This window comes from Apium graveolens, chromosome 3, assembly GCF_009905375.1.
Source record: "Apium graveolens cultivar Ventura chromosome 3, ASM990537v1, whole genome shotgun sequence".
NCBI lineage: Eukaryota > Viridiplantae > Streptophyta > Magnoliopsida > Apiales > Apiaceae > Apium > Apium graveolens.
Window position 1 is genome coordinate 51,355,286 of NC_133649.1, and position 72,089 is coordinate 51,427,374.

A 72,089-nucleotide genomic window follows, 5' to 3' on the forward strand; every position below is an offset into this window, starting at 1 on the left:
AAGTATATGCTGACAAGGTCTGAGAATGTTAATTGGCTGTGGCACTCTAGACTCAGACATGTGAATTTTAAATCGTTAAAACTTATGTCAAAGATGAACATGGCACACGAATTTCCCAACATCGATCAATGTAAGTCATATGTCATAGCCTATTTGTATATTCGAGGATTCAACTCAACTCAAATAAGAATGTAATAAGTAAATAGTAGATCTACCGTCAGAGAGATCTCGCAAAGTAATATCTGTCAAAGGATTCAGAGACAAGGTTCATCTACAGACTTGAGGAATTAATTCACTGGAAGAAGTTCAAGAAATTGATCATGCCTCAGTGATATAAGTCAAGATCGTGGATTTAATCAAGTGACAGAGATCTCGTCAGGGTATCAATAAATTACAAGGATTTAATCTGAAGAAAATCAAAGTGTCAAAGTCAAGACATGAAGAAACGTCACGGAAGTTAGTCACTCATGAACCAGACAGTACATCGAGTGTCAACGTTGAAGTGATGGAATTGATTCATAATTTTCAGTGATTTTCAGAAGATTTGCAGAAGAATGGTTGCTGCTCAAGACTAGAATTAATTCTCTATTAATTAATTAAGTCATCTAATTTAATTAAGAAAATAAATTATATCTGCGAAGAATAATTTATTTATTAATTGAATTAATTGATTAATTAATTCTGAATTAATTCTAGGAATTTTAGGAATTTTCAGAAGCTTAATTGGATTAAATTCAAGCATTAAATCAGCAAGACAATTGAAAATGAACTAGCATGACAATTAGGATTGTCATACCGATTGTCATGCTAGGCCATTTTCCATTGTCATACCGAAAGTTACTCTAGGAGGATGATTGTCTTGCTAGTTCATTCTGATTGTCATGCTAGTTCATTCTGATTGTCATGCTAGTTCATTCTGATTGTCATGCTAGTTCATTCAGATTGTCTTGCTAGTTCATTCAATTGTCTCACCGAAAGTCTTGCCAGCTATAGGATTGTCATGCCAAGTCAATTCTATTCGTTTGTTGATTTAAAAAGAAGCAGAGAAGCAGCAACTTAATATCAAGAACACAGAAGTCAAGAAACAAGGCAGAAAAGAAAATCAAGAAGAAATATTTCATCTTTTCATCTGCATACTTCAAGATTAAATTTCTAGATTGTAAAGTTAAATCCAATCCACTAGAAATCTTTATCTTGCTCTTGTGTATCAATCTAGCGGATTAAAATCCCTAGAACTTAATCTCAAATCGCGTTTAGCATTTGATTCTAATTATTGCAAAAATAGAAAAAGTTCATGTCGAATTTATTCTAGATTTGTGATAATTGATTTGAGATTAATACCTTGTAATCGATACAGTTGTTGTAACACCTTTCAAGTTTAATAATATTTTTATTTAACTTGAATTTTGTTTCACATTTTTTATTCCGCATTTAATTCGATTATTCGGTACTGTTTGTATTCAACCCCCCCTTCTACAAACACATTGGGACCCAACAATTGGTATCAGAGCCTTCTGATTAACGAACAAATCAAGATCCTAGACTTTTGTGATTTTTCAACTCCTTGAATTTTTATTCATTCAAAAATTCATAATGACTTCACATAAAGTTGGAACCGTTAAAATTCCACAATTTGATAAAGAGAATTATATCATGTGGAAGAAGAAGATGCTATTATTTTTACAAGTTGCAAATCCCAAATATTCAAACTTGTTAAAGAAGGGTATAAAAACTCCGATGATAATTGAACCGGAGGTAATAATAGATGGTGTGGTGACTACTGAAGCTAGAACCTATCCAAAAGAGCCTGAAGATTTTACTCCTGCTGAGAAGGAAGAAGCCTCCTTGGATGCCAGCCTTCAATTAATATTAATTGATTCCCTTGATCCCTTGATGAACAGACATGTGATGAACTGTAAAAATTCCAAACACATGTGGGAAACTATTGAGGTGATTAATGAAGGCACAGAGGAAGTTAGGGAGAACAAGTTGGAAATCCTAACCTCTGAATATGAACATTTCAAATCAAATCCAGGAGAAGGAATTACTGAAGTGTTTGAGAGGTACAATGCGTTGATCAACAACCTGAACATCAATGGAAAGTATTATTCAATCAGGGAGGTCAACAAAAAGTTCCTTTTAACACTGCCAGCTCATCTTGAACATAGAATCACTGCCATTAGAGAAGCTAGAGATCTGAGTGAGATTTCTTTGGACAGGCTCTATGGAGTGTTAAAAACCTATGAGTTGGAGCAGATTCAACAGAAGGAAGTCTACGGGAATGATAGAATGGTCAGCACATCTACTGCACTTGTAGCTGAAGGTCAACAACAACAACAATCTCAACAGTTAGAAAGAATGGTACAGTTTTCCAAGGGTGAGGAAAATGAGTTAGTAGCAGAATATGATCCTCCTACTACAAATCAATCAAGTGATGATTTTTATTCCTTGGAAGAGCTGGAGCAATTGGAAGATGAATCAATGGCCCAAATTGTCAAGAGATTCTCCCATGTCAGATTCAGGAGGAATCCCAAGCTTAAGTACAAGTCCAACTACAACAAATTCCAGAAAGGTGGATCTTCATCCTCTAACACCAGCAGTGGTGGGTACAAAACAGGGATGGTTGATCGAAGCACCATTAGATGCTATAACTGCAATGAGTTGGGACACTTTGCCACAGAATGTAGGAAGCCAAAGCAAGTAAGAAAGAACTCTGAAAGGGCTTATCTGGCAAAGGGAAGAAGCTGGGATGATACTGACAGTGAAGATGAAGATGAAGGAAATCTTGCTCTTATGGCTATTGATGGAAAAGCTTCATCGTCAAGAATAGAGGTAAAACTTTCTGATGCTGAAATGGTTTATCATCTAAGAGGTAACTTAGATTGTGCACGTCGTGATAATGAACTGTTAAGTTTACAGATCACAGACCTTGAGAAAGAGGTCAATGAATTAAGACTTGTGCACATTAATCAAGACAAATTAAAAGAACAGGTATCTTTTCTAGAGAATAGAGTTGACTGTTATAGAAAACTCGAAACTATTCTCAAAGACAAGATCACCGGTCTTGAGACTAAGGTTAGAGCCTACTTCAATTCTTGTTCGAAGGCTAAAGAGTTCTACAGTAAGCAAGCTGTTAATCAAACATCTGGAATAGGATATGATTACAATGCTGCTATTGGAGAATTAGGCATAAACTCCCCTCCTCATGTTTGTGCTAAAGGGAGGGAAGTACCACATGTGCTTAAGGGTGTTGATGAACCCCTCTATAAAGCATCAATTGCTGAACCATTTGATGCGACCTCTTCTGTTATTCAAGAAGAAATACGTGCTGAGGATCATGCTTATGAGAAGATTGTTTCCAAGTCAAGTGAGTCGAAAGTTCCAGTCAAATTTGTGAAAGCAACTGAGACTAACTCAGACACACATGAGTTGGATAACAATAATGCCATATCTACCATGCATAAATTACCTGCTGTTAATCACTCTCATAAAGCATGTGGTGTTGCTAATTGTATGTCTTGTGCTTTTAATATGATGTATGCTTATTTTAATGGTAAGCATGTGTCTAATGATAAGACTACTCCTCGTCAGCATGTGAATAACAAGAAGCATGATAGGTCTAAGACTGCTAGTCCTTCTAAGGCTAGAAAGGAGACATTTGTGCCTAAGCTTAAACAGAAATTTGTTAACGCTGTTTACAAGGTCAAATGTTCAGTCATTGAGAAAGTTGAGACAATTAAAATTAAAAATGTTGTTTTGCCTGACAAAGGACAGTTCTACAAGTATGCCGGGCCCAACCAAGTTTGGGTTCCGAAGAAGGTCTAATCCATTTGTAGTGCAGGGCATTAAACAGGTGTAACCGGTAGTGTGGATTCTTGACAGTGGATCATCAAGACATATGACCGGAGATAGAGCCCTGCTATCAAATGTGGATTGAGAAAGCTGGCCCCCTGGTTACCTTTGGAGATAACAGCAAAGGTTTATCTGAGGGATATGGCTGTTTGCAAGCTGGGAATGTTATCATTGTAATTTTGTATATTGTGCTAGGTTATTATCAGGAAGCAGTATCTAACATATAGCACCAGTGACGAGACTTGAGAATATTACGACATATCAGGCACCTGCTGCACATTACACTTGGAATTGTACTCTAGTAAGATGTGTACAAGTGTACTCCTGATTGGTGAGTTAAAAGAAGAAGTCAGTGCACCACAGTTCATGGACTTTGCAGCTGCAGATCTATTGGACTATGCAATCTCTTCTTCACAATCTCACTTCAGGTTGGTATGAACTAGTATACTGCTCAAGCAATCGTCAAGGACATGGTATGGCACTCTAACAGAAGTTATAATTTTATATGAATAAGTAGAGTCGTCATATTAATAACTATCTTATCACTAAGCACAATCATATTGTTTTATATGTGCAGTGGTATATTGTTAATGCAACATAACAATTAGTATCTAAATTACTTGACAAGTATCGGTCAATGATATGTTGTTAACATTATGTTGCAGATATTTGTAAGCTTTTGACATGAATGAGAATTACTTAGACTTTACTCTAAGTGATCAATGTTTTATCAAAAACTCATTCATATTGAAAAACAAAATCAAACTTCTTTCTACATTAGTGATTTCTTATTTCATGTAAAATCTTTTGAAATCACTATTGTAAATCATTTTCTCTCTATTACCATATGTTCTGTGTTACAGGTTCAGTCTCCAATGACTTTCTTTCATTAACAGTCATGAGGTTGAAAACCCACAACGTCTATCCCAGACTGTAAAGACAAACACAAAAACAGAACCAACCAACACTCTCTTACCACTAAATGTAGTATGAATGAGCGTGAGGGAGATAGTGCCTAGTGCACCACATAAGGAAGGTTCTGTAGTCAACCCAGTAGCTCTGTCTCATACATAGATGAGTAGTATTTAAACCGAGACAACTGCTAGCCCCCATACATCTTCTCAAAAAGATGTAATGGCTGAAAAGGTACAAAAACAGTTACTAGATTCATTCTCTCAACAGGGTGCGTCTATTGAATTTTGCCTGTCGGCCAAGGTATCCGATGTAGTGTCACCACTTCAAACATAATCAATTCTTGATGCACAAGGAGAGGTTACACACACAAAGAATGAGTTGACGGAAACAAGAGTTTCGACCATTTTAAGGTCAGATTCGATTGTTCAAGGTTCGTTAGTGGACCAATTGCCTTTACAGGTGTTAGGAGAGGATACTGATCCAAAAGCCATATGTCAGTGGTCAGTGTCTACCTCCCCAGGCTTAAATCCCCTGGATGCATCTGCGGATAGTGGATCTGACATAGGTGCAGATCGGCAACTTGTTGACAATGATTCAGATATTACCTGATGAGTCACAAGGAAATGTCTTCACAGACATTAGAAGGGAACCTTGATCTTTATGCTAAATTCTTTGGATCATTGTTTACCTTCCCAGAATTCAAATCTGGAACCCTAAAAGGGAAACTAGCAACTTGTAGATTATGACTCAGATTCATCTGACGAGTTTAACAAGGATGGGGATTTGTGAACTCCCATTGCACCACCTGTGACCTCCTTTAAGGATGGCTAAGGTGATTTTCCTTGCAGGTACAGCTGGATTATGGAGCTATGAGAGAAGAGTGATACACTTGTGAGAATGAGTGTAAACACGAGTGGAGAGAAGAGTGAAACACATGTGAGGTACACTAAAACACAATCACACACTCACAGTGAGGAAGAAAAAGAAACTACTTGTTATTTCTTTTCCAACCAAGTGAAATATGAGAACTCCTTCAGACGACGGCATACATTCCTTCTTTAAGGGGGAGATAAAAGCTTAAGTAATAGTTTGGAGGATTCCTCAACTAAGGGGGAGAAATAGCAGGGAGGAAGAAAAAGATCCTAAAAATGTACACTACACCACACCATTGTTGTTTTTAACTACGGATCCTATTGTACGGGAGAGGTGGTAAACACAAGGTGATTTTCTGATAAGGGAAGAAGCTGTTAGAGGAGAACCATTGGTTTTTATCTGCGGATCCTATTGTATGGGAGAGGTGGTAAAACGAAGGTGATCTTCTTTAATCAGTTGATTCTCATAGGGGGAGAAGCAAGAGATATGGGCTTCTCAACAGGAAATATGGTTGTACAAATGAAGATGGAACTACTTGAAGATATGTTCAGTCTAGAGGAACATCTACTTGGAATCTGGAAAATGTTAAATCTCATCCAGAACTTTTCTGCTATTTACTTTGCATGTATGTTTATATCTTTTTCTTATTTGTTAGTTGAGTTATCCTCTAGGTATTTGTGTGTTATTGTCTAACAAACAAATAGGGGGAGATTGTAAGTCATATGTCATAGCCTATTTGTATATTCGAGGATTCAACTCAACTCAAATAAGAATGTAATAAGTAAATAGTAGATCTACCGTCAGAGAGATCTCGCAAAGTAATATCTGTCAAAGGATTCAGAGACAAGGTTCATCTACAGACTTGAGGAATTAATTCACTGGAAGAAGTTCAAGAAATTGATCATGCCTCAGTGATATAAGTCAAGATCGTGGATTTAATCAAGTGACAGAGATCTCGTCAGGGTATCAATAAATTACAAGGATTTAATCTGAAGAAAATCAAAGTGTCAAAGTCAAGACATGAAGAAACGTCACGGAAGTTAGTCACTCATGAACCAGACAGTACATCGAGTGTCAACGTTGAAGTGATGGAATTGATTCATAATTTTCAGTGATTTTCAGAAGATTTGCAGAAGAATGGTTGCTGCTCAAGACTAGAATTAATTCTCTATTAATTAATTAAGTCATCTAATTTAATTAAGAAAATAAATTATATCTGCGAAGAATAATTTATTTATTAATTGAATTAATTGATTAATTAATTCTAGGAATTTTAGGAATTTTCAGAAGCTTAATTGGATTAAATTCAAGCATTAAATCAGCAAGACAATTGAAAATGAACTAGCATGACAATCAGGATTGTCATACCGATTGTCATGCTAGGCCATTTTCCATTGTCATACCGAAAGTTACTCTAGGAGGATGATTGTCTTGCTAGTTCATTCTGATTGTCATGCTAGTTCATTCTGATTGTCATGCTAGTTCATTCTGATTGTCATGCTAGTTCATTCAGATTGTCTTGCTAGTTCATTCAATTGTCTCACCGAAAGTCTTGCCAGCTATAGGATTGTCATGCCAAGTCAATTCTATTCGTTTGTTGATTTAAAAAGAAGCAGAGAAGCAGCAACTTAATATCAAGAACACAGAAGTCAAGAAACAAGGCAGAAAAGAAAATCAAGAAGAAATATTTCATCTTTTCATCTACATACTTCAAGATTAAATTTCTAGATTGTAAAGTTAAATCCAATCCACTAGAAATCTTTATCTTGCTCTTGTGTATCAATCTAGCGGATTAAAATCCCTAGAACTTAATCTCAAATCGCGTTTAGCATTTGATTCTAATTATTGCAAAAATAGAAAAAGTTCATGTCGAATTTATTCTAGATTTGTGATAATTGATTTGAGATTAATACCTTGTAATCGATACAGTTGTTGTAACACCTTTCAAGTTTAATAATATTTTTATTTAACTTGAATTTTGTTTCACATTTTTTATTCCGCATTTAATTCGATTATTCGGTACTGTTTGTATTCAACCCCCCCTTCTACAAACACATTGGGACCCAACAATCAACCTAAGGAGAATTACACTGGATGTTTGATGGCTAAACAAACAAGAAAGGGGTTTCCTCAAAATTCAGAATTTCACGCAAAGAAAATATTGGAACTGATACATGGTGACCTATGCGGACCAATCTCTCCGTGCACGCCTCCTGGAAATAGGTACATATTACTTCTTCTTGATGATTACAGTCGCGTTATGTGGATTTACTTGTTAAAAAATAAAAGTGATGCCTTTGGAGCTTTTAAAAAATTCTGTGCATTAGTTGAAAAAGTCCCAGATAAGAAAATTGAGGCGTTTAGAACAAACAGAGGAGAGGAATTTTTATCTAAAGAGTTTCTGCAGTATTGTGATGAGGTTGGAATCTCACGACAGTTCACTGCACCCTACTCACCGCAGCAACACGGAGTTGTCGAGCGGAGGAACAAATTATGATAGAAATAGCTCGCAGTTTGTTAAAAGAAATGGAGATGCCTCTTTACTTGTGGGGGGAAGCTGTCCGCCACTCAATCTTCCTGCTAAATAGACTTCCAACTCGGGCTATTTCAAGCATGACACCATATGAAGCGTGGTCTGGGAAAAGGCCTCATCTTGAGCATATACGTGTTTTTGGTTGTCTAGCCTACATGAAAGTACCAACAATGAACCTAACAAAACTGGACAACAGAAGCAAAGCTGTTATTCATCTCGGAAAAGAGCCTGGTACTAAGGCCTACAAATTGCTTGATCCATAAACAAATAAGATATGTGTGAGTCGAGACGTTCTGTTTGAGGAGGGAAAAGCTTGGAACTGGAATCAATCATTAACTCCACGAGCCATCCAACTTGAAAATTTTGAAGTACTCATAGGTGGAAATTTACACACTCCCAGTTCTGTCACTCAAAACAATCAGGGTACTGACAGCGAGCATACCCCTCAAAGTTCACAAAGGAACAGTGTATCAGAATCTTATAATATAGAAGCATCAGTTTCATCGATTACGATTCCAGACAAAGAAAGTCAACCTAGACGCTCCAGATTGCTCGATGAAATTTTTAATAAAACGGAGCCTTTTGAATTGGCTGAAGATGAGCTGATGGTCATAGGGATTGGCGAACCTACAAATTACAGTTAGGCAGCCAAAGAAGGAGAGTGGAGGAAGGCAATGCGTGTTGAGATAGATGCAGTAGAACGGAACAATACCTGGGTACTAACTGAGTTACCGCCTAGGCGAAAAGTGATCAATTTAAAGTGGATTTATAAAATAAAGAGAGATGCTGATGGTCAGATTATTAAGCACAAAGCTAGGATTGTGGCGAAAGGATACGTCCATAAATAAGGAGTGGACTTCGAGGAAGTGTTTGCTCATGTGATCGCATCGAAATTATCAGATTACTTCTTGCACTTGCTGCAAAAAATAGTTGGGAAGTGCATCATTTAGATGTCAAAACGGCCTTTTTAAATGGTTAGATATAGAAAGAGGTTTATGTCTCACAACCGGAAGGTTTTGTAAAATATGGCAAGGAGAGTCTCGTGTACAAGCTCATTAAAGCATTGTATGGTCTTCGATAGGCTCCAAGGGCGTGGTACTCGAAGTTAAACAGGGTTTTGGAAGACATAGATTTTGATAGATGTCCCTATGAGCAGGCAGTGTACTCCAAGAGAAGTGGTGAAGAAGTTCTGATTATTGCAGTTTATGTAGATGACCTACTGGTTACTGGATCAAGCTTGCAAGTTATCAAATATTTCAAAGAACAAATGAGCTATAAATTCGATATGAGTGACCTGGGTAAGTTATCGTATTACATGGGTATCGAAGTGGAGCAAGGTAAGGGGTACATTCAGTTGAAACAGTCGGGGTATGCAAGGAAAATCCTTGAGAAAGCGGGCATGAGTGACTGCAATTCGACTAAGTTCCCTATGGATCCAAAGGAGATTATTCACAAAGATGAGAAAGGATTTCAAGTCAATGCAATATAGTTCAAAAGTATGATAGGTGGCCTGCGCTATCTTGTGCATACTAGACTAGACTTGGCATATTCTGTAGGAATAGTTAGCAGGTTCATAGAAAGACCCACGGTGATACATCAGAACGCTGCCAAACGAATCCTCAGACACGTAAAAGGAACAATTGATCTTGGTCTGGTTTATACAAAGGACAGTCAGAACAATATGATAACTGGTTACGACTTAGCTGGAAATGTGGAGGATAGGAAAAGTACTAGTGGTATAGCTTTTTGTCTGAACAAAAGCTTAGTAACATGAGTTTCTCAAAAACAAAAATATGTTGCACTCTCCTCCTGTGAAGCAGAATTTATGGCAGCTACTGCAGCAGCATGCCAAGCTATTTGGTTACGGAAATTACTCACTCAAATAACTGGAAAGATCATTGGTCCGGTGATGCTGTTTATAGACAACAAATCTGCACTTGATTTAGCCAAGAATCCTGTATTCCATGGCAGGAGTAAGCACATAGATATACGGTATCACTTCATACGGGAATGTGTAGAGAAAGGTGAAATCATAGTCAAGCATGTGCGTACGGATGAACAACGAGTTGACTCGCTTACAAAGGCACTTTCCACTGTTAATTCGAACGAATGAGGAAGATGTTGGGGGTGAAAACCAGCATTCAGACAAATTCAAATTAAGGGGGAGTTTGTTGGTTTTAATTTGAAGTTTGTTTTGCTTTATTTTATTTCAGTCGTGGCATAGCTATTGAATGAGTCTCAGAGTCGTTGAGTTTGTTTAGCAGTAGTGGTCGATAAATGTTTATGTCTCCTAGTTTTTAGCTGTTAGTTTCCTAGTTTCTTTCATATATGTATGCACGTTTCCATAATGAAATTGTAAGCGGTACTCTTTTTTTCTCAGTTTTACATTAAACAAGAGTGTTTGAGTTTTATATCCTGGGTATATCCAACAGTAAGTAGTCGGCCTGAACTTATAGTTTGAAGCTAAAGATCTCTCCCACACTCGGAGATGGAGTGAGAGAAAAGTCAGTATGCTTAAAACTGATGAGTTCACATATATGAACAATAATTTCATCAAAAAAAAGACATTGCAATCGATGTGTCTGGCGTTTAGTATAAAGGGAGGTAAGAGCTTTAATATGCAGATTATCAAACATACAAAGTAATTGATATAAGTACACATATACAAGAAGTGAAATTCTAATTTACCAAAAGATCGATAATGTCTGATAAGGAGTGTAGTTCAAGTACTCAAGGCAGTGGAAGTAATGGAAAGAACAAGGAAGATTGTGAGTACTATGGTGGGTAAGAAGGTGGTCGGGTATGTGACCTCCACAATCAACAACAAAAATAATCAAATCAAACCGAAAAATAATAAGATCGCACACAAGCATATTTGTGAAGGGTGGACCTTGGTTCTTTTAGTACTTTATGTCATGTTTATTTATATCTGTAGGGTTTCCATAAAGCATTGTCTTCTTCAGTTGGAACAGATTCATGGTTTACTATGTTTCATTTGATTGATATAGTTTGAAATGTATAATACTAGTCAGGGCTATAGCACTTGTTACATCCGGTCTATATATTGTATAGTAATTTTTTACAAAGTGGACGTCTCCGTCTTGTGATATAAATATATAAAAATTTGAATTTACCAGTATGACATCTCTTTGCCATCTTGTGAATGTTATTTGCGAACAAGATATAGTCGACATATATTGGCCGACCATTTATCTTTTCCTCCGCTAAACATGATATAACCGAACCTTAATTTGTTTTATCAAGCTTTCGTCTTTTTTCATCCACTTCCGCCGAGATACCAATTTCATTCTACTAGAGAATCTGGTGTACTGTCACCCTAATTTTGAGAAATTGATTTTGATGTTAAATTTAAATCCTCTAAACACACCAACGTTCTCGTTGTAATTAACAACCATTTTTAGTACCTTAATTAATTATAACATTATATAAGTGATTCCCGTAATATGTATTGGATATTTTAGATAAATATGCCAATAGTGCAGAGAAGATAAAAGAGAATAAATGTATTTGTAATAATATATCTATTCAACTTAATAACAACAATATCAATCAACCTATTTATACTTATAGGCTGATATACAAAATTGGTAAGTTGGATAAACACCATCAATATCTAATGGCAATTATTAATAAACATTTTTAACCATTATACAACTTAATGATTTATGTTTAACAGTTTATAATCATTTATTTTATTTACTAAATATAGATGTTCTTCATTATTGAACACTCCTCCTTGAAGAACTTCTTCTGTATGCCAAGTTTATTCCTCAGATATTCAAAGTTTCCTTTTGGAAGTGATTTTGTAAAAATATCAGTTAGTTGATCATCTGTAGGACAATGAACTTAGCTCACTTTTCCTTCGCTTTCAGCTTCTCGAACAAAGTGATACTTTATCTTAATGTGTTTTGTTTTTCTATGTTGTACTGGGTTCTTTGCAATAGCAATTGCTGATGTGCTATCACAATAAATCTTAGTTTTTGATTGTTGTTTTTCACCCAATTCTGATAGTATCCTTCTAAGCCATATTGTTTGGTTTACCGCAGCACATGCTGCAATATACTCTGCTTCAGCTGTTGATTGTGCTACAGTGTCTTGTTTTTGGCATAACCATGAAAATATACCATTTCCGAGTGAAAACACATACCCGGAAGTGCTTTTCATATCATCTACTGATCTATCCCAATCACTATCTGAATATCCTATCAGTTCAAGATTTTCCATAGGTCTAAACCATAATCCATGGTCCAAAGTACCTCTTATATAACGCATGACTCTTTTGACCGTCTTCATGTGCAGTTGTGTTGGATTTTGCATAAACCTTGATAGCATACTTGTAGCATACATAATATCTGGCTTTGTTACTGTTAAATATAATAAACTGCCAATTATGCTTCTCTAACATTTAACATCTGCTTCTCCTGAATAATCTTCTTTACTCAATTTGTCATTTGGAGCTACGGGAGTTGAAATTGGATTACATTTATCCATGTTAAACTTCTTCAAGATGTTACTTGCATATCTTTTCTGACAAATGAAGATACCTTCGTTTCTTTGATCAATCTCCATACCCAGAAAGTAGTTCATTAATCCTAGGTCTGTCATTTCAAACGTCTTCATCATTTCTTCTTTAAATTTAGTAATCATTGTGAGATTACTTCCAGTAACAATAAGATCATCAACATAAAGGGAAATAATGAGTATGTATGATCCTTTCAATTTAATATATAAAGTCGCTTCATTCGGACTTTTCTTGAATCCTTGTTGATGAAAATATTTATCGATGCGGCTATACCATGCTCGTGGAGCTTGCTTAAGCCCATATAAAGCCTTTTTTAGCCTTAAGACTTTATCTTCCTTTCCTTTTGTTAAGAATCCTGGTGGTTGTTCAATATAGATTTATTCATCCAGGAATCCATTTAGAAATGCAGATTTCACATTGAGCTGGTAAATATTCCATTTACGTTGTGCCGTAAGAGCAAGTATTGTTCTGATTGTGTCCTGTCTTGAAACAGGCGCAAAAGTTTCATTATAATCTACTCCAAATTGTTGTGAGTAGCCTTTCACAACTAGCCTTGCTTTGTATTTTTGAATTGAACCATCTGAATTTTGCTTGGTTTTGAACACCCACTTCACACCAATAGTTCCTTCTGTGGTGATTTATCAGCTAACTCCCATGTATGGTTCTTCTCTATCATATGAATTTCTTCTTTCATCGCAGCTCTCTGTTAGATATGAATACAACACAGAGGGGGGGTGAATGTGTTTTGGCTTAAATGTTTACTTTTTTGATCGACTTTGGGTTTAGCAGTTGGTTGTTATCAATGATTTTGTAGAATAGATGTTAAACATAAATAAAAATGCAAATATGTAAAACAAAGATCTTCAAAACTCAGTTAATTTTATATTAAAAATCAAGCAGTGTTTTGCTACAAATTCTCTAAGTTCTTGGTTTAGAACTTAGCTTCTTTCTTGAGAGAGAATACAATTTCTAATCTATTCAGTTCTCTCTTAAACAAAGGACCTCAGTTAACTTTATATGATAGTTAACTTTGGTTTACACAGTGAACAATAAGAAGTGCTAATCACTTTTCTAACCTGTCACTAATCACTTCTATTTAAAGGAAAAGTGAGATTTCCATATCTAGATTAGCATATCTTCATCCACTGTGTATTGGTTGATCCTCCTTTGTCAGTTAATCTTCACCATTAATCTTGCACATCTCTCAAGCTGTTTTTTGTAGACTTGTCAATCCAGCTGTGTGAATTGTTTGTTGATTTGCAACCTTGGATATTGAACTGTTCTGTAATTCTGTACTTAGAGAAATTTCTTCACTTGGAGATCTCCAATTAAGCTGTAGAGAACTCGACATCTCGATAGGCATGTTGGCTTGTCGATATCTCTGAAACTTCATTGTTGACTTGACTTATCGACAACTCAGAGTTCTCTAGTAAATTTTGGTTTATCGATAACTCAGAGTTCTCTAATGGACTTTAGCTTATCGATAACTCAGAGTTCTCTAATGAATGTATATTTGTCGATATCTCTGAGTTCTTGAATGGGTATCTGACTTATCGATATCTCCAATAGCATTTCCTGAGTTCTCGATAGACAATTCCTGAGTTCTCGATAGGTCTTTCTGAGTTCTCGAATGACTTCTCTATAACACTAATTCTGTGACTTGTAGAGATCTTGACTTAGAATGTTTTTCACCAAACAGAATAATTCAACTCCAAGCTTCTTCATAATTCTTCTGAGGCATGACCTTCTTGATCTTCTTTCAGATAGAATTCTTAGGCTTGATACTGTTTAGGGAAAAATGCTCCAGTCTGCTCCATTTACATTTTACAGACATTAAGTGTTACAAGTATAAATTACAGATTAAGGTTACAATACAACTAATCTTAGGGTTGTCAATATGACTTAGTCTTGTTATGATACAGGCATGTCTTGCACAATAATCTCCCCCAATTTGTGAAAAGATTTGTGAAAAGATTGCTTATCACAAATTCATGCCTGTTAAGAAGACTAACCCCAAGTTAAAGAATGAAAATAAAACAGTACAAAAGCTGATACAACACTTGTACATTGAACATTTGACAGTTTACAATAATTAAGTAAAGACTGAGCTTTCCGATCCTTTCTCAATTATGTTCTTAATATGTACAAGTATTTCTAATTCTTCTAAGATGGGGGTGCCAGTTAGAGCCTCTATTAGTTTCAGCAAATCTGGCTTAGGTTAACTAGCTAACATCCCTATCCTGTATCTTGACAAAGAGCCAGCTTTTACATTCAGAAATCTTCCATCCTTTGATATTCTGCTATTGCCTGCTGCCTTCAACTCTTCTGATCTTCTAATATACTCATCAATGTCATGCTCATACTTTCTCCTCTTTTCAGCTAGCAAAGCTCTATGCTCATCTCTCATCTCCTCTCTGTTAACCACAAACACTACCAATACTGTTCTCCATGCCTTAGTGGCTGAATCTTTACCATTCATCAAGCTTAGCACCCTTTTCAGTTCAATAATTGAGAGAGAATCTGTTAGTCTATTTCCAAGCTGTTCAAAGGACCCATCACTGTAGTAGATTCTAACTTCTTTGATGTTAACAACCCAAACTCTGACCATTCTTTCAGCTAGCTGTTGGAAGTAGTCTTCATCTGAATCAACAACATTTAGAGGTTGGAAATCATCTTTATCATATCTGTTCTAGATGGCCTTTTCACCAAATCCATGATCATTGAGAAATTCAGCTATCAGTTGTCTTCTTCTTTGTCTTCTTTGTCTTCTGAATCTTCTCTTGACCTTGGCTTCTTTTGGACCTATTCCAACTGTTTTGAAGTGTGTTTTATGGGGTGGCTTGAATGAAGGTACAGTTTTGAGTCTTTTCAGAGAAGTATGATTGTGAGTGATTTGAGTTTTGAGGAGAGAGTTTGCAGTGAGATTGTAGAAATATTTAGACTTAGAGGTTTGAGGTTGAGCAGTTTTTGATGAGGTTGAATGTGAAGATTTAACAATTGGTATTTGGATATTTAGGGTTTGGAGGGGTTTTGAGGTATCATTCTTTTGTCTTTGTCTCCTTCTACCCCTCCTTTGAGTCTCAGATCCACTTTTCTTCTCATTCTCTTTCTCACTATCACTTTTTCCACCAATTGCCTTGCTAGATTGACTTGAGTTTGAGCCAGAAGGGTTTTGACCATCTTTCTTCTGCTCATCATCACCCAAGTCATCTTTGTTGATTTGAGTTTTAGGCAAATTGGCTTCAGGGTTATCAATGTATCTCCTCAGAATCTTGATCATAGCTTCATCTTCACTAGTCTTCAATTTCTTACTTTTCAGCCCAGACTCAAGCACCATTATCAGTCTTCTGTTGGCCATGACACAGTTTTTAGGTACTTGGATATGTTTTAGTTGCTTGGTTGTAGAGTAGATATAGTGCACCCCTTTACTTGGATATAGATAGGCTTCTGGGAATGCAGCTTCTTGAGCCTTCTTCAACTCTGCTAGTAGCATTTTCTCTTCATTGGTGATTATCCTGACCTTGTTAATCAAAATATCCACCTCAGATGCTCTTCTAGAAATTAGATAATTGATATTGACTTGCATACATCTGTCTACACCAGAATCATTAAGATTGATCACTATCCTTTTCTTCAAAAATTGGTCCTTGACTGGGATCTGCAGCACCCTGATGTAATTGATAGTCTTTTCCAAAGTCTTTTTGTAAGTGAAGAAGTTGTTGTTGAGAGAGTTCCTTAGTCCAGTGAGCAAATCGTCAAACTCTTGTGTCATTCCTGGACCTTGGGCAGCCATAAGGAGCCTCTCTTGTTCTAGACCTTGTACTTGACTTTTGAGTTTTGATTGTGCTAGCCTTGCATCTATCTCCCCCTTAGTCTTGGTGACAGGCATGAGTAGGGGAGTAGGAATCTCAGGTCTTACAGCTTCAGGCAATGCTGGCAGTGGTATGTTGAGTTTTCCCATAATGGCTCCCAAAGCAACTGTATTCTGCATTTGTAAATGCTTATGGGACTCCACTAGGGCCTGAATATCATGCTGTTGACTCTCAACCAATGTGGTTAGAGCTCTGACTTGTGAAGATAAATCTAAGTTGGAAGCTTGAAGTGAAGAAATTTGATCTTGAAGTTCTTTTATTTGAGGAGTAGAGGTAGTGGAGATTGTTGTAGCTGAGAAGGACCCAAAGTGTTCATCAACAGCTTTTCTGACACCCTTCATGAGAAGAAATGAAGGCTCATACCTAGCAGTATGCATTTGATTTAGCTTGACCCTGGTATCATTTGAATTTGTGATATGAGCTTGAACTTGATCAAATAGGGCCTTGAAAGAACTCTTCATATTTGACACTTCCTTCTCCATGGAGGCCAGATTCATCCTTGACATTTGCTCAGTGAAAGACTGGAATTGATTCTTGATTTCCTTTTGAGAAGGCACAATTTCATCCATCTTTTCCTTGATCAGCTTCCTGATTTTATCTTCATGTCCAATCAATTTTACTTCAAGGGCCTTTCCAAAGAGATGGAAAGCCTTGAGTTGAGCTTTGTGCACATCCATGATGGCATCATAGACTTCAGGAGGAGTGAGAGATTTAGCATTGCTTCCCATGATAGTTATGTACTCCCTCCTGAATCTAGCCAAAACTTTATCCATTTCTGCCACATGGTCATCAGACAACCAGGCATCTACATTGCCATCCTCTTCAGCCTCATCTACTATCTTCTCCTTCTGTTGTTCAACCTCTTCATTGAAGCATAGCAGTATAGCTTGATAGTCTTGGTTCCCTATGTCTGAAGTGAGCAATTGCTGAAAGAGATTGGCCAAGCCTGAGATTTGATCTACCAACATGTCATCAACTGTAGAAGGCTGAGCTTCTATATCTTGTAGCGATTGAGCCATGACATGTGGTTGGCTGGATTGAGATGTGGATGGCTGTTGAGAAATGTCTAGATTACCACCTGTGACTGAAGTCACATTTTGACTCACAGATAAATCTGTGGTTTTGACAGTTTGTTGTTCACCACATGTAGTGGGAACCTCCATTGGAATTGGAGAGGATTTGACTGGGTTACTGTCATGTACACCAGCCTCAAACCTTTACGCACCTTGCAGAGCACTGTCACATAAATGTGATGAACTTGCCTCTCCCATAACAGGGTCATTGGCAATTATACTCCTAGCTTCAACTCCCAAGGCAATTTCAGCTAGGGTTTTGAGGGGAGTTGTTCCTTCTAGAGGAACCTCCAATTGAATTGGAGAGGATTTAGATAGCTCTTCCTCAAGAGTACTGTCCTTAAACTTATTCATCTGTGAAGATGATTGTGCACATGAAGGTGCAAGAGTGACCATGGGGTCTTCAGTAAAAACTGATGAAACCCCCATGTTTTTGATGGTGTCATCAAGGTCTACCCCAGCTAGTAGCCTCTCACCATTTAGATGTTGGTTCTGGGTGGTGATCATAGTTTCATGAACTATGTCACTTGAGTGTTGGTGCACTTCAGAATCAGATTCAAGTGCTCTATATGATGAAGAAATTTGAGAGATTAGAGAAGTTTGCTCAGTTGTGAGTGTTGGCAGCTCCCCCTGAATGGATGAGGGAGCTTCAAATGATGTGCCCTCAATGTATGTGCCATCCTTATTTCTTCTACCATACACTCTAGGTGCAGGTTGTGCTGACTTAGTACAGGATGCATTGGGGTGAATGCTCTTTTCAATAGATACACCTTGTTGAGAGGATGCATCTAGTAACTGTTTACTCCCCATTTGTTCAACTGTGCCCTTTTGGGAGGACACGGAGGTGTTTTGAGTGGTCAACTCAGGTATCTTACTCTTCTTTGGTCTCTTGACCAAGGGTGACTCTGGTTTAGTTTGAACTACTTCACTCTCATTTACAACAACAAGGGTTGGTTCCTTTCTCTTGTTTTTACTCACTTCAGTCTTTTGAGAGACTAAAGTGGTTGGTTTGCTAACATCTAGTGGTTTAGAAGAAGGGGCTGCAGCTTTGGAAGGTCCCTGTTGGTGTGCCTGTGTTTTTACTTCCACAGGCTCAGGAACCATAGCTGAACTAGCAAATTGAGGAGCCCTCATGTCTGGCATAGGGTAAGGATAAGTCCTGAATCTCTCCAGCATAAATGGAGTGATTCTAAGACTTACACTCACCTTATTCTTTGTAGTAAGTGAGCCAAATATTATTTTGGACACTTGCTTACAATTGCCAATTCTACTACTATCAATACCAGCTAACAAATGTATGGCATTTACTTTATGAGCTAAAGTAGACATAATAAACCCTGGAAAAAAGATTTCTTTACCTCTATTCTTCAAAGGCATAGTAAGCCCGGTAGCCAGCTCCTCCAGAATTAGAGCCCCAACATTCAGATGCATGTTGTGAGCTATTGAGAACACCAGCTTCTGCACCACACTTGATATGTTGTCAAAGACAGTTTTTCTGCAGGTGAAAGCCCTCACTACAGAATCAAACACAAATGACCATTCCTTCCTAAGGTTTGTCCTGTTCAGGCTTGCCAAGTTGATTGAGCCACTGTAGTTGATGAAGTCCATGAATTCACTCAGCTCATCTGCAGTTGGCATCTCTCCATAGTTCTCAGTTGGCAATCCCAGGGCTGTATTCACATCAGCAGCTGAAAACTCAATTTCCTGGCCTCCAATTGTGCAGGTGACCACCATAGAAGTGACATTCTCTAGAACAATTGTCCTAGTTATAGCTGATGTCCAAAATTCATGAAGAACGTCCAAATACAGCACAAGACTTGCAGTTAAAGCACCTGCAATATAGGATTCAGAAAGAAACTTCACAAACCCCTTGAAACTATCCGGGGCTTGGTCAGCATCAAGAAAAGCAATAAAGTTGGTTCCCTTCTCTGGAATGATAGCTCTAACAATGTTTTGTGCCATTTTAGTATGTAGAAGTAGTGGGTAAGAAAAAGTTTTGAGAAAGGAGCAAAAACGAGAGAGATATCGCCTTTTGTCTGAAAGCTATGTCACTTGAGATCTCGAAAAAATGTAAGTACAGTGTATGTATCGAGAAGTCTGGGTATTTATAGAAAAAGTAAAAGACTTATCGAGAAGTCAAATAAATGTTTGATATTAAACTTATCGAGAAGTAATTTTGAATTTGAAAAAGGTACATTCGATAAGTCATTTTACTAATTCTTTTCGAGAACTAAGGAATGATTTATCGAGAACTCTGATAAATGCCCAGTTTGTCCGAGAATGGACTAAGAATGATTCTAATTTATTTGAATTGAATCAAATTAGAATCAGAATAAATTTTCCAAAAGTATTTGTCTAAAATAATTCATTGAATTAAATTATTTTAGTTCTGAGTTATTGATAAGTCTCAAAATATCCTTGTCGAGAACTCTGTGAATTAACACTATTAGAGAACTCTACATGGTCTTATCGATAAGTCATAATGGAGCTTATCGAGAAGTCATTCGAGAAGTCTGTAAGTAGACTTATCGAGGACTCAGTCGAGAACTCTAGAATGACTTGTCGATAAGTCATTTTGACTTATCGAGAACTCAATTCTCTATACCTTTGAGTACTGTTATTCTGCCTTGTGTTAATTTTACACATTTAAGATGTAAATTAAAAACTAAGCAGTTTACTTAGAATTTGAAATATTCTAAGTTAATTTTTGAGTTTCAAAAAAAAATATACAGAGATTCTGAAATATTTATAATTCATATTTCAGTTAATTTCCAATTAAATCAAACTAGGTTGATTTATTAGAAATTAATCTGCTGCAACACATTAGCTGAGTTCTTGCCTTAGGATGAAGAATTGATCATTCCAATTTCACTCACAAGTCTAGTGAAGGTTGCTTCATCCAAAGGTTTAGTAAAAATGTCAGCTAATTGTTTTTCTGTTGGAACAAAAATGAGTTCAATGGTATCATTTGCAACATGTTCCCTGATAAAATGGTACCTAACATCAATGTGCTTTGTTCTAGAATGATTAACTGGATTAGCTACTATAGATATGGAACTAGTATTGTCACACATAATAGGAATTTTGTGTAACACTAGACCATAGTCCATTAGCTGATTTCTAATCCAAAGCACCTGAGCACAATAACTTCCAGCAGCTATATATTCAGCCTCAGTTGTGGAAGTTGACACAAATTGTTATTTCTTACTATACCAGGATACAAGTCTTTGACCAAGAAATTGACAGCTTCCACTAGTACTTTTCCTATCAACCCTACATCCAACAAAATCTGCATTTGTGTATCCAACAGCTTCAAAATCAGTTCCCTTAGGATACCATAATCCCAAGTTTGGAGTTCCCTTTAAGTATCTGAAAATCCTTTTCACAGCCATCAAATGTGATTCCTTTGGATTGTCTTGAAATCTAGCACATAGACAAGTAGCAAACATGATGTCTGGTCTACTAGCAGTCAAATAAAGCAATGATCCAATCATCCCTCTATAGCTTGAAATATCCACACTCTTTCCTTTCTTGTCTCCATCCAACTTGGTTGTAGTAGACATTGGTGTAGATGCAGGTGAGCTATCCACCATACCAAATTTCTTCAATAAGTCATTCACATATTTGGTTTGGATGATGAAAATACCATCACTTCTTTGACTAACTTGAAGGCCAAGGAAGTAACTCAATTCTCCCATCATGCTCATTTCATACTCACTCTGCATTAGCCTAGAGAATCTTTGACAAAGCTTTTCATTTGTAGATCCAAAGATGATATCATCCACATAGATTTGAACTAGGATCATATCTTCACCATGCTTCTTGTAGAAGAGAGTCTTATTAATAGTACCTCTGGTAAAACCATGTTTAAGTAGAAATTCTGACAGTGTGTCATATCAGGCTCTAAGTGCCTGTTTCAATCCATATAGAGCCTTGAGTAATTTGTAAACAAAGTTAGGAAATTAGCAGTTACACTTCTAGTTCTCATACCAGCTGAGGGATCACCAATAATAGCTTCTACTGTATGACTCCTATCCCACTTTCTAGTGTGTGTCTGTTGACTAGTGCCTTCATCATTTTCTCCAGTATTACCATGACTTTCATTTCCATTCTCTCCTTCTCCCCCTGAGTTTGTGCCATCAAATTCAGGTGTCTGAAGAGAGCTTTCATTCCCATTATTTTGTTCAGAGGTCTCTTCATTTGTCATTTGTTGTGCCACAACTTCATCTTCCTCATCAGAATCACTATCAATGGTTAGATTCTCAAATGCAAGGGCTTCAGGATCATTTACATCAAGGCATTCCAAACCTGGACACTTGTCATCATCAAAAGTCACATCTGTGATTTCCATAATTTTCTTTTGATCAATCACATAAACTTTGTAGGCTGTTCTTTCCAATGAATATCCCAGAAAAATTGCTTCAAAAACTTTAGAATCAAATTTTCCCACATATTCAGAGTTATCTTTTAGAATATAACACTTGCTTCCAAACACATGTAGATGCTTCACTATAGGCTTCCTGTTAGACATGATTGAGTAAGGTGATTTTCTATGAGCTTTGTTGATGAGATATATGTTTTGAGTGTAGCATGCAGTATTAACAGTCTCTTCCCAAAAACTAGTTGGCAACTGAGCATCTTCTAGCAAGGTTCTAGCAGCTTCAACCAATGTTCTATTTTTCCTCTCAACTACTCCATTCTGTTGAGGTGTTCTAGCTGCTAAAAATTCTTGAACAATGCATTTGCTTTTGCAGAATTCACTTAATGTTGAGTTTCTGAATTCTGTTCCATTATCACTCCTCAATCTTTTCGAACTAACTTTTCCTTCAGCTTGCTTCTCAATTTTCTTGATGTGCTCAATTATAATGTTTGGAGTTTCATCTTTAGAGTACATTAACTCAACCCAAGTGTATCTTGAAAAATCATCTTTAGGCATGTTGGCTTGTCGATATCTCTGAAACTTCATTATTGACTTGACTTATCGACAACTCTAAATTCTCTAGTGAATTTTGGTTTATCGATAACTCAGAGTTCTCTAATGGACTTTGGCTTATCGATTACTCAGAGTTATTTAATGAATGTATACTTGTCGATATCTCTGAGTTCTCGAATGGGTATCTGACTTATCGATATCTCCAATAACATTTCCTGAGTTCTCGATAGACAATTCATGAGTTCTCGATAGGTCTTTCTGAGTTCTCGAATGACTTCTCTATAACACTAATTCTGTGACTTGTAGAGATCTTGACTTAGAATGTTTTTCACCAAACAGAATTATTCAACTCCAAGCTTCTTCATAATTCTTCTGAGGCATAACCTTCTTGATCTTCTTCCAGATAGAATTCTTAGGCTTGACACTGTTTAGGGAAAAATGCTCCAGTCTGCTCCATTTATATTTTACAGACATTAAGTGTTACGAGTATAAATTACAGATTAAGGTTACAATACAACTAATCTTAGGGTTGTCAATATGACTTAGTCTTGTTATGATACAGGCATGTCTTGCACAACACTCTCCATTCTTTGTATTGAGCTGCTTGTTCATAATTATTTGGTTCATCTGAGACAAAATAACAGAATTGAACTTGCTCGGGATCTAGATCAGGTATTCTTTCAGTATTTTTATATAAATCTGTTAGTCTTCGAGTTTTTGTAAGTGGTGAATCTGAAAAACTGTCATACTCATATCTTGGCGAGTCTGGTTCATCAGAACTACTCTCAAACTCCTCCTCGACAGGCTGTTCACGTTGACCAACTATCACCGGTGTTGGTTCTTTTTGAAATGGCTGACTTACCACATACCTTTTTTGTATATCATCATGCTCCCAATCCCAAGAAGCATATTCATCAAATACAACATCTCTGCTGACTTGAAGTTTATTATTTTGTGGGTTGTAAACCCTATATCCCTTGAACTTTAAGCTGTAGCCAAGGAAGATTCCTTTGTCAGCTTTGTCTTCCAGTTTGTGTCTTTTTTCACTTGGTACATGGATGTAACATATACATCCAAATATTTTCAAGTGACTTACATATGGTCTATGCCCCGACCAAGCTTTGAGAGGTGTTCTCTTATAAATAGCCTTTGTAGGTAGTCGGTTTTGAAGATATACGGCTGTGTAGACAGCTTCTGCCCAGAATTTATTTGGCAGACCTTTGTCTTTCAACATTGATCTTGCCATCTCCATAATCGTTCTATTTTTTATTTCACATACACCATTTTGTTGTGGTGTATATGGAACAGTCAATTGTCGATGTATACCTTCCTTTTCACAGAATGCTTTAAATTCTGATGAGGTATATTTTGTCTCATTATCACTCCTTACGCACTTGATTTGATGTCCACTCTCCTTCTCGACAAGGCTCTTAAATTTGTTAAAGATTTTAAATACCTCCGATCTTTCTTTAAGGAAGTATACCCAAGTCATTCGAGAGTAATCATCAATAAACAGTATAAAGTACTTGCTATTATCAAGTGATGGAGTCATCATAGGTCCGCAGACATCTGTATGTACCAATTCCAATTTCTTTGATGCTCTCCATCCTTGTCCAGTTGGGAATGGCTTTCGAGACATTTTTCCCAATTGGCATGCTTCACATACGCCCGAAGTTTCTGGAATTATAGGAAGACCTCTGACCATATTTTTTCTTGAAAGAAATTTTAATTTCTGTAAATTACTATGACCAAAGCGTTTGTGCCACAACCATGTTATCTCATTTGATTGAGCATGCATTGATTGTTCTTGTGCTTTATAGTTCCATTCAATTGGAAAACATTTCTTTTGCATTTTTACGCATGCAATATTATTTCCTCTTGGATCATAGATGGCGCATGTATCACCTTTAAAATGAATTGTGTATCCATTTTCCATCATTTGTGGAACACTGAGTAGATTCTGATCAAGACTAGGAACGTAAAGTACATCCCTAATCATTCTTGTTCTTTTCCTTGTTTGGACAGCAACTGTACCTTTTCCTTCAGATTTTACAACAACTCCATTTCCCATTCTCACAGGAACTTTTATTGATGAATCTATTTCTGTGAAAATTTGAGAATGTTTGGACATGTGATTGGTACACCCGCTATCAATCAACCAAACATCCTTTTAATTTGGAGCAACTTGACTTGCAAAAAAAGTTGATCATCTTCCTTTATTATTTCCGACATGCTCGCTTGATGTGTCTTGAATCTACATTCACTTTCAGTGTGATTAAACTTCTTGCAATAGTTGCATTTAGTTTTTCCTTTATACCAGCAATTCTTTTCTCCATGATTCGTTCTTCGCAAATTGAACATGGCGCAAATTTTTCTTTTCTCTCACCTTCTTTGACATAGGCTAGACTCCACTGATTTGATGTGCCTCCTTTTTTTATTTCTCTTAAAAGAGGAGTTCTTGTGCTTGGATTGGAAAGCTCCTTCTCCGGATGCCTCATTTCGTCGGGACATCCTACCTTCATGAATTTGTAACGATGCTATTAATTTCGAGACAGTTAGCTGTGTGAGATCTTTAGATTCTTCAATCACAGTAACCACTGTGTCAAATTTCTCGGATAAACTGACCAATATTTTTTCTACAACTCTTTGGTCAGTTACATTTTCTCCATTTGATTTCAGTTCATTTACCAGCCTAATTATTTGAGAAGAGTAGTCCTTAATTATTTCACTATCTTTCATCTTAAGGTTCTCGAATTCACGTCTCAAAGATTGAAGCTTCATTGCTGTAGTTTTCTCATTCCCTTCGAATTCTGCTTTCAAAATATCCCATGCTTCTTTTGCAGAAGTAGCATTCATTATTCGAGGAAATATTGTATCTGTAATTGCAAGATGTATTTTAGCTAATGTCTCTGCATCTTTTTGCGTCCAATCAACTTGTGAAGATGTTTGTGTGCTGGGTGTAGCGTCGGTTTGAGGTATACCTTTATCGACAACATCCCATAATTGTTGTGTAGCTTGTAGAACAACTTTCATCTTGATACTCCAGAATTTGTAGTTTTCTCCATTAAAAATGGGAATAACTTGTTGTTGAGGAAATGCCATTATTATATATTATATCGCGGAAGTAAGTATAGGCCTCTTGATCTTAAGGCTCTGATACCAAATGTTGGATATTTTAGATAAATATGCCAATAGTGCAGCGAAGATAAAAGAGAATAAATGTATTTGTAATAATATATCTCTTCAACTTAATAACAACAATATCAATCAACTTATAGGCTCATATACAAAATTGGTAAGTTGGATAAACACCATCAATATCTAATGGTAATTATTAATAAACATTTTTAACCATTATACAACTTAATGATTTATGTTTAACAGTTTATAATCATCTATTTTATTTACTAAATATAGATGTTCTTCATTATTGAACAATATGTTATTCAATCTAAAATATTTTATATGTGAAGTGTAGCTTCAAATTCGAAGCTCAATATATAGCTCATTTTTTAGAATGTAGTTGAGCCCGACCAGTTGAAAGTGGTGGTTTTAACTTGAAGATGCTCTCCCATATATTTACCACTTTATCTTAATCAAATAACCAGTTTAAGACACAACTGGAAGCATGAAAATTAAATTGATTTGCTACACAAATTTACTCGAGGCAAATTCAAAAACTACACAAATAATTTAACAGCAAAAAATGAACTCTAACAGAAAGTTAGAGACACCAACCTCTTCGTTAATGCCAAATTTTAGAGACCAAATATACTTTTTATCCTATACTTTCAGTTGAGGGGTACTGGATGCAAATAAACGAACAATCTTCGACTACTGCTTTTACATTTGCTAATCTGTAGTCTCTATTAGACCTGCTGCAATTTTTTTGTGCCCCAAAACTCTGACATGAGCAAACTGCCTTGGAAAATCAGCTCTCTCTTTGTTATCGTCTTCTCCAATGATAACAAAAAAAAAATCCCTTGTTACGTGTAAATTTTTATTGTTTCAAACCCCGTATGAATCACTAAGAGCAAGTCCAATACATACCTATAATAGGTCTTATAGCTATAATGTAGGACTAAAATGAAAAAAGTCTACTCCAATACATACCTATACCGGATCTTATAAATGCATAAATGGATAATTGGTCCTCTAACTATGTTGGCTTGCTTTAAATAAAATTTAGGAGAGAGAGACAAAACTTCACTAAATTTAAAAATATTTGGTTGTAAAAATAAAATTGGGAAAAATATCAAGTTGCCCCCTGCTTTCGTTCAAAAGTATCAAGTAACCCCCTACTTTCCAATCTGACTCAAGTTTGACACTGGTTACATCATATTGTTCTAGCCGTTAGAGTCAACTCTTTTTTTAACAGTCAACATGTGATGTGGAAAATAGAATCACTGATTGGTTGAGTTGGCTCCTACCTGGACTAGCAACGGCTATATTATACTTCAGTTCTATATATACATGTATGGGAGCATCTTTACAATTAGGGTTCTTCATTTTATTTCTTCTAATCATTATAATTCTTATGTAAGAGTTTAATTGGTGAAAGTAGTTGCTTCAAAATAGTGTGGAATCGAAAAGCCCTATGGCTTCAATCTCCACATCGTCTATTGGATCTTCCGCTCGATTTATATGCAAATGTGGTAAGAAGGCTAGGATGTATACCTCCTGGTCCCTAAATAATCCGGGAAGGAGATTTTATACATGTTGCCAGAAACCGGTAAGTAGTATCTCATTATCTTAGCGAATAATGTCTCATTCGAATGCTTAAATTTTAATAATTTTCATCATGCAGGAGACTAGATGTGATTACTTTGAGTGGTATGATGGTGTGGTCATTAGAAGACATGGGGAAGTTGTAACTTTCTTGAATAATAGGCGAATATTCTTGGAGGAAAAAATGAGTCTACTTGAAGAGAAGATCATATTTCTGGAATCAAAACTAAGTGAAGAAAAGGAAGAAAAGAGAGTTTTGAAAAGTAAGAAATCGTTGATGAAGAATTCATTGATGACATGTTTAATGGTTTGCTTGGCAGTATTTGTGATGGGTTTATTTAAGAAAAATGAGACTGGTGGTGGATGGCTGATGATAATGTAGGATGTGATAATATTTGATGTACACTCTAGAAATATGTATTAATATTTGATGTAGCAACATCCTTGTAACCGTGAAGGTTTTGCATGAATATATTTTAACTAGTTTTAAGTGAGTAAGAACTTAGAAGCAAGAAAATAACATCAATGGTTCCAAAAGATAGCATCATATTATACTTGAACTGAGATGGATATTGTTCACAAGTCAGAAGCAAAAAAAGCAATAAGAAGAAGAAGGTTGAGGTACAAGTTTAATGGTTCCAACCACGTGTGACAAGAAATATAAATACTAACCAACCATGCACATGACAAAAGTTAATGTGGCCAACCATACATGGCTCCATAATATCAAATGTACCCAAAAACTACTAGCATAATCAAGACAACCTTCTTCTTATAGATGCAGCAGTCTTCTCATTGTTTTATCAGTCATCATCAAGATCAACCGGGTCTTCCGGTGTGTTTGTAAACCTGAACTTGGTCTTTAGATACAACCTGTAACTCCTCCTTGGTTCTGGTTCCTCATCCTCATAATCCCCTTCATCTTCATAATCTCCCTCTTCTATTTTGACTTCACCAGCTTCTTCATCTTTGTCAGCAGCTTGTTGGACTTTGTCTTGAGTAGGCTGAGTTCCTTGCCTTTTGTTAACAGGAGGAGTGTCTGCACTAGGAGTCCCATTTGGTTGATGAGTTGAGGTGTTAAGTCCTGGAGTAGGCATAAATAACTTCTCGAATCCCAGTCCAATCATCTTTTGTTTGAAAATCTCCAGCTCCTGCTCCTTTGCATGTCCAACTTGAGCCTTCCTTTTTTCAATGTCTTTCTTCTTCTCAATGTCTTCACCATCCCTGTTAATTCTTGGCAGTCCAATGCTCTTGTTTCTTTCATTCACCATCCAGTAGGGTCTTTCTTGTCTTTCAGTGGTTTGCATCTTCTCTTTACCTTTAATTGATGTGGACCCTTGACTTGCTTTAGAGGCTAGCTTGGTGCCACTTTCTTGAGTTGGTTCTTTGATGACAACACCTGGTAATGCATTCCTCCTAACTGGTAGCTTCTTTCTACTCCTTATTACATCTTGTTCTGGGCTTGGAACTTAATGTTTGCAAATAAATGTCTAGTGCATAGCCTGTGTTCAACCCTAGACAGCAGCTCCTTCATGGCATTCTCCAATCCCTGAAAGTTTGCAAAATAAATGTCACATTACATACAAAGTCTTGAAAATAGAAAGAAATGTAGGAAGTGTATGTACCTTTTGTTGGTCACTGGTCATTGTAAACCCAAAGCCATCACCAAGATGTAGATCATCTCTAAGCAAGTCCAGAAACCACCTCCAACTATCAGTATTTTCAGACTCAACTACTGCATAGGCAACTGGAAACATCATGTTATTCCCATCCCTCCCCACTGCACTCAATAGTTGACCACAACTAACTGTTTTTAAGAAGCATCCATCTAGACCTAAAATAGGCCTACATCCATTTTTCCAACCCTCTTTCAGTGCATAATAACAAATGTAGATTCTCTTGAACTTATTCACAGATTCATCAGTTACTCTGTTTGTCATGATTTCAACTCTGTTTTTGGGATTGTTTTTAAGGATTTTAAATCCAAAATCCCACACTCTAGAGTAGTGATCCTTCAAGCTTGTTAAAACACCCTCTAAAGCAGCCTTCCTAACCCTTGAACATTTAATTCTGGGGACATCAATTTCCAAGTCTTCCCTAATTGTGGCAATCATATCTTTGACTTTCCATTGAGGGTTAGACCTGATCCTATCACCATACAGTGACTCCAAGTACTTCACTGTCACCAACCTGTTATGGTAGGGCTTAGTGCATAAATGATCATCTAGGCAAGTCTTAATTTGAACAGTGCCTTCATCATCTATCTGGCTGCACCAGAGATAGAATCTGCAACCTTTCTCACATCCCACTTGGACCCTATTCCTGTCATTTGTTATAAAATGTACAACTCTCCTCTCCTTAATACCATACTCTCTCACAGCTTTTCTAAACTCATCCATACAACCAAATTTCAAGCCAGCCTTCCACTTATGAGTCTCACTAAACTTGTCATTATAAAACTTATCTTTCTTCTTCCTCTTTCTTCCTGGAGGAATTCCAACATAACCCATTTTCAAGTTCTCATCATCATTAGATGAATCTTCTGATCTCAGTTCATCACTATTATACTCACTCTCATAAAACTCACTATCTTCACTGTCAACACCGTTCAACTGTTTTGCTTTCCTAGCTGCAACAAGTTCCTCATCAGGCTCACTTTGTCCCCCTTCCTCATCCTCATAATCAGGATCATCTTTGTCCTCACTTTCTCCGTCAATTTCACCCTCAGTCTCCCCATCAATATCCCCATCCACATCTCCATCATTATTCACATCAATATCCCCCAAACTCCATTCATCATCCTCCAACATGTGCTCACCTGGATTTGACACACTACCCCCCATCTCATCCTCCTTATCAACTAGCATTTCACTAGTAACCTTTTGGTGATCCACATATAATTTAATTTTCTTAAATGGATGGGACAGGTCAATCATATTCCTAACAGAATTATCATCATATAATAACCTTATTCCTTTGTTGAAGCTATGACCATCACAAAGAAAATACGTAAAATCAGTTTTATCATAATTATATTTCAGAGCATAGTCTTCAAGATCAAATATGGTCATCTTATTTGTGTCAACATTTTCAATGATGTCAACCCTTCCCCCAGAATACCCAGGTTTACCCTTAAACGCATTTGCACTAAATTTCCCATGATGATGCAACTGAATCGAAACCCTAGATGACATTCTGCGTAAGCAATTAAAATTACCTTCGATTAAAACATAGAAATCAAGACAATAAAATCAGACGAACAAAATATAGACATAACCCATATTCAACAAATCAAAATTCAACAAACCAAATTCAGACAACCCCTTTCTTTTTCTCAAACACAATAAAAGACGAAAAATAAGTAGAATACATACCTTGTCTGATGATAAGAAATGAAGATACGATCACAGATACTATTATCTTCCTTGATCTTGCACTCGATCGCCTCAGTCGCGTCACCTCGCCGTTAGGGTTTTGGCGCCATATCGCTTCTCCCCTAATTCAGACAAAATAACATACTCATGTTTATTCTCATTTTTATGTATTTTTACTCTTGTTTTTTTTATTATTTTGAATGTTTTTTTATATGTCAGCTTGCACACAGGGCGCCATGTCACAAACTAACGGTAGACTTAACGATTACCGTCCATTTTGACCAGAAAAAAGAGTTGACTCTGACGGCTTGAACAATATGACGTAATAGGTGTCAAACTTGAGTCAGATTGGAAGGTAGGGGGTATTTGATACTTTTGACCGAAACCAGGGGGAACTTGATATTTTTCCCAAATAAAATTAGCATCATAACTGAAGTCCTATTTTGACATCAAAATACACTTTTTGGTCTCAAATTATAGCAATAGATATAGTCATTTTAAGTTTAGCATTAGACTTCTAAAAGCTCGAATGGAAACAAGCTACATTTCTTAATTTTTCATGGCCACTTGCGTACTCTTGTCGTTTCTACATGTATCATATCGTCAACTAATTTTTTTTTTTTAAAAAGAATGAAATCGCTGTTGAATATAGCTTATGAATTCTAAAATTCAATCAAATTGGCGAAGCATGTAGGTTAATGATTGTAGTGCTGTATTTAAGTTTATTATGACTATGATTGAGAGGTCATATGAGTTCAATTCCTTATAACAACGTTCAAATATTATAAATATTTTGAAGAAAGTAACTAAAATTGTAGTAAGTCGAAGTATAGATTTTTTTCTGTAATGCTTCGGAGATTTAGTAAAACTAACAGGATATGCGCTTCATATAATCATGTATCAATGTTCAATTCCCCACTGTTAGTTACTATGTACTTTCTTTCACGAAATTTGGTGAAAATCTCATAGAAAGTGACCTTCAATTCCAACCCACTACAATGGATGTTAGCCGGCTTGAACTAGTTTGCACCTAAGTTCTCTCCCACACTCGCGTCTACAATATGAGAGAAGGATTGAGATGGAGAGTTAGACAAGGTGAATGTGCTTAAAACTGATCAGTTCAAAGAAATGCACTACATAATTTCTTAGAAAAAAACAGACAATACAACTAATTAACGCGTCGACATTTAAGTATAAATAGATCAGCTAAGATAGCTTCCAGAGCAATCGATAAATATAGACAAACACATACAAGAAGCGAAATTCTCATCTGTCAAAAGAAAATGTCTGATAACAAGGGTAGTTCAAGTACTCAAGGAAGTGGTAGTAATGGAAAGAACAAGTATGAGAGTCTGATTCCTGCTCAAAAGAAGATTGTGAGTAATATGGTGTACAAGACGGTGGCTGGGTGTGTTACCTCTGCAATCCACAACAAAAAAAATAAGATCAAGCCGAAAAATGGTGACGATGACGACGAATGATGATGGTCGCACACAAGTTTTTGTGGGGGGGGGGGGACCTTGGTGCTTTGGCACTTTATTGTCTTGTTTCATGTCTGTAGGGTTTTATAAACTATTGTCTTCTTGTGTATAGGAACAAGTTCATGGTTGAATGGGTTTGATTTGATTAGTTAATATAGTTTAGTGTGCATATTATATCCATGGCTAGCTTGTTTCAGCCAGTGTCAATATATTGATGTATTAATAGTTTATACTGTGTATGCCTTTGTCTGGTAATATAAATTTATGCATTAAAGTTGTTAAACTCTACTGGTATGAAATACTATAGTCACTGACATCTACTTCTCTTCTTGTCCGATTTTTGTGTGTGCCAGATAGTTGGGCCTCCATGTCGAAAAATATGTGGTTGCTGATGGATGTCTGTTATCTTTTACTCCACTAAACACATAACTGAACTTTTGTTTTATCATATGCTGCGTCTATTTTCATCCTCTTTTGCTGATATAGATTTCATTTTACTTGTGAATCTGGTGCTACCAGCTGAAACTGATTTCCAGCAAATTAATTTTTATAAAATTTGAATCGTTCAAACACGCAAGGGATCTATTCGTATATGATATTGCTGGTATCTTACAACATTAGGTGATTTCGATGACATGTTATTCAATATACATTTTTTTCCCAGTAAAGGAGAAGAGCAGTACTGCAAATTATTCTCTCACACTTCGGGGTCATGATCACTTTATTTTAAAATAAATTCATCCAAGCCGTGATCGTCTGAAAAAAACACTAATTTTTATTCAATTCCAGGCCATAGTTAATCTTGACTAGAAATGAATCTCATGTTGCTAATATATACACATAGATTTCTATAATACGATTTTAGAATATTCATATGTTTATTATACTCATAGGATACAATGTTTTACAAAGCCAAATCAAAGCAAATATACATGATAAATCCCGGTGATGGTAGAATCTGGATAACATGTATGCATGTCATGGTCATATGCTCTTACAGTGATAGATGATTTTTTTAATGAGAACCCTAACTTAGTGAATGCATAATAAATAATATAATATATTATATATATTTACATAATGTCCCAATACAAAAAATAAAAGTAACAATACATCAAAATATCAAGTGATAATTTTGAACCTTGATCACATAATTTTACTCGGCCTTATCTATATGTATATTATAATTCACTAGTTGATAACCGTGCAAAATAAGCACGGCGAGTTAATTTATTTAAATAAACGGGGACGGAGGGAGGGAGTGTATTTCACAGCATCAGTTTAGCAGGTTAAATGAAAGTTGAACTATAATGCATTCAGTTAAATCAGGCTTAGTCAGTTAAGGCGGCCGCCAATATATCCTTGGGCAGCAACTTTTAATTCGACATTCTTGTGGTGTAGATACATGCATGTACCTATCTTTCTTAATGTTTTTTAATAATTTTTATAACAAGTAAATATCATTTCCTATATATTCCTTCCGACCAACTACGTACAGTTCAATTTATGTATCTCAGCAATTCTGAGATCATTTTAGACCTCACAAACTTCTTACACTTAATTTGTAACAGTACTAAATAAATAAAGATGTGATAAATATATGTTAATGTGTATAAAAACGTACTAATTACAATGCAACCTCACTACATATTTCCTAAAGCTGGAGAAGCCAAATGCAAATCTTATTTTCAGAGTACAACACTCACCCCACACCTACAGGCTACAGTCATCTTCACTCGCATCGTCCCATTACTTAAACCACGACAACATTCACTCATGTAATTCCTTGCTATCCCACACGCGGTGACGGACATTAGTAACTAAATTAAGCTCAAATTAAAACAAACAACAAACAAATTGTCATGACTACGAACATACTGTGTCATTTCTGAGAAATATACACTCTCCCGCTCTACTTCATAAAATTATCGACCCATTAGTAACAACTAAATAGGTTGTGTACATGTTTAGCAAATGATTAGAAAATGTGCCTTACTATCAATCTGCTGCCATGCTAATAACTATGCACTTTCCTCGAAGAAACTACGTTGAAAATCTCAGTGATTATCTCCAGTTCTGTCCCCTAATAGGCGGTTCTGCCCTAACATAATTTACATGTAAGATGTTTAACTCAACCACACACGCAAAAGGGAAGAGAGAAGAGTGAGATTGAGTGAGATAACAGTGAATGTGCTTAAACATAATCGAGTTCACCCAAATGCAGGTTCGCCTTAATTTCTAAGAAAAATACAGACATTTGAATTTAGCGCATCATGTGTTCAGTTACTTCAGTATAAAGGTGTTCCAAGGCTTTCGTTTGATTCACAAAACATACCAAAGAAGTAAAATCATCAAGATACAAATAGATAAATATCTCTATACACATTCATGGCTGGAAACAATAATTGTTCAAACAGTCGTGGAAATAACAATGGAAAGAAGAAGAATGAGAGCTTGCTACTTCCTCCGAAGGAACATGTGAGTACCAAGATGGGTAAGTACCTTGTTCAATCTGTTGCCTCGGCAATCAACAACAAAAATAATAAGATCAACCCGAAAAATGATGATGATGATGATGAGGCCCCTTCTTCTTAGCTACCTTGCTACTCCCTAAGCGTTCTATCAAGCTAGCTACTCAACAATATCTGTGTGTGGACTGTGGTTGTAGTGGTGATGCTAGTGGTGGGGCTGGGTGTTTTCAATAATATATTGTCTTGTTTGTTAATATATACATACATGAAGTTAAATAAAGTACTGTCTTTTGTCTAGGAAGAATTTGGTTTTGATTAGTAGTATAACTTAAGTTTTTACTACAAGTCATGTCTAGATTGAGTTCCTCCTGTAAAAAAATTTATACTCCTTATGTATTAGTCCTGTGATCTATAAATGGAAGTTACAAATTATGATTAAGTGGCTAACATTGAAATTATGTTTGCACATATTGAATTGCTACTGAATTGCTACTTTGGATCTAGCGTTATCTTCTTTTTAGAAATAAATCTAGTAGTACAGGACAATAGGTTTGATATCATGAAAATTCTGTCCAGTATAGTATAGTAGCATACCCTCCTGTTAATTATATGTGCAAAAAGGGATTTTAAAACACCAAAATTAACGACAAAAAGATAGTACAACGAAATACAACTGTAAAAGTTTTCTAAAAACAATTTGGCCCCAACCCTGTGTACTTAAATATTCAAGTTACCCAATTCTTACCCAGTACCAACACTATGAATTTGATATTATTGGTTGCTTTAAGGTCAATGTACTATGAGAGCAATAAATGGACATCTGAAACTGACAAACATAACAGCTGGGAGGGGCTGCTAAGTTTATAGTGTGTGACAAATTACTGCAATGTCTTTTACCATGTCTTTTAAGAATAATGTGAGATCCTAATTTGAGATCCTAATTTGAGATGTATATTCCGGCATATCATATCGTGGAAAGATTTCACATTACATATAAATGACAGGTATCTCAAGTATATACACCATGAACCCTATTATATGTTGGAAAATTAATCTAAACTTGTTTTATTATTTTATTGTTTTAGTTAGTTATTTTAAATTAAATAAATTGTCATCCTAGTCTACAGGAGATAACTGAGTGGTGAGTTTGTTTTCAGCATTATTAGGAGAGTCTAGTGTAGTGGAGAATTTTTAGGAGTAGTTGCTATATATGCATGTATCCCTTTTTTAATTTTAAGTATGGAAGTAATAGACAGTTTGTTTTATTTTATTCTCTCTGCATAATACATATATCAGCTCTTTTTTTTACATTTGGTATCCGAGCTCCAGGTGGTGTATGCCAAAATATCAACCCAAACACACAAACGTAACAATGGAGATAACCAAGACAAAAGAAAGCTCAGTGGGTTTAACATATCCAATGCTAACGAAAAGTAACTACACAACATGGTCCCTGAAAATGAAGGTTTTCATGAAGGCGCAAGGTGTTTGGGGTGCAATCGAAGAAGACCCAAAGACCGTGGTTGATGAGAGGAAGGTACAGATAGCTCTTGCAGCTATATACCAAGGTGTTCTAGAAGAAGTACTGTTGACTATTGCTGAGAAAGAAACCGCAAAGGAAGCTTGGGAAGCCATTAAAACGATGTGTGTAGGAGCAGAACAGGTTAAGGAGGCTAAGGTACAAACGTTAAAAGGAGAATTTGAGTCTCTTACCATGAAGGAGACAGATAACATCGATGATTTTTGTATGAAGCTGAGCGGGATAACAACCAACATACGGGTTCTTGGAGAAGTGATGGAGGAGTCAAGTGTTGTGAGGAAGATCCTACGTGCAGTCCCTGATAAATTTCTCCAGATAGCTTCAAATATCGAACAGTTCGGAGACATGAAAGCTATGACGGTTGAAGAGTTAGTGGGTCGTCTTAAAGCTCACGAGGAGAGGATGAAGGGCAGGTCTGAGAGCGCAGAGAGACAACAACTTCTCTTGGCATCTCAAAATCAAAGAACTAGAGGTGCTTATTTCCGTGACAAGAGTAGGATCAGGTGCTACAACTGTAACACCTTGGGACACTATGCATCAGAATGTAGCAAATCACGACGTGAAAGAGAGAAGAGGCAGGAAGTAAACATGGCAGTCGTCGAGGATGATGAACCAGCTTTATTATAATCATAAGTTTAGCCATACGGGCTCGGTTTATTAGCCATACGGGCTGAGTTGAATAGCCATACGGGCTCAGTTTATTAGCCATACGGGCTGAGTTGAATAGCCATGCGGGCTCAGATTATTAGCCATACGGGCTCAGTTGAATAAGTCATACGGGCTGGAAGGTTTGCATGAGACAAGTTCAGATTAAGGGAGATATTGTTGGAAAATTAATCTAAACTTGTTTTATTATTTTATTGTTTTAGTTAGTTGTTTTAAATTAAATAAATTGTCATCCTAGTCTACAGGAGATGACTGAGTGGTGAGTTTGTTTTCAGCATTATTAGGAGAGTCTAGTATAGTGGAGAATTTTTAGGAGTAGTGGTTAGCAGCACTACGTCTGCTATATATGCATGTATCCCTTTTTAATTTTAAGTATGGAAGTAATAGACAGTTTGTTTTATTTTATTCTCTCTGCATAATACATATGTCAGCTCTTTTTTTTACATTATACATGTATCGCTAAATTTTTAATCAATATAATATAGATGGTGTAATATACATTTATTCCTAATCCGATCCCAATTTGTGTAGCCCGTCGGTACAAAACTTGTATATTTGTGATAAATCCTTATGTACGAATTGAAGAAATTAAATCCAGGATAATACTTATATATTGATCTCAGATGACAACAAGAAAACGTTTGAGGAAATAAAAACAAAGGTTCTTCTTTTGCTATTGATTCAATAAGGGAAACTTACATATTAAAAGATACTACACCTACTGAACTACCAAGAAAATAGCAACAAACTCCTACATGATCTCCACTACTTCTTTTTATTCAAATGACTCCTAATAAATCTCAACGATCACTACGACTTATTCACTAACAGCCACATGGCAAACAAAAAGACAGCTAGACAGAATGTTTAGATTATTTTCAACATTCTCTCCCATAATCTAAACACTCCATGGCAACTTCTGAATTCCCAAGAGTGCACGCATTTTCTCGAACTTTACTGCAGGCAACGACTTCGTTAGAACATCAGCACGCTGTTCCTCTGGCTTGACATGTTTAATCACAATTTCTCCCCTTTCAACGCACTCTCTAATAAAGTAATATCGTATGTCAATATGTTTGCCACGACCATGAAAAATCAGATTTCTTGCTAAATCAATTGCAGACTTGTTGTCTACATAAATCACAACAGGACCATGTTGCATATCACTTATTTTTGTGAGCAAATTGCGAAGCCAAACCCGTTGGCACACTGCTGCGATTGCAGCCATAATCTCGGCCTCACAAGACGATAACGCCACACAACGCTACTTCTGAGATACCCACGTAATTAAAATTTCGTTCAAGTAAAAAACCATTCCCCCGGTACTCCTTCCATCTTTGATATTACCAGCTAGATCACTGTCTGAATACCCTGACAATAAATAATTCCCAGTCTCTTTTGAATAAACTAAACCACAATTTAGCGTATTTTTCACGTATTGAAGTATACGTCTTGCAACACTCAAGTGAAGTGCTGTTGGATGCTCCATAAATCTGCTAATAGTGCCAACAGAATATTCGATATCTGAGCGAGTATGCACCATATATCTTAACCCACTAACGAGACTTTTAAACACTGTGGGATTAACTTCTTTCCCTTTCTCATCCTTGCCAATTTGCTGCCTGGGTTCCATGTGGTATTTTACCGAATTACAATCTGCCAATCCCGCTTTTCAAGCAAACACTTTGCATATGTCGTCTATTTTAGTTGGATGTACCCCTTCTGCCGGTCAACTTTGATGCCTAAGTAATGTATGAGTTTACCAAGATCACTCATTTCGAATTCTGCAGCCATCTGATATTTAAACCTCTGAATGGTTAAGTACTCGTCCCCGTTAACAACAAATCATCAACATAGACCCTAATAATTAGTGTTTCATCTCCCTCTCGTCTAACATACACGGCATGTTCATAGGGATACTTTGCGAAGCCAAGAGTTGTGAGTCATTTTTTTAATTTTGTATACCAAGCTCAAGGAGGTTGTCGTAACCCATATAGTGCCTTGATTAACTGATAAACCTTGTGCTCTTCATTCTCCTTAACAAAACCCACGGACTATTTTACATACATAATTTCTTCCAATTCTCTCCTTAAAAATGTTGATTTCACGTCCAAGTGATGCACCTCCCATTAATTTTTTGCTGCTAATTCCAATAACAGTCTTACTGTCTCAAGTCTTGTTACTGGTGCGAATACTTCATCAAAATCAATGCCCTATTTTTATACATAACCTTTCGCGATCACGCGAGGTTTGTGTTTGATTTCATTTTCGTTTGCATCCCTCTTAAGCTTATACACCCATTTCAAACCAATCGGTTTATGACCTAATGGTAATTCGACTAGCTTCCAAGTTTGATTCTTCTCAATTGCTTCTATTTCTTGCTCCATATCCTTCTTCCATGTTCCCTCTGTTACAGCTTGATTAAAGTTGGTTGGTTCATCAATCCCAGCCAACAACAACTCGTTCTCCAACTCCACCTCAGGTGCTTCATCATAAATTTCACCCAACAATCGAAACTTCACAGGTTCAGTGCTGCTGCTTGAAGTACTCGATGGTTCTGACTCAAATTGCTCTCCCCGGTTCCTGGTGTCTGTGGTATGGTCACATAATTTTCACTTCCACTTCTACTACTTACAGGTGTTGCAGGTTCTTGCTCGTGCCCCTCAGATTCTGCAGTCGTAGACACTACACTTGACACACCGGAAACTATAAACGACCCTTGCACCATCTTAGACCCACACTGTTTCATCTCCCGAGACCAACCCTTTGATTCATCGCATACCACATCTCGACTTACCATGATTTTCCCTTTCTCTGGATCATAGAGTATGCACCCTTTTGTCCCTGGTTCTCGATCCATACACCACCATTCTACTTCTATCATCCAGTTTGGTGATTTGATTTGCAGGTACCTTCATATATGCTGCACAACCGAACACGCGCATGTGACTAAGGTCTGTTTTGTTACCATTCCATGCCTCATAGGGCATTTTTTATGATAATGATCTCATGGGCAACCTGTTTAGCACGTAGACAGAATGACGTATAGCCTCTCCCCAGAAAAATGAGGGTAACTTTATCTTCTTAAGAAAACTTCTCGCTATGGCCACAACCGTGCGATTCCTACGCTCCACCACCCCTTTTATTGAGGGGTGTATGAAGCCGTGTACTGCCTTACTACTCCTATATCTTCACAATATGCAGCAAATCGATTGGAGCAAAACTTGCCACCTCTATCTGTTCTTAACATCTTGCCTTGTGTTTGGTACTTGTCTCGACTAGTGCTCTGAATTTTTTGATGGCCTCCAACGCCTCATCTTTAGTGACCAACATGTACGCCCATATTACTCGACTATATTAATCCAAAGTAAAATAAAATACTTGTTTCCACCTTTCGTTGCCGGCAATATTGGGCCACACAAATCTTCATGAATTAATTCCAGAGGCTGACTAGCTCGAAAACTCGTTTGATTTGGGAAAATTCTCCTAGTCTGATTAGCCATCAAACACCCAGTACACACGCCTTTTGGTTGACCTAACTCCATTATTCTATGTGTCATGTGCGATGACATCAGTGTCATGACCTGAAAATTCACATGTCCAAGATGACTATGCCAAGGCCACGATTCTTCCTCCAATTTTGACAGAAAACAATTACTCATGCCGGTCTCAAAGATTATTTTGTATAGTTGGTTGGCAGATTTCTTCACTTTCATAACCAACCATTTTTGTTGATCATATACCCATAAATACAATCCATTTAAAATAACCTTGTTCCCTTTTTCAGCTAATTGACTGAGGCTTATAATATTGCTGCTTAAATTCGGAATAAAACATACCTCATTAAACACCATGTATTCGCCATTCTTGCATCTGAATACCACCGTGCCCTTTCCCTTGATGTCTACCACCGATCCATATCTAAACTTAACTTGTCCGATAATATTTTAATCGAGCTCCCTAAATTTTAACCGTTGTCCTGTCATATGGTTACTTGCTTCGTTGTCCAAGTACCACAGATTTGAATCACTCCTCGTACCATTATTTTTAACCAACTTTAGCGTTACTTCCTCCTCATTAATCAACAATGAATTCATCTCGGTTTCGGTAAGCAGCAATGCAGGTTCATCATCTTGAATCTGCGTTAGATTTCCCTCTTGCTTTGGCTCCTTCTCTCATTTTGGTTTTCGACATTCGATAGCAAAGTGTCCAAGTCCTCCAAAATTAAAACACCTCACTTTATTCCTGTCACGAACTCCACGAACTCCTGTAAAATTGCCTCGATTTTTCTGATCTGGTGAGCCCTCTGTACCACCTTTACTCGACCTCATTTGCCTTTCTTCTTTCATTAAGAGCAGTTATCCCTCACTTGCTTCACGTTTCAACCACTCTTCTTCAGTCAGTAACAATTGCCCAATACCCTTCTCTACTTGGCCCTTCAATTTTTCTTCATGTGCTTTCAGAGATCCAACAGCCTCTTCAAACGACATCTCATCGATTTTTCTGAATTGTTCCATTGCTAAGATTATTTGAAGAAATTTGTTTGGGACTTGGGTCTTAGAACGAGAATCACCTCACTATACTTCACCTCACTGCAAAACGAAGAAGACAATATCTACAAAACAATACCCGTTATAGATTAAAAGAGTTTGGACTAGTAATAAACTTAACTAGACCGGATGACTAACAAATATTCTTAAAAGAATATTAATGTATACTTTTCTTTAGATTAAGTGAATATTAAAGTATACTTGGTATTACTTCGTGACGAATAATATATCTTATTTCCGAAGTAATAAATATATCAAGTCCTTGGTGAAACATTATAGCTTTCGGATCTTTGATAAAATAATTTCTCGTTTAATACAGTCGTGTGTAAACTTTCATAAATCGAGAACATTACACTTATTCTTTAACTATTTGCACTTATAAAATATTTGGCCGAGAAATAAAAGGTGCGTAATTTAAACACAATATATCAAAACAATATAAAAGCAGAGTTTAAATTATATTAGCACAGTTTATATGTGTATATATATAATATAATATAAGCTTTAAGTTTTTCCCACGAAACAATAAAGGTGCAAGTAAGGGAAGTCGCTTAATTCTTATACGATTATATATATACTTATATTTAATTAAAAGCTTTAAGATTTTCCCACGAAACACTAGAGATTGTGTATAAAATGGTGGGGGGTGGATGTTTATTTATAGAATGAGTTATTTGAAGGGAGTAGTTGAGATTGAATTAAAATGAATGGTGGATGGAGAGAGTGGTGTGGATTAATGACATGGAGGATAAGGTGTGTTAGTTTGCAACTTGCATATAGGACAAACAAAAAAAATCCTAGCAACTTATTAATTATATAATAATGGATTTTAGCTTTTTCAATTAATCATTAATTACTTAGTTAATTAAGTAATTAACACCATTAAATATAACGACTTTGTAAACCCTTTAATAAATATAACCAAAAATATGATAATTACCTAAATATCATAATATGATGATCTGAAAGTTTTGGTCAATTTTGGTCAAAGGTAGCTTGGTCAAATGCTCGGTCAAAGTCTTGGTCAACACCCAGAAAAATCACACCCGAACAAAATTTCTTTAAATATTACGAAACATTAACCATGCATAGAAAATACCATTTAAGTGACAAATCTTAAGTTTCAAGATTTTCTAGCAAGTGGAAGTATTTTATTTGGATTTAAAATAATTAAATCAGGGTTCGGTTCCAAATAAAATATGAATGATCTTTTATGAAAGTAGATAGACCATGTTGGCTCAGTTTGGGTTAAAATAAATACTTAGAATATATTTCCTTAAATATAAAATATTTGAGAGTGTGGGAAATATTTTTTAAGTATTTAAAAGTATTTTTTTCGATAAATAATATTTTTGAGATACGAGAGAAAATTACTTTAAAAATATGAGGAGGGGGATAAAATGAGATTTTAATATCCCTTTATCAAATATTAATTTCTAAGAGTGTAAAAATATATCTTTGGATTTATAAATATTTTATGGAGCGAAAGATGTATATTTTATCCCTTTTAAAACCATCTGTTTTTGAAATAAATTTAGCACGAGCCTTCTAAAGAATATCCAAGTTCTGATATTCCTTTTTCAAACTTGTTGCCTTATTAATATTGCAAGTGAGCCTAAGAAAAATCATATTTCCGATAGTTCTTTTACGATCTCATTTCTTTGGAGTATATTCCTTTAAAATGTATGTATTTTAATTTTCAGCAAATTGGAATATCTCTTGTATTTATATTTAAAATATAAATACATTTTGAAAAACATTTTTGAAAATATTTTGCTATATATGGATTTTCACTTTTGATTATGTCAATTAAATTCATGCCTAGTTGGAGAGAATATACTTATTTTAAATTTTATGTTAAATTATGCAAATACCATAATAAATATTTAATCGAAGATGTCCTTTCAATCTTTCCCTTTTTGGTATTTGCCAAATAAAACATAAAATTTAAAATTTTCTAAGTGTGTGCTTCCCCTAAATGTATGCATGTGTTTTGAAATATATTTTTCACATAAATATATTAAAGGTGGAAGTATTGTTGTATATCCCTTGAATTTAATTCCTGCAAAAATGAATAACTTATTAGATGAATAAATTTTGATGTAGAATTAATGTCATTTTAACAAGAATATTTTAAAATTTTCAAATTGGGGGTCTAATTTCTTCTTCCCCTTTAATTTGGAAAATAACAAAAAGAATCGTTAAAAGAGTATAAAAATGGCTTCCCCTTAATGTATTATTACCCTTTTAAACAAGAAGTTTTCATTTTAAGGAAATTGTAAAAAAGATATCACCATTTTTCTAACTTATGCTTCCCTTAAAAACTCTTCTTTTTAATCGAAATTTTGCTGCACTTTATTTAGTTCATATATAAGTAGAACTGATTTTTGAGTGTCAAAACTGGATGTACTTGACACTGTTTGATAGGTAATTTTTTTTAATCTATTTTTTATTTTTATTCCATTGAGAATTTTGTTTTTGATTTCAATCCAAAGTGCCAAGTGAAATTGCTACTGTGAACCATTTTTTATTTTTGAATACCAGTTTTCATATATTTTGTCCATTTTAATTTATATCAGTACCCTTTTTAGAGAAAATTCTGTTCTTTCAATTTAATACCAGTTTTGTTTGAACTCGAAATTTTTATTCTAGATAATAGATTTCTTGGTTTCCTTTTGGGTTAAAAACAAACTATGAATGTCATTTAAGTAAGCTTGGTAAAACAAACTTGTTTCTGATCATCAATTTCGCTATTTGTTAGTCAAATTTGAGATCTTAAAATCTAGATGTTTTCATTTTAACATCTTGTGGGTTAGTAGTTAGTAGGTTAGTCTTGAATAGTCAGTAGGTTAGTATACAAAGTCTCATAACAGTTTTTATAAACAAACGCTAAAACCTGTTCACATAATTCTGCAAATATATAGCAATTATAAACAATCGAACTCATGCTCTGTATTAAACCAAGAATCTTCTTCTGTTTTTTTTAGGTTAAAAACCACTGAGAAAAAAAATTACATGGAGCAGGAGAGTAGCAGACTTGTGAGAGTTTACTGAATTTAGTTATAAAATAGTTTAAAAACAATTAGTTTGATCATTATTGTAGCAAGCTGATATTTTCAGATTTTGAATTTAGAAAGCTGTTATAACTTGAGTCAAACCAATGTTATTGTCCATTTAGGCAAAGATCATGTGTCACACTTTGTTTTATCATAGCTATAGGTCTTAAATAGGTAACTAAGCTTGTGATTTACCTAATGAGGCCATAAAATGAAACTTATAGGTCATTCTTCTTACTCAATTATTACTGAACTGATTTTATAAATAATATAATGAGTTGTTCAGTTAACCTACGTTGTTGCAGAACTTTAATTTTCAGTCTGTCTATGAAAACAGTGACACAAATTAAGAAAAACAAATATTGATAACACAATACTGGAATGTGAGTATGCCAATGACAATGTATAGATCAATTCTATTTAGTACATACCAATACAAGCCAAGCAGATGCATTTTCATTCATTCTCAACATACTACCAAATTTTTAATTCATCACAAACTGTAGCAAATCAACAGGCCAGATCACTAGGGTTCTTTCACCAAAAATAAAAACAAACGAAAAAGTAACTGAAACATCAAAAACATAATAACACAGATACATGACATATTTTGATGCATCTATGTAAGCACAGTGCAGAGTTCTCCTTGACCGGAGATTTGTTAACATCAATAAAACCCAGATTTCCATCAGTCTCACACAAATTAGGCAGCACAATATCTGCCAAACCAACAAACTCATAAACCTTTTGACCAACACCAGCAACTATATGCTTCCCTTTACCAACACAAACAATCTCATCTGCCTTATCACCAACTCTCACTGGCTCAATTACCTCCTCACTCACATGCCTTCTTGAGGTTGCTTCAGAATCCTCAAGTAAGGCCTCTTTCCTAAGAATCTTTTCTTCTAGGTAATTAATCCTATTGACCAACTTAAGATTGATTACTTTAAGACTGTTAATTTCCACTTTTAGCACTTTAATCTCATTGTTGGTTTTCTCAAGATTAACTATTTTAGGCATTTTAATCAGATTCACAGGCTGGGGCTTACACACACTCAAGGGGACCTTATCTTGGTAAAGGGTTCCAACATTAAAATATTCAATTTGCTTAGCAAAGGTTTTGACTAGTTTAACTTGATTAATTTCAACCAGAGAGGTCATAAGCAAAGCATATGGCATGTATTTTTCATAAAACCCATTTATCATGTTCAAAATTATGACATAGCTTAAGTTAAACTCAACCTTATTAGTTACTAGTTGAAACATTACCTTAAGATCAACAAAATCAAAAACTCTATCTTGTTTTGGTTTAGGGAGAATGTTTGCCCTAAGTATGACTGCTAGTTTTTGATATGTGTGTGTGAAGTGTTTAAAGTGTATACCCCTGTTAGACTCACAGAGACCCAAAGGCACATCATCATCACAGAACAAACCAACATACAACTCAAACTCCTTTTGATCAAAGACAAACTTATCAAAGATATTGATGCATGGTTTTTGCAAATTATGGATTCCTAACCTCATGGCCTTATGGATAGAGTTACTATCAACTTTCAAATTTAACCCTTGCACATAAGACTCAACAAAATAGACACCATCATCCCTTTGACAGACTTTCATGTTCACATAGAATTCACTTATGAGATGCACATGATAGTTCTTACCTCTATAGAACACAAAGTTGTCCTATTTAGTAGCCATGATTATCTTAAAGAGTTCACCCATTTGCTCAACTTGAATCATCATTCCAGTTTGAATGTTTTTCAACATTTTGTTGAGTTTACCAGAATTGGTCAGTTTGACCAATGTAGGTTGGGGTGGTGTAAGTGATGGTGGTGCAAGGTTTAGAGGAGTTGCATTTATCATTTGATTTGAGTTAGAGTTCCTAACTCTTTGTGTGTATTCATGAGTGCTATGATATAAAGGTGTTGGTGTATGATGTTGTTGTGTTTTTGCTTTTTATGGTGAGGATAGTGATGATTATAGTTTGGGAAGAGTGATTCATGTGGCCGATGTGGTGAGTTGGTGAATGATTTCCCATCAATGGTATCAATGAGAGGGAGAAGCATGGGCGTTATCCTAAGGTGAAAGTGAGAGTATCTAGAGTCCATGAAAGTGGACAGTGAATGCACAAAGAAGAAATGAAGTGTGGTTTGATTTTGTATGTGTATGTGATAAAATGTTTGCAAGCAGTGGTCTTATAAAGAGTTCAAAGAACTCATGTTAGGGCATTAAAATAAAGAATAAAACTAAGTATGTGTATGCATGGTATTCAAATGCATAGTACAGATTTTAAAAGCAAAGCAGATATAGATGACCTCATGTTAGTTTGTCAATAAAACACTCAAGTAATAAGCACAGAAATCACAGGAATTATCTTCTTTTAGACACCTACTTTTAATTTTTATTTGAAGATTAAGTTGACTTTCACTGACTGAATTTTATTTTTAGTTGTTTTTATATGAAAGCATTTATGGAAGGGGATATGCAGTGCTTATGTATGCAATGTCTGTGCAGAGAGTAATAAGAAACTCTAAGTGTTGTGCAAGTATATTTAATGAAGCATGGATTAAAGATCTTATGAGTGTTCATTAATATATTCCTTTTATAAACAAAAGAGTACAAAGGAACAGATATTACACAAAGGGACATAGGTTCATTAAATATGTGCAGTCACTTTGTAACATTGTGAATTAAATGACCAAGACTCAACTGTTCATGATTGATGTGACTTATTTGGATTCTTTTAGGTTATTTTAATTTCCACTTACATAAATACCAGCAACCAAATAACACATCTGAACATTCATACACACATATAGAGGATACTAGCAACCAAGTAAAGCCATAAACAGCTTCTCACAAATAAAATATGCAAAAATGATCTTAGTTTCTATTTGTGGCCATTTCACCAGTGATCCAGATTCTGGGATTCTCTAAGGGATTCCCAGCCAGGTCTTAGTGTCAGGGCATTGTGTGTGTGATTTATTCTACATGAGGAATGCAACAGGCACTTCTTATACATCAGCAAGTAATTTTAATAAATCTGTTCAGCCAAGTAAACAAAGACTTAAGTCACATAGTAAGAATCCTGAGTACTGCACATAATCATTCCACTGTGTAACTTATCAATGAAATCACAAATTCACAATTGATGTATAAACTTTATACAACCAGTCAATAGTATAATTTAAGTTTCATACTATAATTTGATTTACCATAATAAGCCATCTGATTTATACCTTGTCCTTATTCAAACATATAAACATTAAAACTGAGAACATACATCAGACATTTAACAGATTAAATCACTTTTCTCAACAGTCCATAACCTTTAAGCGAAGAAATTCCAATTTTAAGTAAAACTGATTTAATGGTTTAATTTATCAAAATTCTTAATCACCAGAAGTGACACATGTCTGAATTTACTAATAACCAACGGATTCTCTACTTACTTTAAATCAAAGAATACCATTATCCTATAACTGATATCTCAGATTGGTCAACAATATTGAGTTTAATCATTTAAGTTATGATGAATCAAATCAACACTTCTACTGATTATCCCAACCTAAATCAAGTTTAACATTTAAATCCAGATTAGTCTGTTACTATACCACTGATAATTGTAACATCAGTTCATTCACAGGGATAAAAGCAGATATTTCATTTAGTTTAGTGACCATATCTGTTACAATTCTCATATACCAGACATAATTAGCAACTAGAAACAACTGATTCATCTTTTAATTAAGTTCAAATAATCCTTCAAAAATAAAGTTTAATAAAATTAACACACTGCTGATAGCTCAGCTAATTCAAAACCAATTGAGTTATATTAAAACAAATTTGTCAATATTTCACTGGAACTTTCAAACAATCCAAACATCAATCAAGTTTAACATTTTAGCTCAAAATAACCCTGTTAATGTATTACTGGAACTCTCAATTAATCCACCAACCGTTAGGTTTAACATCAAAATGAACTTAATAACTTACTGGAACTCCAACAACAATCAAGTTTCTCATGTTAAATCAAAACAACTCTGTTAATCCACCACTGATACTTAGTTAATTCATCCATCAGATTAATCGAATGAATGAAGTTAATTTTGTCAAAACACAGTTGATAACTCAGGTAGCTTACTCATACAGTTTAATTACAAGGACAAAATCAAAACTAACATTTCATTCAGTTCAGGTAAACTATCAAACCAAATTTCAATTGAACTTATTTATCAAAAACATCGAATCAGAACTCAAAAATCCTTGAATTAAAACCTAAAAACAATCAATCAATCCACGGATCAATCATTTACATATTTAATCCCAAATAATCACATAGCTACTCACTGAATCAATTTTGAGTTTTAAAAAAAACATGCCTGAGTCCATGGCATTGAAACGTTCATGGACACTTACCCGACTCAACTTGTCTGACCCCGAGTTGAGTGACTTAGTGAGTTAACTCGGCAACTCGTCCAAGTTGACTCAACTGAGTCATGCCGATTCCTTCACCAATCAATATCTGTCTCCTCGATCTACCACTTATGCTTTCTCCTTCTTCGTTTACCCTACAAAAATTGCTCGAATTCAAGTTAGGGTTTGTGACTCAGTTGATTTAATCGAATCAAACAGATATATACATGTGTATGAGTGTGAATGTTGATTTCGAATCAAACTTAGGTTCATTGATTTGAACCCAAGTGGACTTGATCGAAGATCATTTTGATTTTACCAACCCAATTGATTAATAAAGAGATTCAATCGATTCCTGTGATTGAATCACTTGAATATCGTGTATAGTATTTGAGAATTAAGAATTGATTGAGGTTCAATCGGAAATTTCGATGAACTCGTCGGAGAAACTGATAAACAACGGCGAGCTTTGAGAGAGATAAATGAGAGAGAAGGAGGCGACGGAGAGGCGAGTAAACTGAACAGTAAAACCTAATTTTATTCATATATTTTTGTTTAACAACGGTCAGGATTAAATCCTGATAAGATTGTATTGCCAGGATTTTAGGGTTAAAAAAATGGGTTTTGGATTCAATCCTTTTTGGGCTGCAAATGAATAGATGGCCCATTTATTTTCAGAAAATTTGTAGATTGATTTTTAGATTTGCAATTGGGTTGGGCTTTTGGTTAAAAAAATCAGAAAATAATTTTTGTTTTTAAAGAAATAATTAGAGACTATTTTTGAATTAATATATATATATGTATATATATTAAGTGAATAATTTTAATGAGTAATAATATTTAATTTATTTTAAAATAATTTTCTTTTCAATGCACTTAGTCCATTTAATTTCTCAAAATCCGATCAATAAATATTTATTGATAAATCTGAATTATTGAGAGAATTAACATATAGTAGAAAAGAAGTTTTTTTTTATTTTAAAATAGATTTATATATATATATAATTGTTTACCCATAATAATATATTTAGAAAATATATTATTTATTTTAAATATTCCAACATTCCTAAATCCAAACGGAATTTACTGAACCTGTCAGAATTTAACGGTTTCGTAAAGATGTCAGCGATGTTATTCTCAGTTTCATTATGAGTCATTTTTATATCGCCTTTGTTGACATGATCACGTAAAAATGATGTCTCACATCTATGTGTTTGGATCTAGAGTGTAGCACAGGATTTTTACTTAAATCAATCGCACTCGTACTATCACATAAAATAGAGATTACATAAAATTTTGTGTTATAGTCCGCTAATGTTTGTTTTATCCACAGTATTTGTGCACAACATTTGGCAGCAGCTATATACTCAGCTTCAGTGGTGGATATAGATACGGAATTTTGTTTATTTGAAAATCATGAAACTAAACATCCACCTAGAAACTGACACGTACCACTTGTACTTTTTATGTCGACTAAGTGTCCAGCATAGTCTGAATCAGAATTACAAGTTAAGTCAAATCGTATTCCTTTAGGATACCAAAGACCAATATTCGTGGTACCTTTAAAATATCTCAGTATCCTTTTTACCGCGGATAAGTGAGATTCTTTTGGTGTTACTTGAAATCTAGCACACTTGCAAACATTGTATTGTTTATCGGGTTGACTTGGGTTATATGTAATAAGCTACCAATCATTCCTCGATATTTCTTAGTGTCAACGGGAATTCCATTGGAATCCTCCGTTAGTTTTTCAGATTTTGACATAGGTGTGGAAATTGGTTTGTAATTTTCCATTTCAAATTTTTTTAGCATTTTATTATAATATTTTGATTGTGAAATATGAATTCCCTCGTCAGATTAACTTATTTACAATCCCAAAAAGAAATTTAATTCACCTATCATACTCATCTCAAATTCTTTGCTCATATAGTCAGAGAATTCTTTACATAGCCTATCATTTGTTGAACCAAATATGATGTCATCTACGTATAATTGTACAAACAAGATATCATTTATTTCTTGTCTTGTAAATAAGGTTTTATCAGCCATTCCCATTTTAAAATTATTTTCTAATAGGAATTTGCTTAACCTTTCATACCAGGCTCTTTGGGCTTGTTATAATCCATATAGAGCTTTGTATAATTTGTATACATATTCTGGATGTGTTGCATCTTCAAAGTCAGGAGGTTGTTTAACATATACTTCTTCTTCTAGTATCCCGTTTAAGAATGCAGATTTTACATCCATTTGATACACTTTAAAATTCTTATGACATGCAAAAGCTAATAGCATTCGAATTGACTCAATTCGTGCTACCGGTGCATGTTTCATCAAAGTCTATACCTTCCATTTGAGTATAGCCTTGTGCAACTAGCCTAGCTTTATTTCGCACAACAGTTCCATTTTCATCTAACTTATTTCTAAATACCCATTTAGTTCCAATTATTGAAGTATTTTTGGGTTTTGGAACAAGTTTCCAAACTTTGCTATGAGAGAATTGGGTTAATTCTTCTTGTATTGCAGAGATCCAATCTTCGTCTAACAAAGCTTCTTTAGCGGTCTTAGGTTCTATTTGTGATAGAAAACTAAGGCGATTCACAACATTTTGAACTTGTGACCGCATTTGAACTCCTTTAGTTAAGTCTCCTAGAACATTGTCAAAAGGATGACTTCTAATATTTGGAATATCTTTAGGTAGTTCAATATATGTTTCTAACATTTCTAGTGGATTTATTAGGGATGATGAGCCAAAATCCACATTTTCGAATTGTCGAATAATATTCTCAATATTGTCTTGTGTGACATCTTCTTTGTCTACAAGATCATTGTATTTAGGTGATGGTTTTGTTTCATCAAATGCTATGTTCATTGATTCTTCCACCACTAGAGAATTTAAATTAAATACTCTATAAGCTTTGCTATTTGTTGAATATCTGTCACGCCCCGACTTAACAATATATATTATACAAATCATTACGATAGTTAACAAAAGAAAGTAAATACAACCGAATCCAAGATCTTACAGTTTAGGGTTTGGAACAGCCCAACACTATTAACTATTACAACCTGATTTCTAATATCAAGTCCTCACACAAAATGATCACTAATCTACCTGAGCTCGGACATATGCATCGGCATCACAAGTTTTACGCGCTGTCTGCTTAAATCTAACCATATCTGCTAGCTGAAATGTCAGGGTGAAAGCAAGTAGTGAGCCAAATGCTCAACAAGCACTATATAATACAATACATAAATCGAGATAAAGGAATAACAATGTGAAGGTAGAGCCAATGATAAGAAGAGATAAACTTTTGAGTGATGGAATCATTTATTTGTAACAAAACAAATCAAAAACCATTTCTTTATCAAAATCATTTTATGACGCTACGGATTACAGCCGGTGATCAGCCGCGAAGTAATCCCGAACCTCGCTGGGTTCTAGAATATTAATGGGATCCCTAGGAAACTTTTAAGCCTACAAATTAAGAGTGGAAAAGACTTGTGTCTCAGTCCAGATCCACTAATTTAAGAAAACATTTATCCCCATTTGGGACTAGAAACCAAATTTTAACCTTTTTATTTTAAAAACTGATGCCAATGCTAATTAACTACTTCAGCAGTAAACATCTTAAACAAGATTTTAGATTAACTTTGAAGTACTGGAAATAGATCCACTAAACTATACTTTATCAAGAGAATTTGCAAGGTTTCTATTTTAAAGGATTTTGACAGTGAAATTTAGCAGGGTTATTGGATAGTATAAAGGAACAAGGTCAAACTAGGTTCTAGGTAATGTTTCCAGATAAGAGATAGGTATTTAACAACATAGAAAAGGTGAGCATCAATGGTTCCAAATGAGGTATAGGTATTGAAATATAGAGAAGGTGAGCATTATTGGTTCCATATGAGATATAGGTATATAGAGAAAGTGAACATCAGCTCAAGGTAGGTATAACAGAGTGTCATGCTTTAGGGTAAAGATAGGGTTATTAAACAATCATGGATAATCGTTAAGGAATAACTGACTTTTAGGTATTAAGATAAGGTTACTGAGTATAACTTTGCACATGGTTCAACATCACAATTACTTGGGTATACTAGCATGATAGGACTTTTGATTTACTTGCATAGCAATCTTCAAGTAAAGTTAAACTACTTGAAATAAATACTTGAGGGTTCATGTCATTTTCATATACTACGGATATAGATTCGAAACCACTTGGTTCATGTATAGCAAGGTGAAATAAAATACTCGCATCATATATATGAACTAGTTATCACACACTTGCAGTGTATACGAAAAGACAGGTTGAATCACTTGCTTTGAGAAAGGCTTGACTTGAGAAAGGCTTGACTTGACTGGAAGGTAGGAGCAACTGGAAGGTTTACTCGACCATAATGGCAAGTTTACCCTCGTCTCTAGATCCTACACAAATAATAATAACCTCATTATAATATATTCTTACCAACTCAACCTATTTGTAAACCAAAATTTAAACACAATGGCACTTAGGCCTATATACACATAATTTAAAATCACCTTATAATCATAATAGTGCACATAGCCACTTATGCTCACACATCATATTTAAGTACCAAATAATATCACACATACCATATTGCATCACTAGGCTTGGATGATCTCGCTCCACTTACTTAGGTCACTTGGTCGCTAAACTAGACAAAATCTCCAAATTTTGACCTCCTAACTCGAAATGCCTTTACTAAACCATCCAATTCCTATTGACCCTGAATTGGACCTTTCACTCTACAAACTTTATAATATCTTGAAAATATGGTGGTCAACCAAAAATTCACTCCTATGTGCTCTAAAACTATGTGGTAAGTGAATGTGCTCATTATAGTAAATTTCAGAATGACATATAAGGTTTCTTGGGTGCATTTGACACTCTTAAACTTCAAGTTTACCTCCAAAACTTCTACACTAGACTCTCCTGATCATAATCCAACTCCCAAACTTGATGTGGCTCAAGGGCCTAGCTTGGGCCTCCCTAGGCCTAAGCTTAAAGTCTACGATTTCCCTGTTTTTTTGGCAGAAAAGGGTCCTGATTTGAACTAACTTATGACACATGATTCTAACTCAAATCCTATGAACTATGGTTGGAAAAACTCCTCTGACACTCCCTCTAACTAAGGCCCAACAGGGCCTAATGAGGGCCTACCTATGACATGGTCAAAAGTTCCAATTTCTAAATTGCAACAAAACTGTCCCCTGCTGGACAGATTTGGTGTTTCCACGGGTGCACCTAACCAAACGTCTTACAAACCTCCAACAAACACCTAAAACCTATTTTATACTCCTAGTTCTAGCTTCTGGTGACTTGGGCCTCAAAGTGCATGGCACTGACAAGGTCAAATTTCACTCTAAACCTCAGGGTACCAAACTGATTTTTTGCAGAAACTAATACTCTCCTTTCACCAAGATTCTTACTTGACAAACCCAACCAACAACAACCAAAAACCCAAACCAAACCTCAACCAAGGTGATATACTGAACTAACTCTCCTACACTCAATATTGACTTAGTGGAGATCATCCTTACCTAAGGTGCAACATAATAAAAGTTACACATTATACTAATTACAACACATCAAGTTTTCGAAAACAACAACTTATATCTTCTTTATAAATATATACGAATTAACATCACATATCAAGGATCACTAATCAAGATCATTATTTTAACTCAAATGAAATTAAAGGCTACTAACAATTATCAATCCAAATGATCATAAACTTCCGAAAATCATGAGTTGTTTACATGCATGCATGCCTTCAAATTTTACAAGTCAAGACCATATGATTTCCACAATAATTTTTATCATAAAATCAACATGCAAGCCTAACATAGACTAATACTAAATGGTCACTTAGCATGCAAAGGTTTCATCAAGTTTTCACTACAAAATTCATGCCATTATCAAGAAAACATACAAGAATTGAACAAGGCAACAAAACACCACTAAGAACCTTTAATTCGGCTCCCTCATGGTCATGGCCGAATGAAATGGATGGGAAATGGCCATTAAAAACAAGAGCTTCACTCTCATGACTTGGCATTTCGCCATTCCTTGTAGTTCCCTCAATAATACAACCTTAAATCCATGAGAATCAAGATTGCATTTTGAATTCTAGTTAAAACTATGACATGCAAGATCAAAACTTAAACTTTTCACTCTAAACTTTTTGAAATATATATGAACTACATGTAGGGAGTAAGATTGATTGAATATAAGATGAATGTTTGAGTGAAAGAATGAAAAAAAGAAGGGGATGGGGGCCTCGGCTATGGAAATTGCCGAGAGGGAGGAGGAGCCGAGAGGGGAGGGAGGAGAAAAAGGGTGGGTGGAGTGTGGAGTGGGGTAAATGATCACAACACCTTGAATTTTGGTTTTTATGATTTTGATTGACCTAAAGAAGTGTGTGGAAATAAGAATTGACAAGAATAACCTTCCAACATACTTAGGTCATTTTGCATGCAAGGACAAAGAGGTAATTGTCTAGCAAAATGAGAGTCAGTGGGGGTTGGAATTGTCTTTTTAGCCCTTTAGTTGAATGGGAGGGTAGTTGCATGCAAGGATATTCATTAATTTGCTAATTACTTAATAACTAATTTTCAAAGATCTATTTTTATAAAATAAAATAAAAGTTAAAAAATTATAAAATTTATACCATATAATAACTTGGATTTTTAGAAATTTTATGAGATCACTTTTGAAATTTGTGAATGAAATAATTTTTAAAAGATAATTTTCCATGGTAAAGAACATTCTATATAAATCAAAAATAGGAGCAATTAATAAAACTATCACTTCGAAAAATTCATATTCTGAGTAAAGCAATTTATAACGCAGCAAATTCCATTCACACATATGTACGATCAATAAGTATATTTATAATCGACTCAAATATTATACAGAGTTCACAAATAATATTACACAAAATGCCGGTTGTAACATCCTCTCCCCCTTAAAGGATTCTGTCCTCAGAATCTAAGAGAACAGATGAGGATACCGGGAACGCATATTAGACTCTAGCTCCCAGGTTGACTCTTCGACCTTGGGGTTCCTCTAAAGTACTTTTACTAGCTTCACCGACTTATTTCTAAGACTCTTTGCTTGCCAGTCGAGTATCTTGACAGGTTGCTCCACAAATGATAGGTCTGCCTGAATTTCTATAGGTTCATATTCTATCACATGGTTGACATCAGGATTGTACTTCTTAAGCAATGACACATGGAACACATTATGCACATGCTGATACTGAGGTGGTAAGGCTAACTCATAAGCCACCTTCCCCACTTGACTCAAAATTTCAAAAGGACAAATATATCTAAGTGCTAACTTCCTTTTCTTTCCAAATCTAGAAAATCCTTTCTTCGGTGATACTTTCAGCAAAACGGCTTCACCCACTTGAAATCTGACATCCTTACGCGCTGGATCCACATACTTTCTTTGCCTATCTTGAACAACAAGTAACCTCTTCTGAATTAATTTGACTGTCTCATGTAATTATTGTACTAATTCTGGGCCTAGAATCTTTCCTTCTCCCACTTCATCCCAACTAGTTGGTGATTTATATTTCTGCCTGTATAAAGCTTCGTATGGTGGCATGCCAATACTGTAGTGATAACTGTTGTTATAGGAGAATTCTACCAATGGCAGGTGGTCGTCCCAACTTCCCGCAAAGTCAATTGCACAACTACGCAACATGTCTTCGATTGTTTGAATTATCCTTTCGCTTTGACCATCAGTCTGCGGATGATATGCCGTACTCATGTTTAATTTCGTGCCAAGAATTTCTTGAAATTGCTTCCAAAATCTCGAGTTAAATCGGGGATCTCTGTCTGAAACTATCGATATGAGCACGCCGTGTCTTAATACGACTTCACGCACATATAAATGGACCAATTTGTCCAAAGAAGACCTCTCATTGATTGGAAGAAAATGCGCTGACTTCGTAAGGCGATCAACTATAACCCATATAGCGTAATGTTCGGATTTTGTTCGGGGTAATCCCACTATAAAGTCCATTACAATGTTTTCCCATTTCCATTCTAGAATCTTTAGGGGCTGAATTAATCCGCTCGGTCTTTGATGTTCTACCTTCACTTTCTGACAAGTATAACACTTCGCAACCCATTCTGCCACTTCTCGCTTCATGTTTGGCCACCAAAAGTTCTGCTTTAAGTCTTGGTACATCTTGGTGCTTCCCGGATGGATTGAAAATCTTGAATTGTGGGCTTCTTGCAATATCTCATTCTTCAATTTAGTCACATGAGGAATCTAAATTCTTGAGGAAAACCTTAGTATACCTTGCTCATCTCTTTGAGTCCCAATCTCTTCTCCGGTTAGCTGATTTCTTTCCTGCTGCATTACTTTTTCCTGACATTTCCTTATCTTTTCCAATAATGTTGGCTGAAAAGTCATAATACGACAAACCTCTTCAACTATTCCACAATCACAAAGTTCCAATTCAAATCTCTTAATCTCTTCAGACAATTCTTTTGGTATTTCTATCATATTCAATCTTTCCTTCCTACTCAAAGCATCGGCTACCACATTCGCCTTTCCAGGATGATAATTTATCGAACAATCATAGTCCTTAATTATTTCCAACCATCTCCTTTGCCTCATATTGAGCTCCTTCTGAGTGAAAATATACTTTAAACTCATGTGATCCGTGTAGATCTCACACTTTTCTTCATAAAGATAATGTCTCCAAATCTTAAGTGCAAATACGATGGCCGCTAGTTCCAAGTCATGCGTAGGATACTTTAATTCATGTGATTTTAATTATCTTGACGCATACGCAATCACCTTATTGTGTTGCATAGCATACAGCCCAGTCCTTTATGTGAAGCATCGTTAAAAATCACAAAGTTTCCTTGATCGTCTGGTAATACTAACACCGAAGCGGTAACCAATCTCTGTTTCAACTCTTGAAAGCTATCCTCACATTCTACATTCCATTCGAACTTTTGATTCTTCCTGGTTAACTTAGTCAATGGCGTGGCGATTTTCGAGAAATCTTTGACAAATCTTCTATAATATCCCGCCAATATTAGAAAACTTCGCACTCCTGTAGGTGTATTTGGCCTCTCCCAACTCATAATCGCCTCAATCTTTGCCGAATCTACTTTAACTCCTTCACTTCCAATAACATGTCCCAAAAACTGAACTCCATTAACCAAAACTCACACTTAGAAAACTTGGCATACAACTTCTCTTGTCGGAGTATCTCTAATGCTATCCATAGATGTTGCATTGTTCTTCTTCCATCTTTGAATAGATAAGAATGTCATCAATAAATACCACTACAAACTTGTCCAAATACTTTTTAAATACCCGATTCATCAGATCCATAAATGCTGCCGGAGTATTAGTCAACCCAAACGGCATCACTAAGAATTCATAATGTCCGTATCTTGTCCTGAATGCTGTCTTCGAGATGTCCTCTTCTTTGATCTTTAATTGATGGTATCCTGATCTTAAGTCAATCTTGGAAAAGCAATTTGCTCCCTTCAGCTGATCAAATAGGTCATCTATTCTTGGTAGCGGGTATCGGTTCTTAATCATCACCTTATTCAACTCCCGATAATCTATACATAACCTCATGCTTCCATCTTTCTTCTTTACAAACAGAACAGGTGCTCCCCATGGCGACGTACTTGGCCTTATTACTCCTTTATCTAATAATTCTTGTAGCTGATTTGCCAACTCTTTCATTTCTGCTGGTGCCATCCTATATGGGGCCTTCGAAACTGGTTCTGTGCCTGGAGCTAGGTTGATCTCAAACTCGATTTATCGATCTGGCGGTAAACCTGGTAGTTCGTCTCGAAACACATCTGGAAATTCGTTGACTACGGGAATATCTTCTATGCTGAGGCTGTCTCTTTCTGAATCTACTACATAAGCTAGGAACGACTCGCAACCTTTTCTATGTAAATTCTTAGCCTGAATGATTGTAAGAAACAGTCGTTCTTGCCTCTGCCCCTTAAATACTACCTTCTCTCCACTCTCCGTCTTTAAGTACACCTTCTTGGACTTACAATTTATCTGAGCGTTATTCTTCCCTAACCAATCCATGCCTAAAATTATATCAAACTCCCCTAATTTGAAAAGTATCAAGTCGGCTGAAAATTTATATCCCGAGATATCAATCTCACACTTAGGACAGAGTTGACTCACCGAAATCTTCTCTTGATTCGCAATCACCACATTTACTACCTCGTTCATAGCCATTTTATCACATTGAAGTTTATCAACAAAAGTTTCTGATATAAAAGATCTCATCGCTCCAGAATCAATCAATACTTTAGCTTCGACATTGTTTAATAAAAGTGTACCTACTATCACCTCAGAATTATGAACAGCATCCTTCATTTTTAAATCGAATGTCCTTAGCGTTGCTTGCGGAGTTGTTGTAGGTGGTGGAGGTAATACCAATACCTCAGCTGGTATGCTTGCACTGGTGCTTGCCATGTTCATCAGAGCTTTGACTGGTCCGGTTGACTTGAACTCCCTAGCTATGTGTCCAGTCTTTCCATACTTGTAGCATGTGACTCCCGGCTTCGGCATCTTACACTCGTTAGCCCAATGTCCCTTCTGGTTGCATCTATAACATGTCATGTTCAACTTATTACACACTCCGGGGTGTCTTTTTCCACAATGCTTGCACTCTGTCTTCTGAAATCTATTTTTTCCAATTTTGCCTTGGCTTGCCTGGTTGTTCCCTTTTGATTCTTGTCTTTTATTCAAATTTCCCTTCTTCTAAAAATTCCCGCCTTTGTGGAATCCAATCCTTTTCACACTCCTGTCTTGTGAACTTCCAGCTTCGGACTTCTCTCCGTAAAATGGAACCTTCCTCTTCTTGTTATCTCTTTCCTTCCTTGACTACATCCCATTACTCTTAATCCGAGCATCTTTCTGTACTACTCCTGCATAAGTATCAAGCTCAAACATAGCCACTCTATCTTTGATCCAAGACTCTAATCCTTGTTGGAATCTCTTTGCTTTTTCCTCATCACTGCTGGTATACTTTGTCACAAATCTTGATAGCTCCGTAAACTTCTTCTCATACTCCAATACAGTCATACTCCCGTGCTTCAGTTCAAGAAATTTAAGCTCCATCTGATTCTGCATGTACTTACGGTAATACTTTTCCAGAAATAACTTCTTAAACCTTTCCCAAGAAACTTGCTGATTTGCCTCCATAGCTTTCACTGAATCCCACTAATAAATGACTTCGTCCTTCAGGAAGTAAGTAGCATAGGGTGTCTTCTGGTCGTCCCCTAACTGTACTAATTCAAAAGCTCTTTCCATTTCCTTAATCCATGTGTTAGCTATTACTGGGTCAGTGGTATCATGAAATGCAGGTGGATTCACATTCTGAAAAGCTTTGAAAGTGACAACTTGTCGAGGTGGTACTTGTAGATCAGGTGGTTGGTGTGGTTCACGGTTATCTTGGTTTTCAAATTGTTGTTGAAGAGTTCTTTGTTGTTGAGCTATATCATTTATTTGATGTTGCAAGGTTTCCAGTAATCGAAAAATATTAGGATCTGTGGTAGATGTGGTTGTTGGGTTCTTCTTTTTGGGTGGCATGATCCTGAAATAAAAGTTTTATCAAAACAGGTATGAACAATAAGATAATTCGAGGATAGGGTGTCACATGACATTCTGTTCACATATGAGGTCGAGTTTTTAAATTAAACAATAAGGGTGATGCATATAAAGGCGTAAAAATAATTGAAAGCAATTAGAACGATAGTGCATAATAATTGAAATTTTAAGGTCAAGGTACATCAAGATTAGAATAAGGTCTGAATCTAGGAATAACATGCTTATTTGAAGGAAACAACAGGAAATTCTACAAAGTCCGATAATACAACAACATGAAAGTAGATAATAGAAAGAACTAAGGCTCCACTCCGTCGGAATGGGGTTTGGTAGTCTTCTCCTCTCGAAGCGTCTTTACAATACTCTGGAGCTCGTCCGCAATCATCTGGAGGGTATACTGGCTGGTACGGTCTCGGTGCGATGGCATCTCCTCAAACTTAGTGTTGACATACTGAACCAAAGTCTCAAGTCTCGCAGTCATCTGCTCCTTAGGCTTCCCTTCATAACTTCGGCTGTCCGGATACACGTTCTTCAATCGGTCTAACAGTCGATCGCACTTGCCCTGAAGCATGTCGAACTCGCGCCTCAACTCAGCATACACAGAGAAAACAATAGTGTCAGTCGACCCAGAGGATGATGAGGATTGCGCCCTTTGCTGCCAAACAATACATAGATATATATATATAAGAGGAGTATTAATGATAGATTCGCTTAACCTACTCTCTCGCATAATATCCTATAACTTACATATATATCCTATAACCTATTTGGGCTGTCCAGGGACTCTAAACCTTAGTTCTGATACCAAAACCTATCACGCCCCGACTTAACAATATATATTATACAAATCATTATGATAGTTAACAAAAGAAAGTAAATACAACCGAATCCAAGATCTTACAATTTAGGGTTTGGAACAGCCCAACACTATTAACTATTACAACCTGATTTCTAATATCGAGTCCTCACACAAAACGATCACTAATCTACCGGAGCTCGGACATATGCATCGGTATCACAAGTTTTACGCGCTGTCTGCTTGAATCTAACCATATATGCTAGCTGATATGTTAGGGTGAAAGCAAGTAGTGAGCCAAATGCTCAACAAGCGCTATATAATACAATACATAAATTGAGATAAAGGAATAACAATGTGAAGGTAGAGCCAATGATAACAAGAGATACACTTTTGAGTGATGGCATCATTTATTTGTAACAAAACAAATCAAAACCATTTCTTTATCAAAATCATTTTATGACGCTACGGATTACAGCCGGTGATCACCCGCGAAGTAATCCCGAACCTCGCTGGGTTCTAGAACATTAATGGGATCCCTAGAAAACTTTTAAGCCTACAAATTAAGAGCGGAAAGGGCTTGCGTCTCAGTCCAGATCCACTAATTTAAGAAAACATTTGTCCCCCTTTGGGATTGGACATCAAATTTTAACCTTTTTATTTTAAAAACTGATGCCAATGCTAATTAACTACTTCAGCAGTAAACATCTTAAACAAGATTTTAGATTAACTTTGAAGTACTGGAAATAGATCCACTAAACTATACTTTATCAAGAGAATTTGCAAGGTTTCTATTTTAAAGGATTTTGACAGTGAAATTTAGCAGGGTTATTGGATAGTATGAAGGAACAAGGTCAAACTAGGTTCTAGGTAATGCTTTCAAATAAGACATAGGTATTTAACAATATAAAGAAGGTGAGCATCAATAGTTCCAAATGAGGTATAGGTATTGAAATATAGAGAAGGTGAGCATTATTGGTTCCATATGAGACATAGGTATATAGAAAAAGTGAACATCCGCTCAAGGTAGGTATAACAGAGTGTCATGCTTTAGGGTAAAGATAGGGTTATTAAAAAATCATGGATAATCGTTAAGGAATAACTGACTTTTAGGTATTAAGATAAGGTTACTGAGTATAACTTTGCACATGGTTCAATATCACAATTACTTGGGTATACTAGCATGATAGGACTTTTGATTTACTTGCATAGCAATCTTCAAGTAAAGTTAAACTACTTGAAATAAATACTTGAGGGTTCATGTCATTTTCATAAACTATGTATATAGATTCCAAACCACTTGGTTCATGTATATCAAGGTGAAATAAAATACTCAAATTATATATATGAACTAGTTATCACACACTTGCAGTGTATACGAAAAGACAGGTTGAATCACTTGCCTTGAGAAAGGCTTGACTTGACTGGAAGGTAGGAGCAATTGGAAGGTTTACTCGACCATAATGGAAAGTTTACCCTCGTCTCGAGATCCTACACAAATAATAATAACCTCATTATAATATATTCTTACCAACTCAACCTATTTGTAAACCAAAATTTAAACACAATGGCACTTAGGCTTATATACACACAATTTACAATCACCTTATAATCATAATAGTACACATAGCCACTTATGCTCACACACCATATTAAGTACCAAATAATATCACACACACCATATTGCATTACTAGGCTTGGATGATCTCGCTCCACTTACTTAGGTCACTTGGTCGCTAAACTAGACAAAATCTCCAAATTTTGACCTCCTAACTCGAAATGCCTTTACTAAACGATCCAATTCCTATTGACCCTGAATTGGGCCTTTCACTCTAAAAACTTTATAATATCTTGAAAATATGGTGGTCAACCAAAAATTCACTCCTATGTGCTCTAAAACTATGTGGTAAGTGAATGTGCTCATTATAGTAAATTTCAGAATGACATATAAGGTTTCTTGGGTGCATTTGACACTCTTAAACTTCAAGTTTACCTCCAAAACTTCTACACTAGACTCTCCTGATCATAATCCAACTCCCAAACTTGATGTGGCTCAAGGGCCTAGCTTGGGCCTCCCTAGGCCTAAGCTTAAAGTCTACGATTTCCCTGTTTTTTTTGGCAGAAAAGGGTCCTGATTTGAACTAACTTATGACACATGATTCTAACTCAAATCCTATGAACTATGGTTGGAAAAACTCCTCTGACACTCCCTCTAACTAAGGCCCAACAAGGCCTAATGAGGGCCTACCTATGACATGGTCAAAAGTTCCAATTTCTAAATTGCAACAAAACTGTCCCCTGCTGGACAGATTTGGTGTTTCCACGGGTGCACCTAACCAAATGTCTTATAAACCTCCAACAAACACCTAAAACCTATTGTATACTCCTAGTTATAGCTTCTCGTGACTTGGGACTCAAAGTGCATGACAATGACAAGGTCAAATTTCACTCTAAACCTCAGGGTACCAAACTGATTTTCTGCAGAAACTAATACTCTCCTTTCACCCAGATTCTTACTTGACAAACCCAACCAACAACAACCAAAAACCCAAAACAAACCTCAACCAAGGTGATCTACTGAACTAACTATCCTACACTCAATATTGACTTAGTGGAGATCATCCTTACCTAAGGTGCAACATAGCAAAAATTACACATTATACTAATTACAAGACATCAAGTTTTCGAAAACAACAACTTATATCTTCTTTATAAATATATACGAATTAATATCACAAATCAAGTATCACAAATCAAGATCATTATCTTAACTCAAATGAAATTAAAGCCTACTAACAATTATCAATCCAAATGATCAAAAACTTCTGAAAATCATGAGTTGTTTACATGCATGCATGCCATCGAATTTTACAAGTCAAGACCATATGATTTCCACATTAATTTTTATCATAAAATTAACATGCAAGCCTAACATAGACTAATACTAAATGGTCACTTAGCATACAAAGGTTTCATCAAGTTTTTACTACAAAATTCATGCCATTATCACAAAAACATACAAGAACTGAACAAGGCAACAAAACACCACTAAGAACCTTTCATTCGGCTCCCTCATGGTCATGGCCGAATGAAATGGAAGGGAAATGGCCATTAAAAACAATAGCTTCACTCTCATGACTTGGAATTTCACCATTCCTTGTAGTTCCCTCAATAATACAACCTTAAATCCATGAGAATCAAGATTGTATTTTGAGTTCTAGTTAAAACTATGACATGCAAGATCAAAACTTAAACTTTTCACTCTAAACTTTTTGGAATATATATGAACAACATGTAGGGGGTAAGATTACTTGAATATAAGATGAATGTTTGAGTGAAAGAATGAAGAAAAGAAGGGGATGGGGGCGTCGGCTATGGAAATTGCTGAGAGGGAGGAGGAGCCGAGAGGGGAGGGAGGAGAAAAAGGGAGGGTGGAGTGTGGAGTGGGGTAAATGATCACAACACCTTGCATTTTGGTTTTTATGATTTTGATTGACTAAAAGAAGTGAGTGGAAATGAGAATTGACAAGAATAACCTTCCAACATACATAGGTCATTTTGCATGCAAGGACAAAGAGATAATTTGGCTAGCAAAATGAGAGTTATTGTGGTTGGAATTGTCTTTTTAGCCCTTTAGTTGAATGGGAGGGTAGTTGCATGCAAGGATATTCATGTAATTTTCTAATTACTTAACAACTAATTTTTAAAGATCTATTTTTATAAAATAAAATAAAAGTTCAAAAATTATAAAATTTATACCATAAAATAACTTGGATTTTTAGAAATTTTATGAGATCACTTTTGAAATTTGTGAATGAAATAATTTTTAAAAGATAATTTTCCATGGTAAAGAACATTCTTTATAAATAAAAATTAGGAGCAATTAATAAAACTATCGCTTTAAAAAATTCATATTCTGAGTAAAACAATTTATAACACAGCAAATTTTATTCACACGTATGTACGATCAATAAGTATATTTATAATCGACTCAAATATTATACAGAGTTCACAAATAATATTACATAAAATGCCGGTCGTAACAATATCCAAGAAATATACCTTCATTTAATTTTGGATCAAATTTTATAAGGTAATCTTTGGAGTTTAATATATAGCATTTACTTCCAAATACTCTAAAGTAATTAACTTTAGGAGTTTTACCAAAATAAAGCTCATACGGAGTCTTTTGAATTATTGGTCTTAATAAGACTCTATTTAGTATATGGCATGCAGTGGACATTGCCTCGGCCCAAAAATATTTAGGACGACGATATTCATTAATCATTGTATTTGCCATTTCTTGTAATGTTATATTCTTCCTTTCAACTACTCAGTTAGATTGAGGAGTGTAAGGAGCAGCAAAGTTATGAGTGATACCATTAGTTTCACAAAAACTTGTAAAGTTTGAATTTTCAAATTCTTTACCATGATCAGTTCTTATATAAACTTTGGTATTATTTTGTTTGTTTTGAATTCTTTTGCATAGAGAAGAAAAAGATTCAAAAGAATCACTTTTGGCTTTGAGGAATTCTGTCCACGTAAATCGTGAATAGTCATCAACAACTACCAAAGTATATGAACATCCTTCAAGACTTTGTACATGGACTGGACCGATAAGATCCATGTGTAAAAGCTCTAGAGGTCGTGAGGTAGATACCATAAATTTTGCTTTGTGAGAGGCTCGTATTTGTTTGCCAATTTCAAAAGCTTCACATATGTGATTCTTTTTATAATTTAATTTTGGTATTTCTCGTACATGTTCTTTAGTTGATATATTTTTAATCAACTTCATGTTTGCGTGTCCTAATCTTCGATGCCACAACCAAGGGTCACCTATAGTAGTGATTAGGCATATATTAACATGCTTACTCACCGATGCCAATAATGATACATTTACTGCTATCTCCGAATGTGACACTTCCAGCAGTGACCTTTTTAATATTATTCAAGAGTGACTTATTACCGGTCATATGTTTCGAACACCCACTATCAAGGTATCACAAGTCTTGCTTAGCAGTAAGGCAAACCTATAAAATAGATCAATTATATACATAGGTACCATTTTGTCTTGAGGGTCCTAGGGTTAGTACATCATAAATAACATTTGAATTTGCATGGAAAAATCTAGGCATTGGATAAACATTGTTATTCACATAGAGATTTCTAGATGCACCATTCCTAATATTATAAAGTGTTCCCCGTGGAAATGTGATATTTAATTTTGATCTTCTTGTACTAGTATAATTTTTAGAGTTTCCATGTTGATATATCATGCTTCTATCATTTGGATAATACATATTATTTCTAGGAAAGATGCCATGATATTTTGGTTTATTATCTTCAAACCTAATAGGTGTTTGAAATAATTGAGATCTAGGTTGCCTTTGATTGTTATTAGCTACCTTAGGATGGAATACATTTTTTTCAACCTTTTTGGAAGACTTATATCCTTTTCGAACCCATATGTGCTTTCATTTAAATTCACCATTTTTAAATTTATAATATGAAACGGTATGTCCTTGTCTATTGCAGAAAGAACATATAAATGTAGGTGATTTAGGAACATCACTTTTAGTTTGTTCATGGTGTTGAATAACTTTCTTTGGTTGGACATTCTTATCATATCCTAAACCTTCATGGTTAAAGGAATTTTTAGAATGTACCATTTTATTTAATATCTCATTGCCTTTTGTAAATCTTTGAATAACAATTTCAGGATTTTCTTTTTCTTTGTTTAAGGTATCAATCTTGCTGTTAAGAAATATTTCTTGATCCTTAACTTGAGATATGAGCTTGAAATTTTCTTATTTTAACCGTTGAGCTTCTAATTCTAAATCTATTTCTTTAAGTTCATTGGTTTATTTTAGCTCTTTCTCTTTTTCAAGATTGTTTATTTGAGATTTAGTTGTTGAACTTTCTTGAGTGAGTGACTCGTTTTGTATTTTTAAGTTCAACAACTCAACATGAAGTTTACAAATATTTTCATTTATTTGTAACTTCTCATTTTCCATTTCTTCAGATAGGAAAATTAATGATACATTTTCCACTTCTAGTTTGAGAATATTTTTCTTGTGAGTATTATTCTCAATTTTTAGTAAGTGGAATTCATTATTTAGAGATGAAATTTCATCTTCATATTGGACTTTTGATTCCATCATCCGAATAAACTCTTTACTTTGATTATAATGTATTTCCTTGAGTTTCATTTTCTCGGACCATAATAGATGATATCTTTTGTCAAGATCTTTATACTTGTTGTTAATGTTTACCACAATTTCAATTAAATTATGATTATTCATATCTACAAGATTCAAATTAGATTCATGTAATTGAATGAAGTTTGAAGAAAGGGTTACCTCTTGATTTGAAGTGGAGATTTCCTCTTGATTTACTTATATAATAATAAAGAGTTCAAAGTTCGTTAACAATTTATTAAGAAAAAGGTTCAAAACACCAGCTAATAAATATATTTTCAACAACTGCATCATTTAAAAACCAATAACTTACAATTTCCTTACCTTTTTCTGCAACTACGTCATTTAAAAATTTTCCATCTTTGTCCTTCCTTGCCTCAATCCAGATATGTTATTCCTTAACAATACAAGAAGAATTACAGAAGGGGGGGGGGTTGAATGTAATTCTGACTTCTATTTAAGATTTTTAAAACTGTTCTAACTCAATAATATATAAGTGTTTGATTTGCAAAGTGCGGAATGAAAGAATTATATAAATCAAAATACAAGTAATAAAATACAAGTCTTTAAAACTTTCTGGTGAATTTGAATGTATCCACCAGATATATATATATATACATATATATATATCGAGAGAACCCTGTGAAGCTTGAATAGCTCACATCTACTTTTTTTAAGTGAACAAACAAACAGAACTACAAAGAAATTCTTAACAGTTTCAGCTTTATCTATTTCTCTTCTAAAATGTGTTTGCTTAGTTATTTGTTCTACTTGCTACACTTGGTTTATATATTACCAAGTTTACGTGGTAATAAGACAGGATAATAAAACAAAACCTATCAAATCTAACTTCAGGCTTCTTCACTACTCTATTCCAGCATCTTTGAATATCTTCATAATAGCATGGAAATGGTAATGCTTCTTTGTTCTCAAAACCCTACTAAACAGGCAACCAATTCCTTTTGCAAACACCCAACACATGTGACTGTGTTGTCACTGTCCACAGATATTTGAATTGATCATTCGTTGGGTACATGCTTGTTATCCATCGGGTAGTCTTGTTGATCATCTGTCAGGTAGCTTTGTTGATCATCCGTCAGGGTAGCTATTTGACACTTGACTCCATTTCATTTATGCAGAAGTACAAGACATCTAATATTTACAATTAATCAACCTATTCTGCATATCTACTAGTAGTCAACATGACTCATATGCTACTACAGAATCTACACAAAGTTGTTTGCAGAAATGTGCTACATTACTTATTGGTACATAAGCTACTCACCCGGTGGATATCAATTAGTCATCCATCGGGACTATATTGAATCATCCGTCGGGACTATAATTGATCATCCGCCAGGTGCTACAAAATTCACTAAGTTAAATCTACTAAGGTGTTTTGTTTAGCTTATCACCAAGTACAAAACATATTCCTAACAAGGTATCTGATCGATCTACCTCCTCTACATCTGGATGAGATTTTTACTGCATTCACATAGCCAATATAGCTGGCCTACTGGATGTTAAGTACAGAAGTGAGCCAACCATGCCCCTATAGCTTGAAATATCCACAGACTTTTCGGTAGTATTTAATTCAAGCTTAGTTGCAGTAGCCATATGAGTTTTTGCAAATGTGCAATCCATTAGTTCAAACTTATTTAAAAGATCATGAATGTATTTAGTTTGAGTAATGAATATTCCATCACTAACTTACTTAACTTGCAAACCAAGAAAGTAAGTTAGTTCTCCCATCATGCTCATTTCGTACTTACTTTGCATTAATTTGGCAAACTTTTTGCAAAGTTTTTCATCTATGGAGCCAAATATAATGTCATCTACATAAAATTGAACAAGTATACTAGAGCCATTAACATTTCTAAATAATAAAGTTTTATCAATAGTACCTCTTGTGAAGTGATTTTCCAAAAGAAACTTTGATAAAGTGTCATACTAGGCTCTAGGTGTTTGCTTCAGTCCATAAAGTGCTTTCAAAAGATAGTAGACATGATTTGGGAAATTTGGATCTTCAAAACCAGGAGGATGACTAACATAGACTTTCTCCTCCAAATCTCCATTCAGAAAAGCACTTTTGACATCCATTTGATAGACCTTGAAATTGGCATGAGCTGCATAGGCTAGGAAAATTCTGATGGCTTCAAGTCTTGCAACAAGAGCAAAAGTTTCATCAAAATCTATTCCTTCTTGTTGACAATAGCCCTTAGCAACCAATCCATCTTTGTTCCTTACTACTATGCCATTTTCATCCATCTTGTTCTGAATACCCATTTGGTGTCAATTGGATTCTTTCCTTTAGGCTTGGGTACTAGCTTCCATACCTTGTTCCTTTCAAATTGGTTTAGCTCATCCTGCATAGCTAAAATCCAATCAGGATCCAACAAAGCTTCTTCAACCTTCTTTGGTTCTTCCTTAGATAGGAAGCTACTGCATAGACATTCTACTTGAGTTTCTCTCCTTGTTTGAACTCTAGAAGACACATCACCAATGATGACCTCAAAGGGGTGATCTTTTGTCCATTTTTCTTTATTGAGGTAGATTAGCTCTAGTGAAGAGGCCTCATTGTTATCTTGATGTGTGACTGAGTTTTAATTATTAGAAACTCCCCCTGAGTTTGTGAGTCTTTGATTTGAGAAAGGAGAATTTTATGTAAGTGATAGATTCTGACTTTCAGCTTTTTTTGATGACCCGACAGATGGTGCACTTTGTGTTCCGACGGATGAGGCTGATTGTCTCCCGACGGATAAAGCAGATTGTTTCCCGACGGATGAAGCATTTTGTAACTCAACAGATGTTGAATATTGTGCTTTATTTGTAGTAGATTTTTCTGAATTACCCTTTGCCATTGTTTCCTGATCACTTACATCATCACTAACCATCTCCACATTATCAAATTTGAGACTCTTATGATAATCTTCATCTTACAGTCCTTCAATATTTTTATCATCAAACACAACATGTATTGATTCCATAACAATGTTGGTTCTCAGATTATAGATCTATATGCTTTTCCTACAGCATATCCAACAAAAATTCCTTCATCTGCTTTAGCATCAAACTTCCCATGTTGATCAGTTTGATTTCTCAAGATATAACATTTGCAGCCAAAGACATGAAGAAAATTTAGAGTTGGTTTCTTGTTCTTGAACAATTGGTAGGGTGTCATACACTTTACTTGATTAATCAAAGAAATGTTCTGAGTGTAGCAGGCAGTATTCACAGCTTCAGCCCAGAAATATGTTGGTAACTTTGATTCTTCAAGTATTGTTCTTGCAGCTTCAATAAGAGATCTGTTCTTTCTTTCCACTACTCCATTTTGTTGTGGAGTTCTTACTGCAAAAAACTCATGCATTATCGCATTCTCTTCATAAAATGATCTTATCATATAATTCTTGAACTCAGTTCCATTGTCACTCCTAATTTTTCTTAATTTAAAATCAGGATGATTATTGACCTGCCTTATGTGATTGATGATGATTTCACTAGCCTCATCTTTAGACTTTATAAAATATGTCCAAGAGAACTTTGAGAAATCATCTACAATTACTAGGCAAAATCTTTTCCTTGAGATGGACAACACATTGACTGGTCCAAACAAATCCATGTGTAGCAATTGCAAAGGTTCTTCAATTGTTGAATCAAGCTTCTTTCTGAATGACGCTTTAATCTGCTTTCCCTTTTGGCAGGAATCACACAGTCCATCCTTAGATGAGATAGCTTCTTGTGCCATAGCCAACTTTCTTGATAAGGTCATTCATGGTCTTGAAGTTTAGATGGGATAGCTTCTTGTGCCATAGCCAACTTTCATCTTGACTTGCTTTACTGAGAAGACAAGTAACAGATTCTGCATTTGATGAGTTGAAGTCAGCTAGATACACATTTCCTCTTCTCACACCAGTGAGAACTACTTTGTTGCTCTTTTTGTTTGTCACAACACAGGCTTCTGAGTTGAAGATTACTGAATTACCCTTATCACAAAGCAGGCTGATACTCAACAAATTATGCTTAAGACCATCCACTAGGGCAACCTCCTCAATGATGGCATTGTCTTTTGAAATCAAGCCATATCCCACAATATAACCCTTGTTGTCATCTCCAAAGGTAATACTTGGGCCCGCGCTCTCCTTGAACTCTGTGAGCATGGTAGAATCTCCAGTCATGTGCCTTGAACAACCACTATCCAGGTACCAAAGATTCTTTATGTTTCCTTGCACACATTAAAACCAAATCAAGTTGATTTTGGTACCCAAGTTTCCTTGGGTCCTGCCTTGTTAGATTTCTTCTTTGGTTTCTTAGGTTTGATCTCATTTGACTTGGGAATTTCTAATTCATCCTTAGTCATTAAAATAGAATTATCATGCACAGTTTGATTAACAGAAAAAGGCATATTATTTACAAACAAGTTATTCCGGTAAGGCATGCTAAATGCCATTTGTGGCATACTAAATGCAGCATAATACAGATTAGGTGCAAATGGCATATTAGCAAATTGTGCATTCATATTCTGAGCAGACATAGCATTCATAGACACAAAAGGCATGGCTTTCATGGTGGGAAAAA

At 35.4% G+C, this 72,089-nt stretch overlaps 2 protein-coding genes across 2 annotated transcripts; one reads left to right on the plus strand and one right to left on the minus strand.

Annotated features, from left to right (window-relative positions):
* The first annotated feature begins 36,020 nt into the window (after positions 1-36,020).
* On the plus strand, positions 36,021-36,815 carry LOC141714208 (uncharacterized). Its single transcript, XM_074517740.1, has one exon. It carries the CDS (start codon positions 36,021-36,023, stop codon positions 36,813-36,815), a length of 795 nt encoding a protein of 264 aa, XP_074373841.1.
* A 1,303-nt stretch (positions 36,816-38,118) lies between these two features.
* On the minus strand, positions 38,119-38,487 carry LOC141714209 (secreted RxLR effector protein 161-like). Its single transcript, XM_074517741.1, has one exon. The coding sequence runs from the start codon at positions 38,485-38,487 to the stop codon at positions 38,119-38,121; it is 369 nt and encodes a 122-aa protein (XP_074373842.1).
* Between the last annotated feature and the right edge of the window lie 33,602 nt (positions 38,488-72,089).

Bases quoted from the DNA above. Each gene is read 5' to 3' on its own strand.
- LOC141714209 (XM_074517741.1), bottom strand. From the start codon at position 38,487: ATGGAACCCAGGCAGCAAATTGGCAAGGATGAGAAAGGGAAAGAAGTT.
- LOC141714208 (XM_074517740.1), top strand. From the start codon at position 36,021: ATGGAGATAACCAAGACAAAAGAAAGCTCAGTGGGTTTAACATATCCA.